General features: G+C 34.4%; 1 protein-coding gene across 2 annotated transcripts; it reads left to right on the top strand.

The window, feature by feature from the left end:
* Positions 1-29,632: 29,632 nt before the first annotated feature.
* Positions 29,633-41,295, top strand: LOC126817501 (SKI family transcriptional corepressor 1). Of its 2 annotated transcripts, XM_050544513.2 has the most exons (9): positions 29,633-29,840; positions 34,049-35,568; positions 37,598-37,637; positions 39,011-39,085; positions 39,424-39,474; positions 39,967-40,041; positions 40,314-40,388; positions 40,540-40,605; positions 41,177-41,295. In XM_050544513.2, exons 1-9 carry the CDS (start codon positions 29,795-29,797, stop codon positions 41,269-41,271), a joined length of 2,043 nt encoding a protein of 680 aa, XP_050400470.1. In that variant the 5' UTR covers positions 29,633-29,794; the 3' UTR covers positions 41,272-41,295. The 2 variants fall into 2 exon arrangements, with proteins under 2 accessions (XP_050400470.1, XP_050400471.1); XM_050544514.2 differs by lacking the exon at positions 29,633-29,840 and having other exon boundaries at positions 33,997-35,568.
* The last annotated feature ends 14,806 nt before the right edge of the window (positions 41,296-56,101 follow it).

Below are 56,101 nucleotides of genomic sequence, written 5' to 3'. Positions count from 1 at the left end.
CAACCACAACACACTGTGCCGCACTTGGGGAATTGGGACGGTCACCGCTATATGTCATATATAACTCTAAGTGCGTTAAGTATTGGCTAAAAATATTAGAAATGGGTGATGAAAGATACCCAAAAAGATGTTATGAAATGTTACTAAAATTACATAATGCTGGTAGGATAACTTGGGCTACCAAGATTAAGGAATTACTGAGTATCTATGGCTTCCAATATGTTTGGTTCTGTCAACAAGTAGGAAATTCAAACAATTTTATGTATACATTCAAACAAAGAGTGAAAGATTGTAGTACCCAGAAATGGCATGAAAACATAGAAAGCTGTAGTAAACTTAAATTCTATTGTGAGATAAAATCTCTGTTAGAACCAGAGAAATACCTGTCATGTGTTGAAAATAAATTGTATAGAGTCGCTTACAGTCGACTCAGATTAAGTAGTCATAATTTAGAGATAGAGAAAGGTCGAGCGAACAGTGTAAATAGCTATGAGAGATATTGTCAATTTTGCTGTCTAACTAAATGCAAAACTGTGGTCGAGGACGAATTACACTTTCTGAGAATTTGTGAAAATTATACCGATTTAAGAGTTTTGTATAAAGTAAACACATACTTTGATTATAGAGAATCAACCTTAAACTATTTACAAAGTAAATGTGATGATGTAATGAATAATATATGCAAATTTGTATATCATGCATTCTTGAAAAGAGACAATTACATAAAATCAAAATCTAAACATAAAGGACAATCACAAAGTACAATGTGAATAATCATAATTACTTATAACATTGGATATTGAAAGTATGTCTGATCAACTGAAAAATGAAACTGTACAAATATATCTAATGGACTGTACATGTATATTGAAAATGAATTGTATTTATTAATAGATGTTAAAATTGTCGATTAACAATATGAATATTCATGAACTAACATATATTGAGTGTACTATGGGTCTTTGGCCTAACATGCATTGAAAATAAAATTATTATTATTATTATTATATTATGGAACGTTACACTTTCAAATACTGCAAACTATATTGAATTATTGCTTATAAAAAAATTCAAATCAATTAATGTTTAAAGATCATAAGAAAAACGAAATGAAATGAAATGAAATGGGGTTTAACGTCCTACTGTTCTGCTCTGATCTGGGCTAATGAAGATGGGCATACTCCATACAGTGTGCTATGAGGGAAATTTTTCCCGGACAGCGGCACTACGGCCTGCTCTTATATCGAATTCTAACTGTCAAGGGATCTGTTACGAGCACGCCAATGTGTACACGGGACCTCGGTTTTTCGTCACATCCGAACGACTCTCTCAATGGTTTCCCGACTGACTGCAACGTTAATGTCATAACACAAACTGGTATATAATTCTCGATCCTTCAACATTATATCTTCTATCAGCATAAAATAATCGGCTAGATTTTTAAGCACATTAATTCAAGGGAATTTTAGTGAAATCACTTGAAACTGTTCGATCTCACATGCCAAAAACGGACAGAATCTGTAAATTTCGACTAATCAAAAATGGCAATTTAAAGGTAGGGTGGCTGGAATTATATAATTTATAAGTTGGTATTTAACCTCCATACCTTATGAATATGGTTTTCCTATGGTGAGCATTCATGAGTCTGAGGCAAAAGAATCAGGACAGACATGTGATTGGAGCCCCACCCCCCGCCCCTTGCCACATTCACACACGTACATACACACAAAACACGCACTTAGCATTTGAAACGATCGAGTCGGTCAATCCCATTTTAACTTGTTCATAAAGTTGTAATTAACAAAGAAGTCAATGAGATTGGGATTGCAAAGTAGAGTTACCTCCCCTATTCTGAAAATAAAGCGTTCTAAACACTAAAAAATCGATAAATGGGAGTGTTGTCGCTTTGTTCCGTACCAACCTTCTAGGAAGCAGATGTAACACTTCATTTGCCAGGAAACCAGTTATGTCTACTCATGTTTGACTTGAGTAGGAACACGTTAATTTATAAGCAACAGATGCACGAGATGTAAACAAGATTAGGGCACGTGATTGTTGCTGATGATTGGGGGTTAGGGTTAGGGAAAGGCTTAGGGATGTGTCTTGGGTTAGGGATAGCGCTAGTCCTGTTTAAAATCTGCAGGTGACCTTGGTAGATAGATCTAACCTTATTTCATTTATATTAGTGTTATTCTAACAGTTTTATAATGTACTAATAGTGACAGTGACATTGTTTAGTGTCCCAAAGAATAAAATAGCGATATTAATAAATTGCGAACTTATATAATATATCAGTCGAATTCATAGAACCAATTATATATATTTATGACTGACCGGCAAGTAACATTGGTAGACCAATAAACAAAAACACATACTTATGGAAAAAAAACCCAGCTACTTATTTATTTGGGCGACGTTTCGAAGAGTATTCACTCAAAGTTATAAAGCTAAAACAGTAATACAAGAATTATAAGATCAATATATACAGGAAAACTATAACAACATTTCATGAAACCATACAGGACAAGAACATGATCAAAGGTGTTTTTTTTTTTGGGGGGGGGGGGGGGTGTAGATTTGTAGGTTTACATCTCGTGACCTTGACGAAATCTGCAGGTGGCCTTAATGTTTAAATCTAACCTGTGTGCCTGTCGTTTTTCTGTGACGGGCTGGGTCCATCCGGGTACACTTTGGTGTTTACATAAACGAACCTTTTACATCGAAGATAGGTAGGTGCAAATGCCTATCTCCGGTCTTATTTATTTTCCTGCTTTGCATTGCACAAGTATTCATAGAAATATAAATTACCATAGGTCTGACTCAAAATAACCGATTAATTTTATTCACGGGACATTAAACCCCATTCCATTCTTTAAAGCATCATGTTTACATGTTAACTAACTAACGGCCTTAAAGATACATTGTCACCAAAGATTTATGGGGTGGATATTTCCAATAAAAGTACGGCAAGTAAAGACGCCCAATCATACTAGAAAAATACTGGATTACCCGAAAAACATCCATTGGGCAAGCACTGGGCTAAAATGTCAGGGTATTACTAACTGTCAACCCGACGGCTTAGGAATTTACTTAGGCTTCAACATGTATGGTAAATGGACAGTAAGTAATGACAAATACATTCTGAAAAATGACCCCTCCTAAATCAAGTTAGGTGACAAACATGGTTTCTAAAAGAGATTTTTTTTTATAGGTTGGCGTATCTCCCCGCGAATACAAAGTTTTGAGAGGGATTTGAAGCAAATTGTTGATAGATTAATTAGTTTGAATATGTTTTTAGTCCAAATATGTCACAAAATCACACAGTTTGTACGCGGGAAAGTATCTTGAATGTCATTCCCATTTGTTAAATTGTTAGATTCCATTGTTTACGATTATCAAAAAGTAGATATTATGGCTACACTACTGTATAAAGTGAATTGAAAGAAATGAAACGGGCTTTAACTTCTCACTTTTATGCACAAGGCATATACTATGCAGGGTTTTATGAAGTAAAATTTGTCCGAGACCAGATGTTTCCGCCATGGTCTTTATATACTTTTCAAAAAAAGTAGGGGATATTGAAATGCAAATACCTATGCAGGTTGCGATATGATAAATAGTCATGGACATTTGACATGCTTTGAGAGTATGTTCATGGATGAAGAACTTATCGCCCCAACAGAACGACTGAGCTGCACATGCGACACGCAATAGCGCCATACACGTGGGAGGGGTTCTTTGTCAAATTTGACACTTCAAGGAAGGGATGATGAAAACTGCCGCGTGCTGGCTTATCTATCCTATCCATGTTTGCTTTCCTATCTGTTCTTGCATAAGATTTACTGTTTAGCGTATCTTTGCTTTAGTATGTTACGTTTAATTCGATCGGGAGACGTGTTCGTCGACGTCAACGTCAACCGACAACACAGCAAGAATTGACCTTGGCATTGCAAGAGGAGTGGGTCAGATTGCCCCAAATCGTGATTGGAGGGTTGAGTAGGCGCATGCCACGACGAATTGCTGAATGCTTGTGGATTGGTGGAGCAATTGCTCATTATTAAGAGAAAAATTAAAAACGTCAATTTTCACTTTTGACGGTGTATCTCTTTGCGAGTGAAATTGGGGCCGTCAGATAAGCCGCCCATATGAACTGCTTATGTTCATGTTTAGGCAAGTGGCCTGTTATTGACATACACTAGTTACCTCTAATAAAAACAGCAGTGCATTTCTGCAGTTCTGTATTGTTTCTGAATATCCCCTACTTTTTTTTGAAGAGTATACATGCACCAACGAGTACACAAGGGCACCTTGGGCACTATTGTGTCAAACAGCAACTTCTGACCTTTTCCATGTTTTAAAAACACCTACGTGATGACCCACTAAGTGACATGATGCCAATCTCATTCAATTCTTTTCAGACCATTGTTTAATATTATTAAAGGACTATATGGCGTATATTGTATCAACTTCATTAAACCTAGCCATTTTGCTTTGTGTTTTACCAGATAGCTATCATATACCAATATTTATTTATAAAAGCATAAAATGGTTTTAGTTGAAAAAAAAAACAACAAAAGAACAGAAGTCATGAATACTTAATAAGTGTATTAATTTGCACACTTCATGAAGAGTAAGCGAAGTGGAACGTCGCCCTAAGGGACTCCATATAATAATATTTCTCTGCTTGATATAAAGTACCAGAAAATGGTAAATATATCAATTATTAAGTCAGATGTTAGAAATTTTATTATATGCAAGTAGATCTAGAATGTTAATTATTTGACGACAAACACCAAAACAGATGATATTTTGTCATCTATCGAGATATAAGAAGCAGATAATACACAGATTTTAAATATTTAAGACGAGAAGCAGTAAATAGCACAATAAAATCCAGAATAAAAATTGAAATAAAGTTGATAAAAATCTGTAACAAAGAGGCTAGTTGAATATTTGATGATATGATTACCATTATCCGGGTGTTGCTTATAGAAATAGTATCAATTACCGGTATACAATCATTCTATATTGACTTAATTATATATTCACTTGATCATCATATAGATTTCTTATATTATTAGACACAATGACACTTTTAATGGAACCATGTGAATAATTTGTAAGATACGGTCGGATCCTTGACAACGCACGGTTTTAAAGTGCACGCCTATCTATGTATAAAGTAGGAGTTGACACGGTGTCTCTTTAGTTTGAGTGGGCTAAGGGGTCGTGCGTTCGACCCGGGCGTTGACCAAGACAGTTGCTTCGCATTTTCCAGCCCGGGCGATGGGACTAGCAAAGAAAAGCGTCTAGTCGTTCGGAATCGGATGGGACGTAAAACCGAAAGTTACCAAAGAACCCCTGTCCGTGGGAACTCGATGACGGGTAGGGAGAAACGCCTTTGTCTGGCAAGAAATATCCGTCACGACAAACTGCATGGTTTATGTCCGTCTTCCTGAGTCCGGTTCGCGCACAGAAGTAGGGAAATGAAATGAAATAAAATGGGATTTGACATTCTACCGTTCTGTTCTAACTGGACTAATGACGGCGGGCATACGCCGTACAGTGTGCTATGAGGGCAATTTTGCCCTCCGCCTTGCTCCACTGACAAGGGCAAACCACGTCGGAAAATCCCGATGAACTGTCTCGGCCAACACCTGAGGCGAACCCGCGTCCTCTAGACTAGCAAGCCAGCGTCTTACTCAAAGAAGTAGGACGTTAAACGTAATTTTGATATACCAAAAGCGTGCATGGGTGAGTAGGGTAATTTCCAGATACAGACGGCAGAAAGTTCCGACCAAAAACTGAGGATGGTTAAGCATAAGCCTACTGTACGGTATGTGGTCCCAAATAGGTTGCTCTCGCCCATACAATAAGTTGGGCTAATTGGGCTAATTATTAAATGTGAAGCAAGAAAAATAACCAAAGATTCACAGAGCTTGCTTGTTAACACTAAACATTAGTATTCACGTGCTGGGTTCTGGGAGTTGTATCGGCGTTTTATCTATAATATCAACTTGTTTGAACATACACGATCTAAAAATTGTTCTTTAAACTTTGAAAACTTTGGTGATAAAGCGGGTTCTTTGTTCCTGTGCTGAGTTCTGACAATGTTGGCATATATTCGATGTTTTCAGATATCATAATAAAACAATCGGCATCCTAATTTCACAAAATTAGCTCGAAAATTAGGTTATGTAAAACATAAACTGAAACGCAATTGTGTTTAATTATAAAAGATATTCATTTATTGGCAGATATTTTATTTGGCATAATTTATTATACTTCTTATTATAAATAAATAAATAAAAAACACAATCTCTGTGATATAACAACAACGTAACAATCTGTTCAATTTTCTGCTTAATGAATATTCATAGGTTACCATTAGAGCAATTTAAAACTTGCTTTAGTAACTTGTCAATAATCTGATTTTCTCTGAATTTCGTAAATTCTATTATCGGTTATTTTATTATTTAACATTCGGCGTTTACGGATTTTTAACAAGAATGGGTGATGAACATGTCTTTTGCTTTAACATAAAGCATTAAATCCTGGATGTTTTTGGCAGAAAGTTCTCAAGAGTGTTATCTGAGACATTTTCTTCTAATGTTGGCCATCGTTACAAAATGCATTTGCATTTTCCAAAATAAAACGATACCCAGGGACGTAGATGAACATCGTATGAGTGAAATAAATGTGAATGATGTTATAGACGAGGTAATTTTATCCTGCATTTTACAAGGTCGTCACTTTTAAAGTACAATTACAAACCGATTAACGCGAGAGAAAATGTGGCACCGTGTATTATTTGTAAAGTGTCTGTCTAGACATGGTACTCTAAGTACTAGAATCAAATTTCTTTACAAATTAATTTGAGAGTCAATACCCTAACAGTAGTAAAACAGTAAATGACTCTAAGAAGACGATAATTGCAATGAATAACGATATGATTTCGGGAAATAACCATCAAATACAAAACAACGCAACACTGGGGGCTACACTAAGCATGACAATAACCAAAGAGCATTGATGTCTGGGGATGTTGTTATGATGAGGACGAGGATACTGATTAGGAAGAGAACGAGAGCGTTGGTTAAGATGGGGATGCCGATAATGACAGTAAGTACTTTAAAGACAACACGTCTACTAAAATCCAAATCAAACTTATTGCTCCATTCAACAGGACAAATATCCTGCAAGGAGCTGACTGTGGTTACTGGCGTCTAGAATACCCGATACAATTTCTTATTCATGTGAGGGGGTTGGATCATAATGTCTGTCATTGAGTCAACGGGCATGGATTCGATTCCCCGGTTGTACGTGACAAGGAGTAGGCTCGCCTGTCCAACCTCGTGGATTTTTCCGGGTCCTCCGGTTTCCTCCCACGGCTAAAGACCCAAATTGAACCATATGTTAGTCCCGAAATGATCTGATTTGTGTCGAGTGAACGTTAAACCTCTCTCTCTCTCTCTTATTCATGTGGGAACTTCATATAGCTAACTATTTGTTTTGTACATTAATAATCAAATGTCTTATTTCTGATATTTACAGCGTGGCTCAGCAGCACGTCTCGTCTCTCATACCAGTCCATACTCAAGCGATCTGTCATTTCCATTCCTACCACGACGTTATCACGAGGTAATCAAAAAGGAATTAAGCAAATTTAACAATGTAATAGAATTGGAGAATTAAGCGAAACAAATCAGCCGACCCTGTTAACACTAGCCCCGTCATCGAGATTTACCCTAATCCACTTTTACTCACTTAATTTCCACCGCGAGCAGACAAAATTACAGTTATAGGGCAAACGCCGAGAACGCTGAATGTTCAAGATGCATTTAATTCATTCTCTCGTCTGGTGGCGATGCTAACGATTGATTATATATGGTTCGAGATTATTAACGGTTTCGATGAGGATTTAAGGCGGAAATTTGATTTCGGCTGTCGCGTTGAGTAAGCCGAGAACGGAATACCAATTTGATCGGGCTATACTACATCATAATGTGATCGTATAGCGCGCTAGTAGATTTGATTATGACAGAATTTTTATTTCATTTAAAAAAAAAAGATATATTCAATTCAAAATAGATTTTTTTTTCTCTAAACACATTTTGTTTTTATGACGTATCATTGTGCAAGATATATTTAAAACGAAAAATAAATTGAATCGGGTTATTTGATAGCATATTATTGTGGAAATAACAACAATGAAATGAATTATGGTTTAACTTCCTACTTTCCTCGGTAGGCGGGTGGGGGTGAAGTGTTTACTAACGCATGCGCTTTAAACCTGCAAATTCATTATTCATTTGAGAGGGGGTGACCATTTTAGCTTTTCTTACGTAGAGAGTCATATATACCAGAATATGTAATACTCTTTTATAACAGTGTGATAATTTGTCAAATATAATTTCGACATCCATTGGATTTCCACAGTAAACACTAGGCCTATCCGGTTAGTCACAAAGCGAATTACCTATTTCATATCCAGATGCTATGATGATCTATGTCAGGCGTGTAAAACTGATTTCCATTCAGGGGCCACATAAACTAAAATTTTACATCAAGTGGGTTGGAGCTATAAAAAAATACTAAAACAAAGACAAACTCCCTTGAACTTTACTGAATTCTTAAAACAAAGAAAGGTCATTGACACAGGTACAACTTAGAAATCTATGTCATACAGTACAGAAGTCAGAGTTTTACTGAAACGGTAAAACAATATTAAAAGATTTCCACCGCTTGTTCCTAAGACTTATTGATTCGTCAGTTTGTTGAAATTTGTTCCACTGGCCAAATTTAAACCCTTGGTGGGTCAGATCTGGCCAGCGGGCCGCATGTTTGACACCCCTGATTTGTAATCAAAACAATTTCCGGTTGAATTTTTTCGAAACATTGGATAGCAAACTAACATTATACACCAATTTTGAACATACAAATCTTTCTTACGTTTCTGGCGTGTGCAAAATTACCTGGGGGCTTAACTGGTATAGTGGAAGGCAGATCCTGGTATTCAGCCTTTAAGCCAAATCCTCACGCCACAATCATGTTACAACATAATGTATTTTATTCATCTTTTAATAGTAATCACACTATAAAACCCCATCTACCGTACATTTAACATATTCAAATCTTTTCTCTCATCCGACACATTATCCAAAGTGTATGTTTTGATAAAACAAATAACGACAATCGCACTATGACAGACGCACACGTGCGCATCCTTGTACGCACGTGTGGTCATGTGATAGCAGGCTGGTGCCATATGTGACGGTAAAATTCATTTAATGTCTTGGTGAAAACTTTCTCTGTTCTTATTCTCGGGGCATTTTGGGGACTATATTCAAACCCCAAATGTATAAGTAATAAGAATATCACTACCGCTTTGATTTGTATGAAACTCGGTTTTATCAAATCCGACGTTTCTTTGTTTTGCGAGATAAATAATGTATTACATTAAATAAGAAACATGCCCTTGAATTAAAACTATGGTGATATTTAAGATATTCTAAGACTTTAAAAATCCGACAATGGCATCTCAAACACGGGACCAAAAACAGAACAATTTCGTTTGCCGATATATAAATTCAATTTATGGAGCTAATCAAACAATACGGGATAAACATGTTTATTTGGCTAAATTACCTTTGCTAAATGCTTCTGAATTGCCAACTAGCAATATGCAAGTGTTCCTTTTGTTTTTAGAGACAGAATATTTATTAAAAATGATAGTTCACATCCGAAGACTATTGTTAATAGAAATATTATGTTGATAATTTAAGGTCGATGTGGAGTTAGCAGGACAACTGTAATGACACTATTTCGTTTGGTACAGTGCTTTATCTTTGTGGCATATTGTTTCCGTTTAACTTGGAAGTCGTTTGTATTGTTGAATTCTTTAAAATATAAAGTTAGAGTTCCCTGAGAAGAGGTGTAAGGCTGTCGTATTATATCCCTTTTCCATTGTTTTTTTTTTTTTTTTTTTTTTACTTTGTTTCTGGATACAGTACCTATTAAATATTACTAAATTACAGACACCGTTAACCTTATCACTCGTAATACTCACAAGAAGTTTTTTTCTTCCTAAAAATTAATTCATGTGACATTTTTTGTTGTGTTATTATAAATATTAAATAATCATGTCTATTCCTTCGTCTTATTTAAAATGGGAGACCATCTGTTAAATGTTAAATTTGCCGAAATCACCAATTTTAACGAAATGTACAAAACAGAACAGATGCCTGAACGTCGTGCACACTTAAATAAACACGTGCACGTAGGCTTTAAATTGACTCAGACGCGTTCAAACTCTTAAGTCGGAGTTAATTTTAGTGGCCATTACAAAATTAAAGTCGTTGGTTGGTATTTACACAAATGATCAGATAACACGAAAATGTCAGAGTAGTGGTGAGAGGCTGTCGTTCATTTTAATACCGGTATTCCTTGTTAATCGAAACAAAAGGTTATCTATTGGAAAAGAGCGAGACAATCTGTAAGTTTGCAGTCTTACTTGTCTTGTAGATGGTGGTGTTTTGTCTATTTATCATTGAACGAGTTGGTTTAATGAATATTGTAATGTCACAGGTCATTAAGAACTAAGAGATATATTGTCTGATGATGCAAAAATAATTACCTGAAGCGGATGCTTTAAAATTAGTTAAATCGGTAAAAGGGTGGGGTAAATCTGATTTTCAGAACTCATTTAGAATAATTTTGCTTAAAGCGTATCGTACAAGTCATTCAGATTCCAATGCAAAGTGGAACACAAATGAAATTAAATGGGGTTTAACGTCCTACTGTTCTGCTCGGACTGGGCTAATGAAGACGGGCATACGCCATACACTAAGCTATGAGGGAAATTTTGTCCGGACAGCGGCGCTAAGGCCTACTCTTATATCGAATTCCAACTGCCAAGGAATCTTTTACGTACATGCCAATGTGTACACGGAACCTCTTTTTTCGTGCCATTTTGTCAGCCCTTCATCCTGCACCACGGACAAGATTAAACCACGCCAGAAAATTTCGTCTTATCCACTTAGCCACCGTGGCCTCCAAACTGGAAGACAGAATTTATCTTTTGTGGTGCTGTTTCATTTTGTCACACCATTATATTCGTCTTAAAGGGCCATACATATTTTCAGTAATTATTAAATGCCAATCTACATGGTATGAAAAAGAAAGCGATGGGAATATATTCATATACAAACATATACAATCATATTGAATATTTAAATGAGTTTTATTTTATGATACTTGGTGTAAATGATATTCTCGTTTGGTAAGAAATGCTGCTTGTACTTTGACAGACGTCGAACAGGATTTTTTACTTACAGAATATCACAGCGTATGTGAATTGTACGGTTTTCGCGGTGCTTACATTTTAATAAATATCATCTACAAGATTTTAAAGTACGAGCTTTCCATACAAAATCATGTCGGTTTGGACTCAACACTGACATAAACGTATCACCTCTCTATATAGTTAAAAAATTCCAAAATATAATCTGTTCACTGTCACGCCGATTTGTAATGTTGTGGTGTTCTTCGAAACAAAATAAAACAAAATCAACTATTAATCATGTAACCATACACTGTCCCATTTTTCTGTATGGAGGGTGGGAGTGCCCTAATGGTTAACGCGTGTAAGTTGATTCATCAAGTCTGCCATTGAGTCAAGTGGCGCGGTTTCGATTTCCCGCTTGTACGCGACAAGAAGTATGGTTATCTGTCCAAGCTAGTGGGTTTTTCTCCGGGTTCTCCGGTTTCACCCACTGTTAAAGCGAATTAATGAAATAAAATTGAACCATATGTTAGTCCCAACTGTGCACAGAAGGTAATGTATCTCTAAGTGAATCCGCCCATTGTTCCGAAGAAGAAAACTTGCATATACGGTATTGAGTATTATTAATTATTTGTGTATATCCGTTAATTAGTTGTTTGTTATCCTAGCTCCTGTATCACCTTATCGACTTGCAATGATGACCTTTAAATTGTCTGATCACATTGCTAATGATTAATATCCTCGCCTCAACCTAAATTAGAATCAATGTAGTGTAAATGATAGCCCCGAGTCTTCTTTAAGATAAAACAAGACAAATGTCATTGTTTTGCTTTGTTTATTTCTGTGTCTGAAACGGGGGAAAAAAATGCAAATTCCACAAAAGTGATTAGAGTTTTGCGATTATCGAATTTAAAAGCATGCGGATATATGGGCTTATCGGAATTGTAAAATTCGAGATGCATGGTGTCTGCATAACCCATAGCAACGCAGCCATTGAAATAGAAAATGAAATGAAATGAAATGGGATTTAACATTCTACTGTTCTGCTCCGAACTGGGCTAATAAAGACAGGCATACAGTGTGCTATGAGGGAAATTTTGCCCGGACAACGGCACTACGGCCTACTCTTGTTTCGAATTCCAACTGTCAAGAGATCTTTTACGTGCACGCCAATGTGTACAAGGGACCTCGTTTTTTTTTGTCATATCCGAACGACTATGACAACTGTTCTTGTCAGGCCCTCCATCCTGCATCACTGACAAAGGAGAAGCAAGTCGGAAAATCTGGATGAACTTTCTCGGCCAATACAGAGATGGAACACCGGAACTCCAGGCTAGCGAGCCAGCGTCTTACCCATTTAGCCACCGTGCCCCTCCCCCCCATTGGAATAGAAAATTACCCATTCGTTTAAATATTTAGTTTACCAGTCCGGGTTTTTTTTTAATGTTTTCGTTTAGTTTAATACATTGGGCGAGTCCGAGGTAATTTGAATAAGATATTATTCAAAATTGATAACCCAACATTCCTGTTTAGAGATGAAAGTTCCTGGGGCGTTTTGGTTTGTTATTTGATCTGGTTGTTTTAATACGACATTAATTCCACGGTTAGATTATTTAAATATTTAAAATCACTATAACAGGCTTTGATTCAATTTAAGGCAAGTTTTACAGTCTCGTCTGTCGCTTAGAAGTAGACGTGATTGTCAAAACGCTCAGAACATCCACCTTTTCGGTTTATCATTATAGATTGGATTGATCTCGACTATTAGCTTACGCATCATTTATTATTCCTGTGTAATAATTGTCTATTACTATCGCCCTGCTTTGACAATTAATTTATCAAAATTCAATTATTAGCTTTAACTTAACCCGTAGCACTTTTATTTTATTTATATACTAAAAATGTTATTAATGATAATATTATATAGCTATGCATCACAAATCATTTTTATAACTGATCCACCTAAAAGCACAGCCCAAACCATGACAATGTATCCATTAAATTCAATTAATTCTTTCGCTATGATGCTCTGTGATAAATTGACATTAACTCATAAAATATGCTGAAAGCTACAGGGACTATTGAAATATTTCTATGGTTGTCTGATAGATCTAATTAGTAAGCCAAAACTATCAGATATCTAGAAAGGTTTTTTTTAATACGTTTCGGTGTAATTCAATTTAATAAAGCGACAATGTGTATTGGTTAGACTGATTTTTATCAAATATTCATGGATTCGTATAGACATTAGCTCAATCAACTGAACATTTTTATGCCGTATGAGTTGATTTTCTTATTATTGTCTTGAAATAAAATATATTTATTGTGTAAAATTTGAACAACATTATACTTGCAAAGGGAACAATCTACGTATACAAATTCACCCTATCGAACCAAAAAGAAATGTGCATTACAAATTCAAAACAATAAATTTAATTTAGATACATGTACATTATTGAATTTCTTTTTTACCCTGATCTATTTTCCTATAGATTTTTCTCTAAATTGGTATTCGAGTTTTGTTAATTTTTGTTTTTACTAATGACCCATCAATGTAAATTTACCAATAAAAAATTCCAAGTTATAAAGACGCAGCCTTGGGCGTGCAGTAGTTATATAGAGTTATTGTAATCAGCTACCTTAGTAAACTCTAGTTGAACACTTAACACAACATTAAGCACGTTTTTGATGAGTGTTAAATTTAGTAATAAGGTAAAGAATCAAAGTAAAGTAAGAATGAGATTTTTTTAATTCTTAAGTTTGGTAAATCGCACCTGATGCTGATATAGAATTCAATAGAGATGTGTTTGATGAATACTTGATTGTCTTTTAGACGTCTTTAGCTAACTATCTTGTTTGATTCTACTATTGGTCCCAGATGGTTAGAGTCAGAATGATGTATGTCTAATAACAGACTGCCCATGGCGATCAATTACAGACAAATTTACAGGTAAATCTCTACGTCATTGATCGGTAAACTAGTACTTGTGCCTTAATTGTCTTTCACCTGAACGAGGTAACTATTATAATTACTATCATATTCTGTTACAAAACAAAGAATGGAAATCTACTTATAGGTACTTAGTTCAATATTTATATATTTGATATTTGATATGAATTATCTAACCCTTGAGTCTTGCATAGGATGTGGAATTTATCAAAAAAATATATTTCGGGCTTATGACATTGGTCAACTTTAAAAACTTAAACATGCATTATGCGAGAGCTAAATTTGCCTATTGCAGGTCTTTCTTTAGGCCTGAAAAGTTATCTAAATTTAATTAACTTATCCAGACCATAATCAACTCTCGACGTCATCGCTAGCCTATGATATTTACTGGATTAGGGTCCGATTTGCTGCTCAATTTTCATTAATGATTTAATCACGAAATGGCTAATCGAGGCTATGTTTTTTTTATCTTAGCATATTTAGTAATGATGATCGAGGCTAAGCCGAAAATTCAATGCTAAATTCTGGGTTCAGAGTGGATCAATTTCAAACTCTGAATCCCTCCAAATATATAAGTCATTTAAATTAGATCTGTCTCAGGAATCTTATTTATCATTACCAATAAGTGCACATATTAAACGGAATGTCACTTTGCTGAGATTGAATATATTGCCACTTGCAACTGTTCTTTTCAAACGAAAACAAATCACTTCCCCACTTTGTAAGTTATGTGAGGAGTCTGATGAGGATATAAGTCATTTCCTTTTCCAGTGTACAGTTTCTCAGAAACTACAGTCAATTCAGTCTAGGCAATCTTTGTAATACAGAGTGCCAAAATTACATAATTGCAATTTCACAGTATATCGATAAAGCTAGTCAATTGAAAAAACGTTGATTGATATTGTTGACATTATTGATATTGTATTTTATTGTTATTGTTGTTACCACCACCATCTTCCCACATTTTTGTTAAATGATATTGTATTATTTGTATCTTTGGGTCCAAGACCTCTAAATACTGAATAAACAAATTATTATAATTTGACCGAAATTTTCAGCAAATTGCCTTTCCATTATCTAGTTTTTAACTATTATAGTGAGAACTGTCCGCTCTTTATCAAATCTCCCATAATGTATCTTTAACATTGAACACGAAACTGTGTATTTTTGCAGTTTAATACATACGGTATTGGTATACCTTCTCTCCGAATAACTTTGTGACTCAAACATCTTGACTAGTAAAAATGCCCATATTTCCCCTACATTTAACCTAGCAGTCCTTTATTTGAATTAGCATAATGATCCCCCACTACAATACATATTGTTCATTTTTATCATTTACTTCATGAAACCAAGAAACACAATAATCATCTTATATGTGTGTAAATTTACTCTATTAATTCAATGGAATTGAAACGATATTTTGTGAAGCCGAAAATCGTGTCCTTAACAGTTTGTCAACAAATGAAGTGAAGCGAATCCATTAAAGGGATTTCCCACGCGAGCCACCTGTGGTGTTATGCACGTGGAGACAATCTGCTCTCCCTTGAACCCTATTTAGTTCACCGTTACCCTTCCATTGTTAAAGAAATTAGAATTATAAATATTCGGCTTAGATGTATTGAATCTTTTTGAAAAAATATATCGACATTATATCGACGATATAAAAATCACACACGGTATAATTATAGCTATTTTTAATTACAGGTGATCTGAAATTAAAGACTATTTTCGATCTCAATTATGGCTAATATTTATATATGGAAAGCACATGGGAAACTAATAAAGATATAGAATACACATTAGATGAATCAGATGTAAAATAACTAGTGATTTGTTGAATTAACTGGTGTTTAGAGATATATTTATTTCACATAGGAAATCTTCCTTTCAGCTGATACAAATGTAAGTTTTTATTTTCATTAGTTATTGTTATTATTATTTTCTTTAGTTATTGTTATTATTATTGTCATTAGTTATTGTTATTATTATATTATTAGGACGATTCTGGTAAATGATTCGCGGTAGCATATATGAATTTATATGTTTTAAAATGCCTTTGATCTTTTTTTTTATTACCAAATAAAGACTTTCCTTATTCCATATTCGCCCTAAATTGAAATGCTTTGAAATATTGTTATTTTTATAGTTTTACAACGGCGTAGATAGTAGTGAAATATTGTGAATTGTTTCAGTTATAGCAATTAGATATTAAAGCGGGTATACTCAAGACACACGGAATTACAATTACTGTTTATTACTGCGCGACGTTTCGACTAGTTAATTAGTCGCATGTTTCTGATTAGTCACCAGTTGTTATTTTTTGCATAAATTTTAATTATCGTTTTGGGGTCTTTGCTTCCTCTATCAGGTGGCCGATAAAAAAACCCAGTACATTAATTCAAGTGGAATAATTCAGAAAGTATTGTACCGGTATCATGAAAGGTTCACATGTGGTACAATATTGATGTTGGACAACTTCACTCCAAATTGAAGGTCCAGCTCTTAAATAGTGTTAAGTACGATTTTGTTAAAAAGAATGATAATTTATCATTTACCGGATAAAATAGGTCATTTTGGGGACCAACATATGGTTCAATATTATTCCAATAATTCGCTTGCGCGTAGGAGTCTTTGGCTGTGGAGAAAATCCATGAGGTTGGACAAGCAACCCTACTCCTTGTCACGTAGGGGCAGGAAATCGAAAACACACCATTGACTCAATGACAGACCCAACTTTGGTCAGTAATTGTATGCCAGAGTTATGTATTATGTGTAATGAAACATTGTTTTTATCTGGGTTATTATTAAGGTTTCACAACGGCGTAGGTTACTGTTTTGTTAAAAATTTGCTTATTTCTCAGAAACTACTTTAAGAGTTCTCAGATATGTCAAACAGTTGGATATATAAATATATATATTTCGAAATATGTCATATGGCTTGATATGGCTGCAAACTTTCTTTTATTAAAAAATGTCCTATCTTTTGAGACCAAATTAGTGGGTGTTAATTTTTCAAATGAGAAATGACACATGTCCTTTTTCAAAATCATTTGTCTATATATTGAGCTTGACTTCATTTAAAATAAGCCTTGGAATTATATATGTATATATATATTATAATATGATCGATCAGTGGCAATCTCAAAATGTATAGTAGGTGATCCTGCATGTTCCTGAAGCAACGACCGTGAGTTTTACAACATCTGGGTGTTGCTAGAATGGTCTGCAATTCCCGAACTTATAGCTACGTTATCTTCCTTTAACACAGACACGTGAACAGTAGCGTCCATTCAGAGGATGTGACACAAACACATTCAAATCAAACATGGCGACTTCCACGGAAACCTTGCAACTTTGCAACTCGATTATCACGGGTAAACATTTTAGCTGGAACGCACGAGACTTGGTATTCGCGATGATCGAGGAAGCTGATAGGCTCCCCAGCTGGGTCAGTAGCCAATCGAAATTAGTGTCGAAATGTGCAGGGTATTACGTGAAGGGCTTGATATGATGTATGGAGTTAACGCGAGACCTAGCGTTCTATTGAAGATGGTCATCATGGTACTGTGTCGCTATTTATCACAAATTGTTCCTGGAGCACGAATTAAATATTCCGGTAGCTGATAATTCGTAAATTGTGCAGTGTTTGTGTTTAATTTACATGTTAAACTCCACGTGTATCAACGAGACCCTGTGAAAAATGAAACTTTTCCCTTAATTGGTTGTGGGGTTGGATGGTCGAATGGTTAGCGTGTGGGTGCTGTATCATGAGGTCTGTCATTGAGTCAACTGGCATAGTTTTAATTCCCCGGTTGTACGTGACAAGTAGTGGGGAAGCCTATCCAACCTCGTGGGTTTTCTCCGGGTCCTCCGGTTTCCTCCCACTGCTAAAGACCCTTACGCGCAAGCGAATTATTGAAATAAAATTGAATCATATTTTAGTCCCGAAATGACCTAGTTTGTGTCGAGTGTACGTTACTTTATTTTGCTACAATTCTGAATTTTTGTTGAAATCATTTATTTTTACGCGATTGTAAAGATTAAATGTCGTCAAAGAATTCCACGAACACTGCATACAGTTTCAGTTTCTAAACATTAAAATTAAAAAAAAAATCCTATTCAGTCTTTTGCATACATACATTTAAATTTATAACGCACAAAAGAATATTAACACTTTCTTCCCAGCGCCATGTTTGAATATTTAAGTAATAACTATATCTGGCAGAATCCGTGACGGGTGTGGCATACAGTTTTTCTGTGAAAAACAACAGTTCGTGTGTGCTTAACTATTGGCGATATTTATAATTCAAAGAAAATTCACAAAACTACTGACATATGAAAGAAAAAAAATTAATAAGTGAAAAGATTTTAATCATCACAACATAACAACTCATCGAAGCAGGAGGTTTCGCCATCAAACAAACCAACACGCTTACACAACCAACATTATTGCGTAACGATGCAGAAAGATCTTTAGAGCGGCCATTTCCCAGTCTTTGTATGTATCTAAAAAAGCTTAACGAGTATCTAAATCTAAATAAAGGACTCACTGAATTAGACTCTTTTAGGTAACCAAGCAAACTATTTAATAAAGCTGTTTACCTTAAAATGTTTTCTTTGATTTGACAGAAAGATCGGCTACACCTGAAAAATATTCCCGTAGGGAATGACGACAGGTTAATGTAAGATAATATTACATTTTCCTATTGTCTTCTTTTTGTTTTCTTTAGATGAATTAAATGATGACGGCGACGATAACGGTGAAGAATATTATCCTCATCATAATTATCATTTTCGTCGACGTCGTCATTACCATGACTGACACCCTTCAATAGCTACAGCAAATGTATATTACAATCTCAGATAGGCAAAAAATCTCATTTTAACTTATATTTTAAATAGATATTTTTTGCATTAGCTCAGATTGAGCTCTTAATTAAATTCATTTCATCCCATTTTAAAGGAACTTGGTGGGGTTTTAAGGAAGGTGTTGGGGTTTTAAAGGAATGTGGTACGGTTTTAAAGGAAGACGGTAGGGGTTTTAAATGAAGGCGTTGGGGTTTTAAAGGGAGGCGGTGAGGTTTTAAAGGCTATCATTTAGTATTGATAATGCATTTGACCAATAAACCTGCGTCTTCTGAATCTTTAAGTCCGATTTCGAAGATTAATAAACCGGTGGTTCGTTTACTATAGCCATAGTTTTTCTTTGTTTAATCCAAATTTCTAACTAAAAATGAGGCCTCTTATGAAGAGCAACAGTAGCCATAATGGACTTTTAATAAAGTAATAGGGGCGGTCTCATCTGTTACAGTTCGATCATGACAGCGTATCACCCCCGAGCACGATTCTCATACCTTCGAGCATTGTGACTGTAGTCACTGCCCTCCATCTCATTATTAAAACTCCAGTATTCTTTTTGATGTATTTACGGCATTGGTAACTATGATGTCAAGCAGAAATCTTTAGCAGTCGCTTTAATCACATCCAAATGCAAAATTGTTCAGAGCGTCTTCAGGGCACAACAAACCAGATGTTTAATATATATCTCAATAGTCAGATAATGTACCATTTTGATGTAAAAACTGTTGTTATTTTCAAATTCAGTACATATGGCTATTACCAAAATCTTCCTGACGAATGGGGTGATTTGCGTAGGATAGAAGAGTTATTAATATGAATGTATTAGTATAACAGTAGAAAACCAATAGAAACCAGTGTAAACCTAAGTTAGAATTAATCGATTTTGATCATTCGTGGAACAAAATGTTATTTTAATACAAGTTATTAAGAATACAACCTTCATTCTGGCAATTTGGGACATTTAACAGGAAAACTATCCGGCAAAACATCAATAGTATTAACTGAACCCCTGCAGATAAACAATAAGCAATGATCAAATTATTTTTGTGAAAATTAATTAGAAAAATATCTTAAGTTAGACGTTTGTCGTCGATTAAGCTTTTGATGTTTAACGGATTCATCAATCATGTTTTAATATTCAGGGAGATTAACCACACGCGGTCATATAGTTAATCCTATTATTTTCTATTATCTTTCTTCAAGTTAAACCGATTACCTTTGGATGAAGACAAAGGCGTGTCTATAGAACTGAAAATCGACAGGCAATCGGAAACAAGAGAAAAATCAACCTGGTATAAACCGTCTTTAGAAGCGCTGATGGTTTATTTATTTTAAATGCAGTAAAACAATAATATTAAGAAATCATAAAAGTTAAATCCTCATTATTCTCGCTCGATAACAAAACATTTATTTCAGGTAGAAATAGTCTTTGATTAATAATTCTAACTGACCACTGTCAGTTCCAAGTTCCTGTCCACACCAAGAAACTACAATATAACTATTGTAGATCGTTCATACGTTTATATCTCTCTAACTTTTCTTGGTAAAAATCCATAAATAGGTAGAAATTATTTTTTTCCATACCGATAAAAGCATTTAAAGTATCTGTGTGCTATCATAATAATTAAAACCATTGTAGTCGATGTAGAAATGTACGTAATTAACGATTCTCCTTGAGCATATTCCAGAGTATTATAACTTTTAATGATTGTGCTAGAGATCTAGTTCAGTTTGATCAATTAAATTAAAATTCTGGATAGGCTACATTAAGTATTGCAATGTTTTAAAATATGCCTAACAGACGAATAAACTCTTAAGTCATTTCTATAATTATGTTTTAATTATTTAATTTAGGATCAGGACATCGCTGAAGCGTTGGGTATCATGCATCGGGTTTATTATGGTTACCTTATCTAGAACATTTAGGACTTAATACAAATCATGCCATGCATTGAGCGATGTATTAATATCTTGCTTTAAGTTTGATAAAATGAAATGCGGTTTGCCGTGTTATTTTCTGCACCTACTGGACTAATGAAGACGGATCTGGCTTTAATCGACCTCTTTCATTCGTTTATTTTTAGTATACACCAAATTTTGTTTGGCTCCAAATCTTATCAAGCTATTAATTAGACATTTATACACATGACAAGCCTATAATCAACTCTTTTTATACCATCGGATGGCAGAGATTTAAATGGATTAGAACGCCCGCAAGATTTAAAAATTTAACGATAAATTGGATAACCGAGATGTCTCATTTGTCCAGGACCGTTGCTATGATAATAAACAATCTACGATACATCGTCCAGCACTTATATCGTCGCTAAGAATAAAGTAATGTGAATGAAGTTGTCGATATATTCATTTTTCATTATCAAATTTTAAACTTTTATAGCGAGAACGGCTAGCTCTTAATCTAAATCCACCAGTTCCAATATTAAGGGGATCATAATAAAGAAATGAATCGACCTATAAGGAGGTAAACGGCAACCAGTTTTTACCGTTCGTTAGATTTATGACCTCCATCGTCTTTTTGTCGAGTTATCTCGACTGTTGGAGTTATCTCGACTGTCCTTGGATTTAAATCTTTCGTGTGTGGTGGACGTATGTTTTGCTAGAGTTAGGGTTAGGGTCTTGTAAACTGACTCTATAACAAAAGCCCCGTGTTGGCTTTTTTGTCCCCATGATGGAAGGCATATATGGAGGGCATAATTTACCGAAACGAGTTGTCGTTTACCCCCTTAGAGGCGGATTTATTTCGTTATTATTGTCCCCTTATAGGCACTAACAGTATGGGATCGGGTGCTAAATCTTACATAATGCATCTTTAAGTCGGGGGACGATTCTTTGTTGAAATTTATTTACATTGTCTGTATTATCATTTGAATTTATGAACTAGTGTTGTCAAAGATGTCCTTGGTGATCATGAAGATTGTAAGATAATAAACGAAGTTATCCGAGTGATGGGTAAAATCGTCTTACTGTAATCAAATGAATATTGAAACAATAACTTGACTGAATGGTAAGGTGACAGTGATCGGCTTGTCGTGTTTGAAGTAGCGAATCCCGGTAGAAGTTTTGGACACACCATATTGAAAGCTTCACCAAATCGTATTAATTTGTTTTGTTCAAGATATCGAATTACTGACAAATACTATCATTTATGTCTTAACCGTCTTTTCTATGACTGAAAGCGGTTTGATAGCGACCAGAAGGTTATCCGTCGTGAACCCGATTAACCGAACTAAACTGTAGTGTAATTTACATTAGGAGAATTTTTCTTTGATCAAGATGTAGCTGTACTTAATAGTCAATGCAGGAAGAATGTTAATGAAAACACGGTACACTAATGTCGCAGACAATACAAAGACAAATCTATGTATGCAATGCAGGAAAAAAATGAAAATGAAATGAAATGGTGTTTAACGTTTTACTATTCTGCTCCGACTAAGCCAATGAGGGGAATTTTTAACGTATAGCGGTGCCACGGGACCTCGTGTTTACGTCCCATCCGAACGACAATGGGAAACCACGCAGGAAAATCCCCCAGGCTAGCGAGCCAGCGTCTTACCCACTTAGCTATCATGGCTTCGTATGCAGTGCAGTAAAATCGTTATAAAGATAAAAAAAAGGTAAAGAAAGACATAATACAAATGTGTATAACCGTTAAAGACAAAACACAGATATATAGCACAAGGAATATGGAATAACAAAGAACCAAAATTGCGTTCACAAAATTTCAAAAATAAAACCCAAATTTCAAACTTCATCCCAATAGACAGACCTTGTGGAAAAGGATATCGAGATATTTGCACATACATAGTTGAAAATGCTTTCTATTGAAGGCGGGCATGTGCTGTGTGGGAAAATGTGTCCGGATAGCGGCACTACGGCCTACACTTATTTCGAATTCCAACTGTCAAGGGTTCTTTTACGTGAAAGACTACACATTGCTCCCTCGGTCCTGCACAAGTAGGACCACGCCGGAAAGTCCTGATGAACTTTCTCGGCCAACGCAGGAATCGATCACAGGACCTTCAGGTTAGCTAGCCAACATCTTACTCACTGAGCCACCGTGGCTACCTGGTGCACCTTTAAGTTACGTTCAAAAATAAATACACATATGCGATGGCCCAAGTAATAAGGGAAGTTTTATTATGCATTATGCATTATTCACCATGTAATCCAGAAAAATATTTTAAGAATCCTTAGGAAAACAAAAAATACAGAGAATCTGATTAAATATATTTCTGCCCCGACCTTCGTTACATTACATTATTCTAGATATAAACTATTCTTCATATTAAAAAAACAACACTAAGGAGATCGCCATTAATATTGTCATATTATATTTCATTTAAAAATGCACAATACAAAGAATAACACTTTACTTTTGTCTATTGAAATACCCCATCTGTTATCTACATTGTTCCAGGTACCTACATCCTGAAGAAACCGTTATTTCATTGTTCCAGAATGACAATTACATGTATCATATGCCAAAGATATTCGAATCCCTTTAATCAAATGTCGCTTTCAGTATGAAAGAATCTTGTCATGATTTGGTAAAAAAAAGAATACGGTACCAGGTGTGCTAGTATTAATCTTGTAAATTTAATCTGGTCTTCTCTAAATTGTAAGCATTTGGTACGAATTCCGTATCCAATAACTTTTTGTTACCAGTAAATCATACTCTTTTTTGCATAAAGCATTGTTAGACGTTGACTTGATGAGTCTCTAATTAGTTTCATTTATTAAGGAGATTAGCATCCTATTGCTTCTTGCGGTGTGGTCTATCAGACTCATTAACGAGAGTAATAGAAAAGGTAAACATCCAAGTTTCCGAAATAAACTTTTAGTGAAAAGCAATTTTACCTAACTATTGATCTAATCCACGCCAATCGTGTTGAATGAGACACAAGAAACTCAGGCGAGTCCCTTTACGTGCTCGAGATTAAAAAAACGTCAGACAGTGATTTTGTAAAGCGTTCCTATGCGAAATGAAACCTACGCGGTATTGTTACTCTTGGTGAATTGATTTGCAGGAATCGCGATAATGACAATTACACACACCATTTCCAAACTTTAATATTACTCTAATTGCTGTATTGATATTCGAGTCAATGTAATCTGTACCCTAGCGAGCTAGAAATGTTAACACGAAGGCAACGCTTTGTAACTTTCTACTCTTTTTGATTGTGTTCATTTTAGCCGGAGACACGCGTGTATTGAAATTTACCATGTTTCATTAGAGGTGTTTACAATATCCTACTCCCTCGAGCACTTGACTCTAAATACAGCCTATTACAACCAGTCTTATAACTTTCTAAATCACAATTTTTCATTTTTATTTCGCTCAATGCATGGAATGATAGATCACGCTTGCCGGGTGTTTGGGGGATACCGTTTCTTGTAATTCACCGTTCAACGTATTTGTTTGGGGTCTCTGTGCGGACGTGTGATTGAAGAGAGATACATTTTGCATTTTCCATGATTCATTACAGAAGAAGAACTATAAAAACCGACCGTTTATTAGACTGGTGAAAATTCCAAGCAAATCGCAATATCCATAAATTGGAGCGGTACGACGTGAGCATGAATAGGGACGTAATCTTCTACTTGTAACAGATTGAATAGCCGGACACCAAATAGCTAAATTAAATGAATAAAATTTTGTCAAGATAATTACTAGCTAATAGAAGTGACAAAACCTAGGAGAACATAAAACGAAGAAAAATCATAAAAGAGAAATAAATCTTTTATTGCGTGTTTTATTTAAGTGGAGACATCAAACACACCTCATCGACTTCCCTTTTCATTTCAATTAAGAATGAAGTGTGATCTTCGTTCGCTTAATGATGTTTGTAGGCCTTATGGATAGTCTGCAATATAGTACTTGTATTTTTACTTACAAATTGAGAAGATAGCATTTTAAAGATACATTATGGGAGATTAGATAAAGAGCTGGCAGTTCTTACTATAATAGTTAACAACTAGATAATGTAAAGGGAATTTGCTGAAAATTTCAGTCAAATTGGTCCACTCTGAAAAGAGATTTTAGTCGAACAGGAAACTGGAACCTAATCCAGGCTAGCGATGACATCGAGAGTTGATTATGGTCTGGATAAGTTAATTAATGTCTAATTTATAATTTAGATAACATTTCAGGTCTAAAGGAGGACCTGCAATAGGCAGATTTAGTTCTTGCATAATGTATGTTTAAGATAATAATTTAATTTTACATCGATTCCGCATCATGATCAAGAGTTACAAATTTGGTCTATATTTCAAAAATGTGAATCCCGTGTGTCATCAACAAAAACTATTTTCAAGACGTAATGTCTGGGTGACAACAACAATAAAACGAAATGAGGGATCCCGTTATAAACGATCATTTGTGCATTCTAGAGATCATTTTTCGTTCAAATTGAGATCCCTAAATATTATACCAACTATTTCATGCGATAAAGCAACCAGGTTATGTCGTAATATGCGAATTTTAGCTATGTTAACAAATGCGATCAGGAGTTCGAACTCATTGATTGTGTCCTTCAAAAAGTGACATTGTTTCATAACTTAGCAATTCATCAACCCATTTTAAGTGCACAGAATGCTGCTGTCGGGTTTGTTACTAAATCTAGAACACATGATCATATAATTTCCTTTCATAAACATTTAAACAGATTGCGTGCTTGCAAATGTCTAGCTTCTATTATATTTATCTGCGCTTTTCAGGTCGAATATTGTGGGGCTTTTTACGAACCTTTTTAAAGACCTGCAGACAATTTTGGTATGAAAAATAATAATTTATATGTCTGAATCATCTTTTTCTATTTTCCGTAATCTATCGACATGTTAGCAAAAGCTAAGAGAAATGAATGATATATCATGAAACTAGCAGCTCGAAAAGACAACAGATCGTGTGTGTGTGTGCAAAAAACTGCCTCAATATCCGATCAGACAGCTGATTTGTTTTCCGTATATAGGTAGGTTTATCAATGGTTGGGGTCACGGTGGCTCGCTGAGTAAGTCGTTGGTTCGCTAACCAGGAGGTCCAGCGTTCGATTCTGTTTTTGGCCGAGAAAGTTCATCTGGATTTTCTGGCATGGTTCCCCTTGTCAGTAGTGCAGGAAAATGGAATGGCAATGGACAAAGTATTGTCGTTAGGATGGGGGGGGGGGGAATGACGTGAACATAAAAGAACCCTTGGCACCCATTTCATTTAACAATGGCCACAGTATGTAGGTGTAATAGTAAGAGCAGGAAATGAAAATGAAAGGAAATTGGGTTTAACGTCCTACAAGCAAGAGCAGGAGAAACGTAGCACACTAAATAATTATGGGCAATTTGGATCAGTTTAGCGCACAATGTCTATAATTCAACAGTTCTTTCTTTGGGCCATAAATGTTATACTAATTATTAAGACCATAATCAATTCTCGATTTTACCTAGATTAGAACGGTTCGGCCATTTAATTTTAAAATGGTTTTATGATAATACACAACCAATATATACATCTTGCCAAAACTACTAACATTGATACCATGGCTCACAATAAAGTAATTTGAATGAAATTTCAATACATTAATTTTAAATTATCTATTTTAGAACTATAATATATCTTTAATTTGGAAGAGAAAAGACGACTAAAAACAAATCTATGTAATTGACAGATGAAAAATTACTATAACAAGCAGTGAACCGGAAAGCATTTTATAAATATACTGCATATATCAATTTGATCTACTGAGGCTTTTGAGAGTGGAATCTATTTGGAATATTGCAGTTGAACATTTTTATCGATTGTTAGGCTATAGAAGATTCTAATTCTATGTTTACCAATTGGTAGATATAAATAAATATTATGTTCAACCCACATATAGAATATTAAAGTAATTATGTTTATGTGTAGAAGAGCCATGAATCCCACATCCGTTCGTCAAGAAAATCGCTAAAATTATTTACTATTAAATCACTGGTGTGGAGCGAAATATATGAACCTATCGAAATAATTGTATGGGAAAACTACCCACCATTGTGTGTGATATCATTTATGGGGGAATAAATGATGTTAAATCCCATATAATTAAATAGTGATACATTTAGTTTAGTGATTCTAACATTAATATAATAGACTAGATTTTATCATTAATGACATGGTCTGTGGAAATCGAGTTAACTAACTGATCCTTGCCTGTCAATTAAAATTCAAAATAAAAAACAAATCCGGCTTTTTGCTGTTGACTCTCACGCTGTAACGCATCCAGGTGTAAAATAGGTGAAATGCGTGTTTTGTGTATTTTTCGGGGATTTGGAGTCATTTGTCGCTGCAGGGGTTTTACCTATAATGGTGATTATTGTCATCGAGTTGAACAAGATGATGTTGTTAATCTTCAGTTAAGCATAACATCCTCTTCTTATAATTACCTAAACCATTAAATCGGGTAGGCTACGACGGAGAGAATATGTTTTAGTTATTTGTATTATAGACGGGGCAGGACATGCTTACTTTTTTTTTAAAAACATCTGATAATCAGTATTTGTGTATTGCATATAATTTATATATTGTATAATACGAATTCTTGTTTGCCCGCTTCCATATATTGTAATGTTGACATTCCCAGTCCCTTCACGAAAAGTCCACGAAACCAAGATTTCTTTTTCCAGTATCATACATATTTTACTACATGGATTTTCTCTTTCTTTGTCTTTCTGCATTGGCCGAGAAACTTCATCCCGATTGTCCGGCGTGGTTTCCCCCTGTCAGTGATGCAGGACGGAGCGCCTGACAATGACAGCTGTCTAGTCGTTCGGATGGGACGAAAAACCGAGGGGTCCCGTGTACACATTGGCGTGCACGTAAAAGATCCCTTGGCAGTTGGAATTCGTACACCGTAGCGCCGCTGCCCGGGCAAAATTTCCCTCATAACACACTGTATGACGTATTCCAGTTTTCATTAGCCCAGTTTAGGAGCAGAACAGTAGGATGTTAAATCCCATTTCATTTCATTTTCATTTCTTTGTCTTTTATTGTCCTTTGGATATATTGACTGATAGTCGTATTGCAAATAGATGTTATTTTCGGGCTAGATTTATTTATTAAGGCCAACTCAAGATTTCGTCAAGGTCGCTGAGATGTAAATAAAGTTAGGGTACGTGATTGTTGGCGAGATTGTAGGCGAGGTTTAAGCATTTGGGGGAGAGGTTAAGTCTTCAGATAAGCACTGAACTAGGATGATGAAAATTTGGTTCGTGGTATTTTCTAGTTTTATTAAAAATACATGCAATACATTTGATTTATATGCACAGTTGGTTTCGCTGTTTTGGAGGTTTTGGTGGCGCTGATGGTATTCCTTCGGTGTCGCTTGTGGTATTCTGGTATTTTTGTTTCTGAAGAAAACAGAATAAATTTGAGGCTCTCGGGTGAGAGCCACATTAGTGTATTTCCTACTAAGGATTGGATTTTGACCAAACTTGAAGTTGGCCTTGAAATAGATCTTAACGTAATTTTCGTTTCGTTTATTCCTTTTGTTACACCACTAACCGAAACATATAACGAAACGAAATGTTTATATAATTTCAATTAGACGAATATACCTGATGCATATATTATTAGATCGGAAGTTGAATGTATGTATAAATTTGAGGAGGCGAAAGGGGGTGGATTTAGATATTTGATAATCCATATACCTGTCACAAATATTGTTGTTTATTGAAAAAATAAACAACTTAGAAAACATTAATTCTTTCGAGACTAAAAAACAATTTTGATGGCTATAAAGATATGTTCCAATTAGAACGTTAACCTCCACGAGAAATACTTTGTGGACATTCACATATATAAGCATCTTTGAATTTACATATTTTTTTTTAAAGAAATATGACATATTTGTCACGAACGGGTTAGTGCAGGAAACTTCTATAAACAAAATGTCAATCTGTTTTATTTTCTGACAATAGAATAGCTGTTTACCAGGACTCGAAAATGTTATACCAACCGCATTTAGTGATCAAAAAATGGTATGCGATGTACCATTCGTGTCAAGGCTTCCCAGAATGGCAAAATATTCTTTACTGTATTGAATTAAGATAACATAGATTATATTTTAAAGAAAAAAAAACAATTAACATCAGTAATGTAATCACATATTATAACATTGAATTAGGCGACAAAATCACGAAGACCTCCTGTAGTAAGGGCTTTTTTTCTTGTTTAAAACATTTTATTAGTTCCGCCTCATAGACCTTTGACTGACTACTGGAATATTTAACAACATCCAATGAAAAATCGTCTGGAGATATCGATCCGCCGTAAACACGCCCACTACCAGTAAAATGTCTGGTGTATTGTAATCATAATATTCCTACGATTGATTGAATCTGTCAATGAAAATTAACCATAGAGGACCCAAACAAAACAATGCAAACGTTTGCCATATGCTTTAGGAATCGTCAGAGCGTTATTAATTATGCACATGGAAATTTATAAAGATAACGGAGCGAGAGATGGATGACATTTCGGACGACTGTGTGTGAGTATTAGAGGATAACACAGTGCAGATTCCTTCTCTATACATTATGAGTAAATCTCAGAAAAAGTTTACATAAAGCTTAGTAATTGTATTAGTGATAGCCTCAAGTCTGGACTTTAAGATTTTAATTGAAGATTTCAAGTTTTAACGATCAAGTTTTCAATGATCACAATGTTGAAAGAAGAACATATAGGATTAGATCTACAAGGTACTTTTATTTCATTTTTCTTTTTTTTAATTTGAAATGCTATCATATTTGTTATCTTTTATCCAAAATATAATTATAACCAATAGCCCAAAGGACGAATTCGACAAATCTAGTTAGAGCATAATTCTGACTAAGCCGACAAATTGAATGACGGTTCTCAGTTAAAATGATTAAGCACCCGAGGGATGGAGAGAAATTTTAATATAATTTTATTTTAAATTTTATTTCTTTTTTTGTAAATATAATTGACTTGTGAACCTATCACCGCTTACAATTATATATATTTGTATTACGTACCCATGTTTATCTATATATAAGGACGAGTGTCGTGCTCGAGACAGGCTATACTTACATAAAAATTCGAGCAGAACTAATTAGACTAATTTACTGTTTTCATCTACCAATAATTGGGTATTTGACAAAAGTAATTGTATGTTAATTTTACAATGATTTTGTGAAAGTATCTATGAATAATCTTATGTAGCGGTGGGTCATGTCATGCAAGAGACAGGTTATGCGTCTGTCATCTAGAGCAACAGAACCGCTTCACTTAACTGAAAATATTGTTTCTAATTATGTATATATATTTTATTTTAAACATTTAAATATGTTAAGACGATGCATTCATTTACTAAATGAACATCATTCACGGTAATCATTTTTTATTTTTATTTTTATTTTTTTTTTTGGGCTAAATGTAATTCAAATGAGTATACACTATTTACTTTTTTACACTATTACAAATATATCAGCTGTCTGACATTTTGTAATTATAATTACGAGACCTGAAATGGCTTAGAATAATAGAGACACCAATCACAATGAATTGAATAAATTCATAAATCAATTTCCGAACTATTACAATCTTAGATATTTAAATTCCTGAAGAACAACTATGTATTATAATATGATTGTTTCTCATATAGCTGTCTATGTTATCCATACATTTGAAATTAAAAATATATACTTAATAATCATAGCCTAAGCATGCCATTAAAGAGGCCAGACTCAATTTTTAAAAACAAAAATTGAAAAGGATTGATGCCCGAAAACTTGTATCAGATTACTTTTCTTTTGACACTATTAAACATGTTTAAAGGAATTATTCGTTTTAATTTCGGTGATTTATCAATTAAGATGATTTTATGGTGTTCGGAAAGATCCTAAACAGTTTATTGCATTCTCATGAAGTCCGGGAACCTTTTTTCAAATAAGAGTTTTGCCATTAAAAGGTTAGACAGAGAGTCATGAAGAATAAAACTAATTACTTGATTTAAACTCATTTAGACATTATGACTCAAAATATTTAAAATAAGCAATTGAATGCATAAACATTGTTCTTTAGGATCATTAAAATTATGTATAAACAAATTATTTACAATAAGCAACTGAATACATAAACATTGTTCTTTAAGATCATTAAAATTATTTATAAACAAATTACTGCTATAAGACGCATATAGCACAGTCCAAATGTTTTAAAAAAAGATGATCATCATAAAATATTATTACTTACATTTTTCTAATAAATTAATTTAATAATATGCCACTGTTATCTTTCATTTACTTTTATATCACGTGATTTATTAGTTAATTATTTAAAATAAGCATAATCAAAATAAACTTTATTACAATCTAAATTGTGCTGTTTTATTGCATTTGTACTATTATGCGTGTTCCACTAAAGTACATTAATTATTAGGTGCGTATTCCATTGTAACTGTACCGTTATGCACCGTTATTGTCTCTAGTATTTTTTGTAATCTTTACACGTGCCATTTGAATAGCTGTCATACACAAACTAAACTTTTACAGAGCGTGTCTTAGTTCGTTTCGCTAGCGACACTAAATGTCACTTTTTTATGTTAATTATTTTGCAAGGAATAACATAAAGGTATCGTATATAATATTTATAACCAACTTGGTTCCTAACTTCGCTTTTATCATTGTTATCAATAATTGAACTTGGTGTTTTTCTTTCTTCATATGTCACTTAGGAATACCCCCTTTTCTTGCTATTGTTGTAACCATAATTATTGAATATTAGATATGATATAGTCACGTGATGATCATCCATCATCAATGTTACTACACAAAAGTAGAAAAAATATTAGTTAGCAACGATTGTTAGAAATAAACAATGTTCAATTTTTTTTATTTTTTTTTTTATAAAATCAGTAGGGAGGGGTTGAAGTTTGGGATGTGCTTGGTCGTCTTAAGGGGTTTGGGTTCATTATTTTAAGTTTATGCATATACGGCATATTTTTATATTCCATGTTCGATCGTGCTATGACAAGATCTTCTGTTTCCCTTCAACCTATATGGATATTTATTGTTACTTACACAATGGTGATATATAGATATATCACAAGATACTGATCTGAATTGCATAGTTTACTATGACCATGGGAAACAAATTTATTGAAATATAAATGGATATATCTTAAAGACGTTTAGAATTTCATTTGGATAAAGTTTTCTTTTATTCTAAATTGTTTATTCTGATTTTATTTTTATACAAACACAATAATCCCGGTAGTATTATAATACTATTTGGTTCATGGGGAAGAAATTTTAATAAAATAAATCAAAATGATTTTGATTATAAATGGGAACATAGCAGATCATAAATTCCAACAAATCAAATAATTTATTGATTTATCCATTTAAGCTCGATATTATTTTGTATCTTTTAAATTATGATTGTCTTGTATAGAAACACATTAGCGTTATAATCAAAATTAATCAAACATTGAATTAACCAGATTTAACAATATCTAACATCATTATATTGATAGTGTGACTAATGTGCATTCATGCGAATAAATCGACATCAATAATACGAATGGTCTCCATTCTACTCCATAAAATGGAGTTATACAGTTTAAGAGGAATTAGTTTTTACTGTTATTGGCGATAATTTCATTTACAACAATGAAGTCTAATATAGTCTCAATTTACAGGGACGGTATTGATGACTAAATTCTAATAGAATGAATGAGGTGAATACTTTAAAGTTGCATCCGTAAAACATTAAATACTTGTCCTACATTGACTGACTATGTAATATATTTATCCATATATAAGCACCATGAGGCACCTAAGACCAGTTATAGGTTGATAAATAGCACCTTTTTAAAAACTTTTAGAATCCTTTCAAACCGCTATTGTCTGGTTTGTTTCTCTCCCCTAGCCCGTCTTGGTGATCGAGAATAACCTACCATATGGTGAATGTCTCGAATATCCCGAGTAAGCCTGTAATTAAAAATGAGAAGTAAAAAGCGTGGCGGGTATCTATGGAAAAACGTGAGCCAGACCCATCTCACAATTTAATTAATCCCCATTTTCAAAAACTACTCCGCCATGTCATCATTTTTTTTTTAAATTCAAAAAACTGTTAAATAAAATACAGTGTTGAACTTTGATTCAATTACTTTACGGTGATGATAACAATGGCTTCGAAATCTCCAAATAACCAGAGCACATATGTTAGGAGGAGGAATTTTGAAGCGGAAAATAAAGATTCTAAACATTAACTTATGATAACCTTTCGATATACGTAAGCATGTATGTATACTGTATATATATACCACAGTTATGTAACTTAGAGTAAATAATCTTTCCACAGAGAGAAATGGTGTTTTACGTCCACTCGACACAAACTAGGTCATTTCGGGACTAACATATGGCTTAATTTTATTTCAATAATTTACTTGCGCGTAGGGGTTTTAGCAGTGGGAGGAAACCGGAGGACCCGGAGAAAACCCACGAGGTTGAACAGGCGATCCTACTCCTTGTCACGTACAACCGGAAAATCGAAAAAACGCCAGTTGACTCAATGACAGACTTTATGATACAGCGCGCACACGCTAACCATTCAGCCACCCACCCCCCCACATTAAATTAAATGGTGTTTTGGAAATATACTTAATACTTTGATAATTAAATGTTTTTGACCAATTTACATTATGTTTTCACAAATTTTAATAGTTATGGTCACAGTCGTCTTTTGTATATCATTCCCACTGGAGATGGTGACACTCATCTTGGACCTACTGATTCTGTTCACCGTTCCCATTGGAGATGGTACTAAGAAAGATTTATCTTTGTGTTCACGTATGTTTGAAACCAGCAAACATTCTATTTTTTAGCACAAAACACATGACCTTTTGTCAAACATATTTTATATTCATAAATAGCATCTTTAGTTTCAGGAAAACTTGACAGGATGTCACCGGAAACTGAAGGGTCATCTGATCGAATGAACACACCCATCTTAGATGATCTTTCTAAATCTCCGTCTTCACTGACTTCCTCTTCACCCTTGTCAGTTCCTACTCTCAGCCGTAACAATACCTCCAACAGTCCAGCTATTCGACAGAACCAAGTCACCACAGTCAATCTTCATAATGTTAATATCGTTTGTCTCCGCATCGACAATAAAGAGAGACTGTGCTTAGCTCAAATTTCTAACACTCTACTAAAGGCCTACAGCTATAATGAAATTCACAACAGACGGGTTGCACTGGGTATCACGTGTGTTCAATGCACTCCAGTTCAGCTCGAGATATTAAGACGAGCGGGTGCCATGCCTGTTTCCTCCCGAAGATGTGGAATGATCACAAAAAGAGAAGCAGAGCGACTGGTTAAATCATTCCTGGAAGACAGCACTCCACCAAAACTACCCGATAATTTTGCGTTTGAAGTGTTGCATGAGTGTGGGTGGGGTTGTACTGGATTGTTCGAACCGTCGCGATACAATAGTTCCCGAGCAAAATGCATCAAATGTAGCTTCTGCAATATGTATAGTTCCCCAAACAAATTTATCTTTCACAACCACCGTATGCCCAACTCAAAATATCATCATCCAGATGCTGCTAACTTCAATTCATGGAGACGCCATCTAAAGTTAACCAGGGAAGCTGAAAAGGGTGAATTCGCGTATGCCTGGGAGGATGTGAAAGCCATGTTTAATGGTGGAAGCCGAAAGAGAATTTTAAACAGTATAACTATCTCACATAGATCCCAAAGTACCGTTGATGAACCCAAGAAACTAAAGACCTCTCATGATGGTTCCTATTTATCAAAGACACCATACGCTAACCAGTATCCATCATATAATATGTTCTCCCCACCAAATAAACCCTATCCATTCTCACCTCTACCTTCGACAAATAATTTTGGACTTAATTATCCCCATGCTAAAGATCTACCTGAAACAGCTAAAGCTAGCCTTAGCTCTAACTTGTGGGGTTCTCAGAGTAACCTCCCTTTCCAGGCTTATGATTTATTTTGGGCTAACACTCTTGCGTTCTCTCGTGGTGGTGGACTTCGAAACGGGTTTTACAATAATGTCGTGGGCAAACCCCCGATGGTGTCGGAAGCTCAACCTTTCAAACACTCCGTTGATAAACTCACAAATAAAAAAGAAGACGAGGGAAGTGATAGCGGGAGTCATGACAGATTCTCAGCGTTTAAGCCAGTAGGAAGAAATACACAAACACTAGTGGAAGAAGATACGGGATCATTAGATGTTGATGATTTGAAATGTGAAGGAGACCATGAAAATGAAGAAATTGACGTAACCGATGAATCTGAAATAGAGAAAGATAATTACAGCTCTGACGAAGATGGCGATCTGAAAGAAAAGAACGATAGCATCACCCAAGAACAGCCGAAGTCTCCAGTCGATCAACAAGACGAATCATCAAAACACCTCAATTCAAAGGTAGGCATTATTTATATTAAGTACTTCTACTTGTCAATTAAGGGTTGGTATTTCCTCAGTACGCATAGTATGCCCATGTTATGTGATTTCGGGTACGTCGTATATGTACGTGGCATGCAGTATTATATTATCGGGTCCCCTGTGTAAAATGCTTGAAAATCGCGCAGAATTGTCATCAAGTTGCCAGAAGCGGGCACGCATAAATTGTTGTTTGATAGGGATGCTTATGATGACATTTTTTTGAAAATAGAATTATCCGTAATTAAGGACTCATTATTTTGTGACAATCCAATGAAAACGAACAAAAGCCTTACTAATTCTGAAAACCATTTTATGAATAATATTTCTGTTTTGTCAACCATTTTATGAATAAATGAATAAAGGAAAGATTGTATGTAGATGTATGCATCTAAATATATTTTAAAAACTTAATTATGTTTTTATTACATATATATATTAGAAATAAAGTTGTTTTAGGAAGGAAAGCTAGGTTTTTGCGAGTACTTTCCGCTTTATCAAGCTTCTTCAGGCAAACTTTGCCAATTCCAACAATTGATGTGACGTAATATATTTACTGATTATATTAAATTGATGTCATTTGGTCCAAAAGGAGAGAATAACTTATATTAAAAGATTCCAACGTTATAATAAAAAAAATATATAATACACATTGATCTAGCAGTTCATTAAGTAAGATTAAATTTGATATAGACGATAGTATCATTAGCAACTAGGTTTAATGATTAGGTACCGACTCCGCCTAATCCAATCAACTCCAGTTGATTAAAGACTGTTTTTTTATATTATATTTCGCTCAATTCCCTAGTCGAATATGATCAATGTTTATAACTGTACAGATATGAATACGGATAATAATATAGCATTTATCACAACCGTTAGAAATACCCAGAGGAGAAAACACGCATTCAGACAAAGGCTAACTATTCTAACGAGAGAATTAAGCTCAATGAAAAATTTATACCGTTTATTTACCAAGCAGCTAACAGAGGTTGGACAAGAATGCCAAAACAATTGAAAAGACTATATTAATTAACTCCTGTCTATTCGAGCAATAATTTTATATATAACAATTATGAGTAAATGACAAAAGAGCTTCCTTTTAGTTGCAGTTAACCAGCCCCAGGGTTTAATAAAAGCTTTTCAAGTAACGATTAGGTCTTTGTGAAGAAATCCTCGCCGGATGTCGCTAGAACATTACTTTTGTTCGCATCAATAAAAAAGATAATCATAATATAGAAATGGCCGCAAAGAGTTTTTTTTTTTTAGTTTCATATTTTCTTTAGAAAAAATTACTAAGGCTGTTTATTAAAAATATATATACTATATAATAGTAATTAAATACAACGGCAGTTAAAAAGATATATCTATCATTCGTGTCTCGTATTGATTGGCGCAATATAGCCCGATTAGTGCTGACGTGCCATTTCGGTAGAAAAAAGATTAAATGTTTTCTATAACTCAGTGGAAGTGCAATTGCTTCGACAATTATTTGCTCATTAGCACCTAAATCAAAATTAGATATTTCTTAAATTTTTGGCAGGTTTTTTTTTTTTTTTTTTTTGTGTGTGTGTGTGTGTGTGTGTTTTTTTTTGTTTGTTTGTTTTGTTTTTTGTATGCGTGCTATTGTCATTTATAGGGGGAATCATTAAAATGGCCTATACCATACCTTTTTCTTACCATTAATTAGCATTACCAATTTATACAATTTAAGGTCTGTTTAATATCTTTTATCAATGAACGTTTCGAATACATTGCTTATCATGGTTGATTATGTAATTGCACTTTACATACGTTCATATTGATTCTTTGTCTTAATTAATTGATTTATTAATTAATTAATTAACTACGTAAATGCTCTGTACGTTTCAATGAAAAATTATTAAGATATCTAGAATTAAAATATGCTAGTCAATAACAATTAATAGCTTTTTTAGTTGTCTCTGATTCACGTTTATAGATCGTGTATTTATATTATTATTATGTATATTTTTCTATGTATCTATTTCAGGATGAAGAAAATGAAATTATGCCAGACAACACCGAATTAGGTATTTTTAGTTCTTCTTAGCTCTTTTATATCAACCACAAAATTAACTAACAATTGACATCTCCGACTTTAAGCGCATTAGATCAACACTCACGTTTAAAAAAAAAGACTATTTTGTTTTATATACCACTGAAAGACTTGGCTGTAAATTGTTTTATTTTAAACATTAATTGTACTGAAACTGGTCCTAAAGAAATTTGAAAGCCATAATTAAAACTAGCAATGTTGACGGAGATATGAATCTTAAGTGTTTGTTTAATGAAGGGGAAATATAGGTTGAGTAAAATGGCTTCTTTAATTCTTCTTAACGTAAAACGAATATTCTATTAACATGATTACTAGTTATTCATGTGAAAATGCCTACCCATTGTTTTACCCTTCCCTCGGGACAGACCAAGTCATGTACCATTTGAGCTATTAATTAAAGACGTTCCACTTAGTGATATTCTGAAACTAATTAACAAAAACTGACTGCACAAGGCTGAATAAGGTATACAGTAATGAACTCCAAGTAATATTAATAAATAAATGAATCATGATATGTTTAAGATAAAGTTCGTCGCACATGCATAACTTTTAGCTTAATTAACATCACTGAACAATATGTATACCCCATTTAAGTCATGGTCGCAAATAGAATAGTTGATGTTTCGTTCACCTTTGTTAGGATAAATAGAGCTATATATCTATATTTATATATATGAAAAGAAGTCACCTACACCAATTGATATAATACATTCTTTCTCAGTCGATTTCACTAATAGTCCCGGTGAACCACTCTACTAACTTTCAGTATAATTGTCTGGTAAAATGAACCCTCTCACTGACCGAAATCTAAAAATTTGTGCTATGATTTTAGTTCTCAGCCATTGAATAATCAATGTTCTTAAAATGTTGTAGTTGAAGTTTTCATGAATAGTTCCCCAATCCTAAATAAATGACGTATTTTGTATGACACGATACATAAATTCACAATGCGCATTTTCACCCAGTTGTAGTGATTACCCTATGTAGTGACTCTACAATATGAATATACAATGATTAAACACATGTGGACAAGCCGATTTCGCTGTCTTGTTTCACCAGTAAGAATTCGATTCTAATGATTACACAAGTTTTTCTAGATCCTCACTGGCAGAGTGTGGGTTCAGGTTTATGAGACTATCGTACTATACAATTAGATATTTTATATTGGAAAATATTCAAATTTTGATAGTATTCGCCACTTCATAACCACGATTGATAATTAGGTTAATCTAATTGATGATAATAACTTTGCAAGAAACGTTGTATTCATATTATCAATACATTACATCAATAAAGACAACTTCATTAAAGTAGGGTTAAATGTAATGTTATAAACTCTTTCTACAGAATCTGAAGTTGATAGAGTTGATGAAGAAAAAGTAAAAAGTGTGGATCAACACTTAGCTGATTCAGGATTCTCTGGTAAATATTTTCAGTAGTTACTAACATGAATGTCTGGAAAGTGTTTGGGGCAGTGGTGAAACCGAAGGGTTTAATTGTATGACATGGGAAGCCATTGGAAACATAATTTTGACACTACGGAAAATCGTTCAGAGTCCATAAAAATCAAAATATCATAAAAAGAACCCACAAATACAATTTAAATAAACTGTGTTGTGTTTTTATTCTGCTCAATCGCTACATGTCTCTCCCTGGATTATACCTTGGGCTCTTTGTTAGTGTAATTTAATTCATCCATGTAATTAATTTTGTAAATTAAATGTCAGCCACAGTTATCCAAATATTTTGTTGTTTTGTAGATCAATCAGATAAAGAAAGTGAAGCAAAAATACCAGGTGAATTATCTAAAGGTAAGATTTCATATTTATTTCTACATTTACCTGGGAATGTGATTTTTACTAAGGCCACTAGAGGAATACTATATGATTTGCCTCTTAATATAGAATGTACAGATATAATGTACCTTGTCGAAGATTCACCCGACACCGTAGCTAATCGTCCAACCCAACTACAAGAGTTGCAAGAGTATATTAATGTATTTTACACAACAAATAATATTACACGATGATTGATCAGAAACGCAATATGTGAAACCAGCTAAAGCAATATATCATACTGCATGAATTATTTGTAGAAATCTGGAAATATCAGATGAGTTCCCTCATCCGTAACGAATGGTTACTTTTTATTACCAAGTCAGACACTTCTACTGAATTATAAATCATAAAATACACGAAAGAGAGAATATACATACACTAAATAACATGTAGATTGCTATAAGAACAATCAACAGTGATAATAGTCTAGTATGTGTTTATTATTAATTCAATTTACTTGAACAGAATCTTTATATAGAGAGTTACAAAAAGAAATCGAACGTAAAAAGAGGATGGAGCGTGAAGTATTAATAATGAAAGGTGAATATGTATATATTTTTCTTTGTTACAATTTATCGAACATATAATTTGATTGACGCCCGGTAATAAATATTATAACATATATCACCACTCTATTGACCAGGCACTAAGTATGACGTCATCGCAGCCATGTTGAAATTCTAAGTCCGTCAATTAATGCACAATTATCCAAGGAACAAACATGAGTGATCTTAGGTCTGTTTGTTCTGATTTAATTTTAGATTTAAATTTTTTAAAAAATATATATATGATTGTTTTTGTTTATATAATAGATACGTATCTAGAACAAGTGAAGAGGGAAAAGTCGTATAGAGATGAAATGGCACAACAGCTACAAATTGTGAGAGGTAGGAATCATTTTATTTATTTACCTTCGCCGTGCGTAGCCGATCCCGTCTTTCTATTTTGTTACTATTGCGTTTATTTTATTTAAATTCATTCAGTTCTCTATGACAAATATAATACAATAACAAAATTGATATTGTTCTTGCATTTCAGAAACACTGTCGAATGAGTTAGATCAAGAACGGAAAGTGCGATTTACACTCCAACAGAAACTGAAAGGTTTGTTTTCTTTATACTTAGTCAAACTATTCATTAACTTAAACTATTAGTAAGTACAGGATGACCTCACCGTACATAAACAAAACCCATAAGACAAAGCCGTGGACAACACATGCAATATACACAGACATTGCGAGAAATAAACAACAACCATATTATATCAGAAATATGAGTTTTTTCATTAGTTCAAAATAGTTTATTTGTTCATACTATTCTGTAGTTCACGTTATTGCCAATTTCAAGCTGTCCGTTAGTTTGAACTATCTAAAATTATTCTTATGTCAAACCCATTCTATAATCATTTCCAATCATTTGTTTTCAACGAGCTTTAAAAGGGTTAATTTCTTCGACATTATTATTAATTTGCTCGGTAAATTATGTTGTTTTATTTAATCTATTTATTATTTTATTCGGATTGTTATTTTATTGCTTTTTTTTCAAATTATTGTTATTTTATTCAAATCATTATTATTTTATTCAAATTATTATTATTTTATTCAAATTATTATTATACTTAAAATCTATACCTGTCCAAATTAGTCCTTTGTTTAATGTACTTTATTTATTTCAGAAGCTCATGATGCGCTTCATAATTTCTCATGTAAAATGTTGGCCTCCAGACATTGTGATGACTGCCCTTGTCAAGAAACAGGAATGAATCAGTGAAACACAAATATATATATATATATATATATATATATATATATATATATATATATATATATATATATATATATATATTACTACAAAGTAAAAAGGCAAACAATGTGCATCTTATCTTTTGTCGCATGTGATTAAACAGTGTTAAGAGACGTGTAAAGGTAACCTAAAAAAACTGGTGATAATCGTTTCGTTATTAAATAGTTAACAAAAACGAGGACATAAATTATGTATGCTTAACAAATTGACTTTATATGCTCGGATATGTGAGAGTTTATTTATAGCGAAGTATACATGATATTTCATAATAAATGAACTTACAACTAAGGAACTACATATTTAACGATGAAAATACGTTTTTCACATTTATGTTCATAGAAAATATAACGAATAATTTTTCAAAGGGCTTTAAATTGTACACTTTTGTAATCTTTATCGATAGATAAATCGTTTATTCTTGACATTTTGTTGTATATTTATCTCATGTGGCGAGAATTTAGTGCTATATATTCATTTTGTATATTATTGTGTCTTCTGGTGAGAAGAAGGATATTGTTATTTGTAAAATTGTACATTTTGTAAAAATATAATAATTGTTTGTTTGATTTAATGAAGTAAATAAATGGATTCTGACAATGAAAGGTAACGAGTAAGACTCCCGATAAAGGATAAGAGAATTTTGTATTATTACAAACGAAAGAGGAATTATTATAAATCTACTATGTATTGTATTGTTATTTCTACAGATCATTATTAAATATTTGAAATAAAAACTACCTTTAAAATGTATCAAATTATTACCTATCGTTTAACACTAATTGTTCAATGCTAACCTGGTAGTAAGTTGCGAGATTAAGATAATAATGGTATAATCCATCCCAGTTGATCTTTAGAAGTGGGAGACGACCGGAGTACCCGAAGATGTCGGACGAGGTTACGCCCCCCCCACCCCGCCCCCCGCGCCTCCATACACATACCCACAGTTTGCATCACGAACAGACCAGTGATCGAACGCTTGACTTGCATAGATAACACCCATTCTCCAAACCCCACTATTTAAGCAACTTGCCTAATGGTGGCCATTGACTCGATTTTATATCCAGTATATGAAATAAGGTTTAACGTCCTACTGTTCTGCTCCGACTGGGCTATTGAAGACGGTATATCCAGTATAGCTTCCACGTCAGGAAAAACAAGTATTCATACCGTGTGCTATAGGTAGTGGCAGCTGTGGTGACCAAGGCATGACATGCTTAGTTGTCTTAGTTCCCAGTGTGGACATAGGTTATCAATAGGCATACACGTAATATACGATCTCTGTTTTGCAGTTTCCACTGGGCGGGTGGTGGTTGGTTGCGTGGTAACGCCAAACTTTTCTCCGGCAGCTGGTATAATGAAGACGTGCATAGGCCATGCAGTGTTCTGTTAGTGAAATTTTGCCTTGACAACCGGAGTTGCGACCTTCTTTTATTTCCAATTCCAACTGTTAAGGGTTATTTTACGTGCACTCCATTGTATACACAGGTTCTCAGTTTTCCTTTCCACCCGAAAGACTACTATTGGCACTTGTCAGGCCCTACATCCTTCACTACGGTCAAGGGAAAACCACGGCGAAAAATCAGGGGGATCTTGCTGGGCAAACACCGGGTGAGCTAGCCATCGCATTACTCATTGAGCCACCGCGGATTGCATGGTTGTATACTATTACATCAAACCCATCAATACCCTATATTACACAGACAACAAAACAACAAGTACAAAGCAACGAACAGTTTGAATAAAAGTTATGAATCCCAAAACTCCCAAAAGAGCAAAAACGTATAAATAAAAATTCCAAAAACACTGTACTATGCCGATTCAAAACGTAACTAGCTTTTGTGGCAATGATATCGCACCGATATAGGCCTACTGACAAATAGAAATAATTGAATACTGCTATTGATAGTGATCACAGATCCTCATCTAAATACTTGTTCCAAATATTGCTGACCCTTTTAACTACAAACTACCTATAAATCCCAAAACTCAAAACTTGCAGAAAGAGTAAACATGCTGAGCTTTTTGAACAACAAAACCATGGTAGCAACAACATTCTGTTTGTGGTTCAAATATAACAATAATTCTGACCCGCCGGTTTTAAGATTAATGTATTGGGCGATTATCGTAGTTTAGACTATGTATTGGGTGAGTTACTTGTGACTAGAACAAAAGCCTCATTTGCATACTACAATTTGCGAATTGGCCATAGTTGTCAAACTCTGAACCCAAATCAGACTAAACGAACGAGGCTTTATAATTTATAGTTCGTTGGTTAAAACTGTTAAAACCGTCTCGTTTAAAGTTGCCTTTCTTTGTAAGAGTAGCGCGAAAAAGCCTTCAATCCGTGACTGTAATTAAATATGTCGGCGGTCCCTAGAGATGCTAGCAGATGGAGACCAGAGACAGACAAACAATTAGTATTCCAGCACTGTTAATCCGGGATTGATGATGTAAATTGAATTTTTACAATGTTCTCTGACAACATTAGTCCACCTAATAACTTTCAGTTAGTGATCAATTTACACAAGAAATCAAAACGAGCAGAATAAATGAAATGCTTCTTAGCCGTTTCAAACATGGTAATTTGAAAGCCCTCGAATGAAAAACGCCAGTTAAAGGTGTAGAAATTAAATGAGTAAAGCTCTAATGGTTGATTTTGGGTGTAAATTAGATTTAAAGTGAACGTGATTAGGGACCTTAATGTGAGCCTCGTGGCCGAATCGTTAATATAATATTACATTAATAAAATTATGGTTGACAAATTGACCAAGCAATCTAAATGAAGTACCACATAGCCTTAGCACTGTAGCTATGGTGCTTCATATTTCTAGCTGTTAGATGATATGTATACATAATTAGAAAGCAGGGGTGGGTTAATAGCATGTGCGATCAGTATTAACCAGAACAAGCAACTGATAGACCAGTTTAAATGATTATATTGATAAATAAACTACCACACGAAAATGCGTTATTGTGACAGCAAGTAGCCAAATGACCCTATAATAGAGATAAAATGTTGGGAGCAGAGTCCTGAGCAAAGAACTCGTTTAAAAAAATAAGAACAAATAGTAGGCTTTAGGAAACGAAATTAGGTTGAAATAGAGACAAAAGACGATTTCTTCCATTTACCATAGATCCATTTAACACTTATTTCTAACAAAGCCAATAATTTATAAAATGAATTTGGTATTTGAATATTAAAATACTGAAGTGAAATATTTTATAATCAGCAGGTGGAAGGAAGGAAAGGGTTTCATTTCTCATTTATATGACATACTATCATAAAACTTGTCAGCATGTCATATTAAAATAATTCAACCTAGGTTAACATCATCGTAAACACTACCATGTGTTGTGTGTTAACGTTAATAGAAGGATATGATATGTCGAATATGAATATCTTGTTCTTGTCCTTTACAATACTTTGGGTACTATTCAATCTGATTAAAATACAGATCTATATTTCGTTTCGTTTTTTATACTTTCGGTGGCCTACACTACATGACTGTACTGAAGACAAGTAAAACGAAATTTTAAACTATAAAAAACGAAACGAAATAGGATCTGTGTTTTAATCAGATTTGGTGCTATTGACAAACCAAACCGCCCTGTTCTTGTCGGTGATGAGTAGGACCGTTTTTGTGAAAATTGCAATTATCAATAATGTTTTCAAGTTTTTTTATGAACTCATTTATTTTGATATGATATGTGTAGTATATGCATACCTCTAAGACGGGTTTAGATGGCCGAATGGTTAGCAAGTGCACGCTGTATAATGTCGTGGTTTCGATAGACCCATACGCGGAAGCGAATTATTGAAATAAATTGAACCATATGTTAGTCCCGAAATGACCTGGTTTGTGTCGAGTGGGCGTTAAACCCCCGTCTCTCTCTCTTGTCCGTCACATTTGGTAATAATTTGGGCGCTATTTAAAAAAAACATGATCTTGTCGATGATTAGTAGGGCCAGAAATTATTTCCCGAGTAGTCCTTTGGGGCGAGTTCTTTCTTTACATTAAAAGATGCGTCATGGATACTCGAATTTCTTGATTTTACTCTTGATGTACACTATTGTTATTGTAACTGAAATGTCTGAGTGAACTTTGACGTTTATCTTACATAGATGTAAATTAAATTTGACATCTTTAATAGATTACATCCTCATCCCACACTTTCGATTTCTTCCTTATACACCTTGACAATAACTGAACGGCCAGTTATGATTAATCTATCTTACAGAAATATGATATTAAACATAATAACAAGTGAAATATCAAAATTCAATTAATTTTGTTTCCATTTTTAACAGAAAGAAGCACACATCGGCGACCGAGACGTGGAAAGAGTTTTAAAATTAATTTTATAAAGACAATTCAGTGCTAAGGGGGAACGAATGAAAGAAAATCTAATTAATTTTTTGATTAGAATCAGTCAAGTAAAATTGATTTAATATTCTAGACATTATCTTCCAGTTTCTTAGATTTTAATATACTTTCATGTTATTTTTACCATTGTCATTTACACTTTACTTTTTTAACACTCAAATTTTAAATAGAAACCCATCAATTCTAAGTTATTTGTTTAAAGATCCCGTCATTTTCCTATCTATTTTGGACTGCTTCTTCATTTTAATAAAAGAAAAATATTAATATTTAAATGTGTGTGGATTCTATTCTGCCCCTCAGCTATCAATTAAAGTATAATATAAAAAGTATAAGATAGATAATCAAGAAGACGAAGAAGCAAATACACTAGCCTGATTGTTGAATGCAATTTGCTTTAGTAGACATAATTCCAACTAGTATAGCTATCATACGTATGTTGTATATTGTATTCAAAATGTTCTTTCCAAAATCATAAAATTAGTTAAATATATTAAAATAGGTATGCGTTATTGTGTACAGTTTTGTCACGTCAGATAATCTTCGACTTTCTGCCAGTGCAAGTACATGTATATATACTATTCAAAAAAAGTAGGGGATATTTGATTTTTAAGTGTTATTAAAGTCACCTAATGAAACTGACGAAGAAACAAATGACAAAATGAAATGAAGTTCACATTCATCGATTTATTCCAAATGATCGTTAGACTAAGTAAGGCACAGACTGACCATTATAAGGGTAAAATGATACCCGGGGTCAAACAGCAAAGTTACCACAGCATCACAACCAAGTCAGTAACGGGTAAATCCTCCTCTGTTTGCCAAACTAGCATTAATCCGACGTGGCATACTCCTAATGAGACGTCTAAGGTCATTTTGGTCCAGATTGTCCCATTCCTGTTGCAACGCAGCAGCAAGTTCTTGGACATTGGCAGGACGTTGTTGACATGCTCGATGGGGGAGAGGTCGGGACTCAGTGCTGGCCAAGGTAATGTGGTGATGTTCTGTTGTTGGAGGTAACCTGTAACGATCCTGGCCCTGTGACATCTTGCGTTGTCATCCTGGAAGATGAAACGGCGGCCATGACGTCGTGCGAACGGCACAACATGGACTGCCAAGATGTTGTCCCGGTAGTACTGGCCTGTAACACGCCCTGCAACAACATGTAAAGCCGTTCTTCCAGCAACAGTGATGCCTCCCCACACCATAACAGAACCACCCCCAAATCGATCATGTCTGATGACGTTAACGTCTTGAAAGCGCTCGTTTCGACGACGCCACACCCTCCTACGTCTGTCCAAAAAATCAACAGTGAACCTTGACTCATCTGAAAATATCACATTGCTCCAGCGTCGATTATCCCAGTGTTGACGATCCCTACACCAACGACGTCTTGCCTGAATGTGATGATCTCTCAAACAAGGGATCACGCGAGGACGTCGGGCGCGAAAGTGACCCCTATGCAGTCGATTCCGAATCGTCTGGCCACTCACTCTCACACCAGTGTCTGTTTGAAGACGAGCGCTGATCTGATTTGCTGTGATGACACGATTTCTCAAGGCCAAGGTACGGATAAATCGATCCTGGGCTTGAGTTGTCGCCCTTGGTCGACCTGAGCGTGGTCTGTCCTGTACAGATTGTGTATCACGGTATCTGGACCATAGCCTGCTTATGACAGACTGAGAAACATTCATCGTCCGCGCCACAACCGCCTGTGTTGTGCCGATCTGTAGCATGCCAAGGGCACGTAACCTTTCATTTTGGGTAAGCCGACGCATATCAAAATTTGTTTTCTGGTCACTAAAACAATTAAACTGATGTTTCCACCCTGGAATTCAATGCCACAATGACTGTAACATTCAAAGTCAGAGTCGTGCAAATCTTGGGTTGGACCCCCATGATGATCCCAAGCATCACCTGCATTCCATGCGGTAGCTATTGGTGCGTTTGGGCGTCACATGTAACTGGAAATGTTTCTTCGGTTAGGTTCTATAGTGACTTTTTTCGTAGTCATTTGCATATTTTAGTATTATGCCCCCAAAATCAAATATCCCCTACTTTTTTTGAATAGTATATATTACATGAGAATTGTAATTCATTTTTAATGTTTCCGGTTAATGTGTATTCTGTAATTACTTTAAGCAAGTTTTACTTCAACCACATGCGAATAATTCAAAAGTATTTTCTATTGTATCTATTGTTGTTAATGTGCACTATGAAAAGGAACGGATCCAGAACGGCACCCTGATGAATTTCAGTGGAAGAATGAATAACTATTATTTCGTAAATGTACACCAATAAAACGAACAAATATAAAATAGACCCGTGTAGAAATCGAGTAGTAGAAATTAAGATTATGGGATATTAAAGAAATACAGGTTTGATGTCCTGTTGTTCTGCATCGATTGGGCTAATGAAGACGGAAAAGGGTCTATTCTGGAAGTGTATCTATAGTATACCTATGACTAATTTTTACATGGATTTCGGAAGCTGGAATTACTTCCATTTAAACCCGAGGCAGAACTAGTTCTTTACGTTTTCATTAATTTTTTTTTTGGTAAAAGGCATATCCAAGATATCTGATTCGAAGTGAGACTTAACCAGAAGAAAGGGCGAATTAAGTAAAACTCGGATTGTTGTTACTAAAACTAATCAAAGAAAAATCTTTTTATTTCGTGAAATGATTGATTACATGGATCGAGTTACTGCTAGGTAATGTTAACCGGGTTAATCTCGTCAATTCTATCTTAATATTGATAGAATCTGGTTAAAATATGAGAACAGCATATGGCGTTGTAACTAAAACCAGAGTTTGTTAATCTGTCATTTACATTCTACCTGTATCCTAATACCCCGAGCTAGACAGAGAACAAAACGAGATGACAAGTTCTGTTGTGTCATTTTCATATTCTAATCTTTTATACACATGCGTTAAAATAAAGAAAATTAATTACAAATTTCAAAACGTCAAATAAAACAGCTATTTTCATATTCTAATCTTTTATACATAAAATAAAGAAAATTAATTACAAATTTCAAAACTCAAATAAAACTTTTATTCAAACCAAGTCCAGGTTTACCCTTTCTTCTTCCAGAGGTACGAATCTATATTTATACCCAACAACGACCATTTTGGGGTTGTAAACATTTGTAATACATGCGCCATTTTGATAAATCTGCTTGGAATATTTCCATTGAACAAGGCCACATTCGACACAGTTTAAGTCATTTTAAAAAAAAACTATTTTGAGGCAAATTGGAGTATCGTGATAGATCCAAAGAAAAGAAATGGAGTATAACGTCCTTCTTTTTTGCACCAACTGAGCTAATGAAGATGAAAACTGTTTGCCCGAAAATGGCAAATGTATACACGGGACATCGGTTTCCCGTCCCTTTAGAACAACTAGATGCTGTTCCGTGTTGGGCCCTGTCTTGCAAGGCTGACAAGGGGGAAACCACACCGAAATATTCAGAGGAACATTCTCGACCAACAAATCCATAGAAAGATACGTTCTATCCATAGAAAGATACGTTCTATCCATAGAAAGATACGCTCTATCCATAGAAAGATACATTCTATCGAAAGTTAAATTCTATCCATAGGAAGGGAAAGAAGCCAACAATTGTTTGATGATAAATCCATAGAATCATATGTTCTATCCAATTGAAAGATACGTTCTATCAATAGAAAGATACGTTCTATCAATAGAAAGATACGTTCTATCCAAAGTTAAGGTCTATCCATTGAAAGGGAAGTTCTATCCATACATAGAAAGGGAAGTTCTATACACGGAAAGGTAAATTCTATCCATAGAAAGGAAAGTTTTATCCATATTCTGATTGTACCCCTTTAAGTTATGTTTTATAATAGTGTCAACTGTCAAGGGAATAGATCGGTTTTATGTGTCATAAATAAAATGTTGGGGGTGGGGGGATGGGGAAGGGTATGACCGAAAGTTAAGGCCTATCCATAGAAAGGGAAGTTCCGATGCCAACAATTGTTTGATGGTAAATCCATACGTTCTATCCATAGAAAGATATGTTTTATCTATAGAAAGATACGTTCTATCTAAAGTTAAGTTCTATCCATAGAAAGGGAAGTTCCGAAGCCAACAATTGTTTGATGGTAAATCCATAGAATGATACGTTCTATCCATAGAAAGATATGATTTATCTATAGAAAGATACGTTCTATCTAAAGTTAAGGTCTAATAACAAGGGCTGTCACTTAGTCGAGGGACGCGGTATCGACACCCCGCTTGTACATAACAAGGAGTAGTATCGCCTGTCGAACCTCCCTTAACTGCTAAAGACCTGTACGCACATGTGAATTATTAGTCCCGAAATGACCTAGTTTGTGTCGAGTAAATGTTAGTTAAACCCTCTAAACATTTCAACGACCCGCAAAACAAATCAACATAAAACAATCCTATATAATCGACAATGTTGTTTTTGACACAAACTAGGTCATTTCGGGACCAACATATGGTTTAATTTTATTTCAATAATTCGCTTGCGCGTAGGGGTCTTTAGCAGTGGGCGGATACCGGAGTACCCGGAGAAAACCCACGAGGTTGGGCAGGCGACCCTACTCCTTGTCACGTACAACCGGGAATTCGAAACCACGCCTGTTCACTCAATGACAGGCCTTATGAAGAGATATTTTAATGTGAATTTCATTGAGTTTAATTGTTTGGAGGGGGTGCGTGCGTCTTCTGTTGCTTTTTTATGTTGTTTTAATGTGTGGTGTTTTTGTTTGTGGATTTTGTGTTAGTGTGTATTTATCTAATTTTTTTTTTTTTTTTTTTTTTTTTTTTTTTGGGGGGGGGGGGGGGGGTTTGTTTGTGAATTTTGTGTTAGTGTGCATTTTTTTAATTATTTTTTTTGGTTTTGTTTTTGTTTTTTTGTTTTTTTGTTTTTTGGTGTTTTTTTGCTTCGTTTTTATTTTAAAAAATTGTGCTCATTACTTTATCAACGTTATCAATTCTATATTATATTCAACAAGATCATATCTTGCGCTCGACAATATACAATAATTAACGTTTAATCAATGTTAATCTACTAAATGGAGAAGTCGAGTAATCCGATTCTACCATAGAGCTTTACTTGAACGCTGTCAACAGACGTATAAATATTTAATTATTCCACGCGTATTGAGATCTGCTGTATGAACAACCGTTAAAGATTACAATTTTGGAGAATAGACAGGCGACAAACATCACGAGCCATCACTAATCGGTTGGCGTGATTAATTCACACAAATTGCAACTGAGAACAATATGCTAACGATATTATGTAGAGTCAGAGACAGTCCCATGGGTAAGCAGCTACTGACCTGACTAAAATTATTTTTCGTCATTTGACTAGCTAGTCACATTTATTATGTTTGGGAACGGCTGGATATGATCCCACTGTTAAACATGTTATTTAAAACAGTGCCATACAAATTGTACCCGCGCATACCATGTCTCGTGTACTACACATATTTATAGTTAGTTTGTCGATGCTTCGATCCAAATCACTTTTTTCTCACAGTGTGTGTGTTGTACCCAGTACCTTTACCTCGAATTGTATAGAAATGGGCTCAATTAGATAAATGGCCGAGGCATTGGACCCCCATTATCTATGAATGGAAGCGTCTACAAATGAAAGTTCATATTGATATCCATAACCATTGATGAAATATGATTTGATACTGCATAGTTAATTTCCAGCTTTCTAAAACCCACGTCATAAATTAGATTAATTTCCGGTTATCTAAATCCAGAAAAAAAATATACACTAGATACCAATGAAATATGTACGGTGTATTTTTTATGTACGATGTATATTAAATACTGAATGGAAAATACAAAGTAATGAGAGTGCATACCACTACTATGATTATTATACCCCATTTATGTATTATGTAATATTTGTATAATAACAACGCCTGGAATGGTGAAAAAAATGATTTGAACGACTATTCTATCTAGAAGGTTATAGGATATTAGTGATGATTGATAATTTAATATACAATATGACATTTATTTCTAAAAGGTTGCTCAGGCTTCGGGGGAAACTGATCTCCAACGATTACCAGTCATGCATATTGTTGGACTAATATTTAATAAACTAGCTTAGACAATGAATAATTCAATCAATCGCCATTTACCAGTTTGAGCTGTACTCATTCGTTTCATTTATTATAGCCGCGAGGATTCACCATACCCTGATAAATGGAAACAAATTATTATGATTATAAATTATTTATGACTCGCCAACCTTTTGTTTAATGAGTATTAATTTCTTAGCATTAGTTTTCCACAATTATCTTTAATTCTAGGTTAAACAGTCGCCGGCCATTGTTAATCATTTTCTATTATATCAAATGAATTTTGATTTTTTTTTCACCTTTATTCTAGTTAGGTAAAAATCTTTAATACCGTATCTCGTCTGGTTGTGAATTTTAATCAGTTGTCTTATTGTATTCTGTCTGGCTGTAAGAAAGAGTCTGTTCTTTTTATGGTGGCCATAATTAACAATTATTGATTTCTGTAGAGAAATATTTTTGTAAGGAATATTAAACTTTCAAAATTAAATTGATTTTGCTTTAAGAAAAATTTCAATAGAAAATATGTATTCTATGTTTTTTCATTGTTTCAAAAATTTAAAGATGATCAAATAAAATGACAATTTCAAACTAACATAATATATAGTTTTTGGGCAGAATAAACAGATTTCATTAAAATAAGTTTGGGGGCGAATTATGCAATGGACAGGAATGGGATATAAAGGTCTCGCCAACACAAAACCTTAATCATTTGGAGACAAATATATTGTTCATTTTAATGGTTACCATTGCAATAAGAGGGGCTGGGGCGGGGGAGGGGCATTCTAGTCGAAAGGCCGGAGTCCCATCGCTTGACCACAATGGCCTTCTTGGGGCACATTAAATAACGGATCACAAATGGTATATACAAATGTCCCGAAGTCTGGCTGAATTAATGAAACGTATTTCTTCGAAATAACAATGTATGTAATGTCGCTTTTCCTCAATTTTATCAAATATCAAACATTATATAGCGGCGGCTTTTTGACGTCAGATGAAGTAACAGATTTTGAACGAGGAATACAGCAGATCTAACAGTCACACAATTCTCGGGAGGTTTTCATTTAATCATTTTTAGTTCCTGGGCCGAATTTATAATGGCACGCGGATGACTCGTGTGCGATTGATACACGAAAATTGGACCAATTTGCTTTAATGAAACATGCCGTCTCAATATTTGTTGCCCGTCTCCAAGTTGAATGGACGAGGTCAATATTGTCGCCGGTCTAATGAAGTGATTCCATTTAGAGCGTGATAATTTAACGTGCCCTTTCTTTGTTCGCCGTGCACTGTTCATATCAGAGATGTCGACACTACAATACGATGTCAAACGATTAGGGGAATCATCTTCTGAATACTGATGAATTTCTTCTGAAAGGTCTATTAATATCGACAATATCATGTATTTCTGTTTTTGTAGAATAGTTTCTTTCATCATCCCGATTTGTTTCGGCTGGGACTAGCTATACAATCTGTTCTTATAGACTGGAGGGAATGGGGTTAAACGTCTCGCCAACACCATATTTGTTTTAGCTGGGACTAGCTATAGGATCTATAGCTATAGACTGCATGGAACGGGGTTAAAGGTCTCGCCAAAACCATATTTAGGTCATTTGGAGACTAACATTTGTATTTTTCATTTCAGTGACTACTTGTGAATTGCGAGGATGGACGGACATTTGGGCGTTTCCACCTATACTTATCATCAAAATCCCAAGGGTTCTTTTACGTGCACGTGCAATGTGTACATGTGTGGTCTGTGTGTTCGTCAACACGTTTCCTGGCAGTACCGCAGTCGCAGCGGCTTTGAAAATTCCCGGAGATTCTTCGGCCACACGGCTAGACCCGACCTCGAACATACTGATCGGGAGGTTAGTGTCCTCGTTCGACCCCAACCCCCTTCCCCGACCCTGTAAACTGACAGAACTATGTAATACTATATTCAACTATATTCAATCTCTGCTGTTTTAGGTTTGGCATTCAAATAAATATACAGTTTATTTACTTCCTTTCCTAAACGATATGGTTTGAAAAGAAGAAAAAAGAAATATGCTGATACATTGGAGTATTGTCTTTAAAGAAGAATGATTGCAGTAACCTTTTAAGACATTTTTTGCTCATTTTTTTATACTTAAACGATGTATTAAAGGTCGGAAGTAGGAGATATTTAATAAATGAATCATTAAGCACAGACCATATATTATGTTTAATGTTTGAAAATAATTTCATCTGGTAGAACTAATAGCCTGCAGGATTTATAACTGCAACGGGACATTTAACTCTCATTCTTATAAATTGCAAACTCTTCACCTGTTTCAAAGAGAACAATAATAGACATAGGAGTGGGTATTAACGAAAGCTTGGTAGACCCACTAAAGTTTTGTTTTGGGAATGATTACTCATTTATTTATTAAGATATTCGAGTTATCATAATGAGATGTGCATGTCAATATATTGAGACGCCAAGTCAATATTACGTGATATATATAGTTTAAATTTGTACACCCTTAAATATTATATTAACACGTGGATGGGGTGGGACTGGTCATCGGAGAAATTTGGTTGATGGTCATTCTTCTTATTATATAAAACATACCTTATGCAAGAGCTAAATCTGCCTATTGTGGCGCTTTATTTAGGCCTGAAATGGTATATAAACTATTAATTAGACATTTTTATTAATACGAAAAGACCTTAATCAACTCTCGATGCCATGTTATGTGTCGGATTTTTACTGGATTTAAATTCGATTTGCTGCTCAGCGCTCATTGATGATTTAATCTAAAATTTGATAATCGAGATAATTCTGGTCTAAAAATGTATGAAATCGTTCAATTTTAATGTAAAGCTATTGAGATTCATGTTGTTTAAAATATGTATATATATATATATATATATTTTAAAAAACCTGTTGTTGTTGAGTTTGGTAATGATGGTAAGAATGAATCAACAGTGGACATTAAAAGCCAACGAAAACCGAAGAGTGTTATTCAACCTTTGCATAACGAATAACAAAACAGTCTATTATTGGTTGTTCGATATTTGGGAGTATAGACATTATCAGTTTTAAACTACAGGACTCCACTAATCCAATATATCACTTTAAAGCAGAAGAAACGGCGCCGAGGTTATAGTACGTTCACAATGATAAAAAATATAAATTTTTAGTCAACATCAAAATAAAGGAGTGCTGTGTTATGTACTGATGACAATAAGGATGCTGTAGGAGGACAAATTTAAAAAATATCAATCTGAAATTGAAGAACACCTCGGATTGTTATTTAATGTGTTGTATTTGGGTATGGCTATGGGTACAAATCTAACCCCTTTAATATTATTTGTAAAGAGAAATTCAGAGAGGTAATGTCTGATAATATTTGTAAGCAGTTGGTGAATTTGAGCGATATTTATCAATTTTAATCCTTACGACAGAAAGAAAAAACAATTTAATCTACGGGAATCAAAGTCTATGTATTAATGATTACTAAAATCACCATTTTTCAACAGTTAAGAATCAGTACCCGAAATAGTGGTTAAACACAAGCAAACGTTGGTAGAGTCAATGGTCCACAATATTCCTATTGTGATGCATAGAAATTATTAGTAGTAAGCACTTGTCTTGCATCATTTGCTACTTATGCAACATGTTAAAAACACAATTTAAGCTGTGATGGGTTTTCTTTTACTTATGTGTTATAGGAGACGACGATAAACAAAAACGTGTTCTGGATTCATCAATTATTTTATTCTTGCTTTTCTTAAACTTTTATTGTATAATATTAAGTACAGTAGACCTATAACACACCTAACAATGAAAAAGAAACCCTCCCTGAAGACTACACGGACATTGACAGCAATACACAACAAAAGAACTATCAAATCAAGTAAGTGTCCATTGAGCTAAACAGCTCCAGGCCAGCAGGTATTGTTATAGGCTTCACTTAAACTCACATCAAGGGAGGTAACCCAAAAACGCAAAATACGGAAAAGGATCATTTTCCAGACATTGTATTCTTCTAGTGTCTATCATGATAGACTGTGTGTTTTTAACCAATTTCAATGGTTGTTAGTATATTGGGGGAAATGTTTTTTTCGTTTAAATGTGGCAATCCATAATCGAAAATCAAAAACAAGGGAAGTAATCGATAGGCTTGGACAATCAAGGACCAAATGCATAAAATACAACCTCTAAAACCCCAAAAGCTATGTAGCAATGAATGTATTAAATACAGAGTTGGTGTATCAGTTCTTTTTTTTTAAAAAAAAACATTTTGTAGGAATTAATGTATCAAATACAACATTTGGACAAAAAAAACACAACCCC

The sequence above is a fragment of the Patella vulgata genome, chromosome 4 (genome assembly GCF_932274485.2).
Source record: "Patella vulgata chromosome 4, xgPatVulg1.2, whole genome shotgun sequence".
NCBI lineage: Eukaryota > Metazoa > Mollusca > Gastropoda > Patellidae > Patella > Patella vulgata.
Note: the sequence above shows the minus strand (reverse complement) of the source record. Positions and strands in the feature narration are given on the sequence as shown.

Excerpts from the sequence above, each read along its gene's own strand:
- LOC126817501 (XM_050544513.2), top strand. The coding sequence starts at position 29,795 with ATGATCACAATGTTGAAAGAAGAACATATAGGATTAGATCTACAAG. Across the intron at positions 29,841-34,048 it reads TATAGGATTAGATCTACAAG|TTTCAGGAAAACTTGACAGG; the intron begins GTACTTTTATTT and ends TAGCATCTTTAG. Across the intron at positions 37,638-39,010 it reads GCCAGACAACACCGAATTAG|AATCTGAAGTTGATAGAGTT; the intron begins GTATTTTTAGTT and ends CTCTTTCTACAG.